The sequence below is a fragment of the Panonychus citri genome, unplaced genomic scaffold, assembly GCF_014898815.1.
Source record: "Panonychus citri isolate SS breed McGregor unplaced genomic scaffold, ASM1489881v1 Contig00031, whole genome shotgun sequence".
NCBI classification, from domain to species: domain Eukaryota; kingdom Metazoa; phylum Arthropoda; class Arachnida; order Trombidiformes; family Tetranychidae; genus Panonychus; species Panonychus citri.
The window spans coordinates 19,569-85,563 of record NW_026515436.1 but is presented as its reverse complement, the minus strand read 5'-3'; the positions used below and the strand labels follow the sequence as shown (position 1 = coordinate 85,563).

The following is a 65,995-nucleotide window of genomic DNA, read 5'->3' as shown; positions in this document are numbered from 1 at the left end:
ACTAAATTCTGTAATTGAAATTTACTCAGTTTACTGAAAGTATTTTTCCAAAAAGATTAAGTTACCTGAGCAACAGTTAATTATCGTCAAGCATCTTATCAAATTGCTGATCTTTAATTTAAGTTTAACTTGTGAAAAGGAGGATCAGGATTATCAGGGGAATAGGAAAAGTTCAAATTATATATAACTTTCTGAGTGTGAACAAGAATTCAACTCAATCTTTGGTGGTTAATTAGTGAAATTCGGATTTTAAGTAAACAATGATGAGGACGAGAAGCTATTGGAATTGATTTATTACAAACTCGGAATTTATTACATGATAACTTTAAGGAGACTTATCCTGAAATACTTCATAGAAACTGTGATATTTGTAATTGTAATTGGGATAAATGAAACTCATATTGGTAACTGATGATTTTTATGAGTAAAAATTTTGCAATAAAATCAATATTTTAATGGTAATTCAGTTTCTCAATCTCTGAAGAGAAAATGAGTCTCAGATTTATCATTGAATTTTCTTATTGATGATATTGCCACACTTAAATCTAACCGATCAATCAATCAATTAATCATGAAGAAGTAGTTATAAAAGATCGGGTTGGGCCAAGCGTCCATACTGGACCAAACTTTCTGAACCAAATTTTGATATTTTTGACACGAAATTTGAAATGATTTAAACATACATTTAAGCAGAAATAAGCTAAATAGCTATATTTATTTGAAAATTAAAGCCCTCTGGCTCTTTTTGACGTCTCTTCTGATTCTTTCCGCTCATTTTCTTGTGTTTTAACTTCACACCACTTATTGTATCTTTCAGAAAAATCGTCTTTGGGAAGACCGGTGTATCTCTCAAGACGAATGAGTAGATACTCATTATATTTCTTATCTTCGATAATTTCGGTCTTCAAACTTCTATCATTTAATGAATTGATAGAATCTGTATAACCATCTATTATGTCGGCGGATTCCTCTAACTCTTCAGCCAGATCATCTATTTCCTTGGATAATCTTTCATTATTCTCTTTAAATGTCTGATTCCTTTTTCCAGTGGCTTCAAGTTGATCTCTCAATTCATCAGCCATTTCAATACGCTGTATAGCAGTGTTTATGGTTCTATTAATCCAATTCTGGAAGTGACGGGTACGAACATTTAAATACCTGCGAATATATCTCAGTATCATCTTCAATGGTCCAGATCTGAGATAAAAGAATGAACATTAATCAACCTTATCAAAATAGATGGAATAAAGAGGAGCTTACCTGTCATCAGCTGTCATGAGAAAATGATGATTCGTAAAATCATGTTATGTTTCATCGTATCCTCTTTTATACTGTTTTAAAAAATTTGAATTTTCCTCCAAAAAGTGGGTCGAGTATGTTGGTCCAGTATGGACGCTTGGCCCAGACCAGGTCTTTGCATAACTACTTGGAGATAATCTTTGTCTCTTAATTTTAGTTGTTCATTTCTGGTGATTTAGATTATTGTTTGAATGGGTTAAGGAAAATTTTGCCAACATTTATTTGCTTTCAATGATTTCATGTGTTCATCCGAGTTATTAAATATTCATCGTAAACATGAGTCTCATGATAAATTCATTGGATGAAGAGGAAGATAAAATATTACTTGAAGATAAAATTTCAAACCAATTGTTCAATTTTTTATCATTCTAGAGTTGAGTAACCATGTGAACATGAAGGTTCATTCAATACATTTGCTTGTATTTAATATTATGAATTTCATTTCCTGTGTTTAAAATGAATTTTGAGTAATTGATTTGAAATTGAAAATTTTTTATCCGAATCATTAATTTACAAGCAAATTATCATGATAATTGAAATAAATTTCAAGCAAATTTCATTACGAAAAAGTAAACCTACTTATAGCTGATTCTATGCCTGAACTTTTTCTGATCCTTATAATCATCATAATGATAATTTCCCCTGTTAATTACCTTCCCATAAGATGGTGAAATTGTTTATCATCTTTATCACGGTGATTACAAAATAATAATAAACAAAATGAGCTTTGAGGTTGGATGAAAAAAATATCTTCTTTTCTTATTTTCTCAATGAACTTTGCTTTTACTCTGAAGAAATTCTGAATCTACCCTGATGATGATAAGCATCATTTAATCTGATGCAATATTAATAGTAAACAAAGAAAAAGTTATCAAGATATGAACATTATGATGATGAAAAATCTTCAACATGATAACTCAGGGAGAACCTGAACAATTCAGTGAACATGAATACAGTTAGATAACCGAGTTTACATCTTAGAGGTTCATCAGTTTAAATAGTTAATCGTAGGTTTTGTTTTCAAGCAAAGTGAGAGATGAGGGATCAAGGATGCGGGTGGAAGAGCACTAGATGATGAGGATGGAGACAAATACGAGATATAATATTAGAAATGCATGGAAATAATGAAACACCATGTTGATCTTGAACAAACTGTTTCCATCTTTTGACTCATTCAGAAGCTACAAAATGATGATCACTTTATGCTACTGGAATTCCCCTACTTTCTCATACAATCAAGATTTATTCAGTTCCATCATCATGAGAATCTTCATAATATACAGAACTGTCACCTCTTCATTGCTTTCCAACTAATCTTACTGGTTAAATCTGTTTACATCAATCATTTAACCTGAAACCTAATCCATCAAAAGTTATTATCGTTTTTTTTTTGCTCTCAAACAATTTTCCTGAGCAATTCTTGTATATTCCAATCATGAAGATAATGTCAACTACCATAGAAACTGTTCTGACAGGCAATTTACCCTCAGGCGATTTTAAACCTCACTTACTTATCCTGAACAGCTCGATATCAATTAAGTTACATTAAAGTTTCTCAATTGTTCAAAAAAAAGAGAAAACTAAAACAAATGGTCAACAAAAACATTGACCAGTAGTAAGAAGTGAATGAAAAAACATGAAACCTTGAAATTAAAGCATCAGAATCAGGCTGAGATAAAATTTTGACATTGGAATCTGAATATTGAAAAGTATCCCAAGAGTTATAAGTGACAATTAATTTTACGTTGGACGAAAATAGGTCAAAGATTAGGTTGCGATTAACTTGATAAGTTTATCTATCAAACCATGATTAATACATGATGGAAACTCATCTTCAGATCAAAAGGATATTAAGATATTATAACAATATATTTGGACATGATGAACATTGAAAAGCCTTGAAATGAATATGACAATGGGCTTGGCGTATTTTTATCTGAACAAATTTGAATCATAATAGGTGGATGATGATAATATCTATTGATAATATCTCGGGATGAGATAAAGAATGAGAAGAAAAAATTCAGGAGATTCTCCTTGGCAACTATACATTTAACCTGGATTTTCAGTTGAGGAAGATGCATAATTCAGGGGAAAAGACTGAGAGAGACATGAAATTATGACGTCAATGCTCACACACAAATTCATACTTCAATACCTTTCCAGTTTATCCTATCAATTTATACTCCCTGGCTCCCACTCCATAGTCATCCAACTTCACCACTACTCTCCCAATCCTCACTCACAGGGAGTTAAAATTATTCTGTAGAAATTTTTCTTTTTTGATAAAGAAAATGTTAACATGATGAAATAAGAAGGAGAAAAAACCTTGCCCCAGTTTCATGTTCTGCTGGTGATAAACTGATAAAATCTTCAATTCTCACAGTTTCTTACCTCATTTTATTAACGCTAAAACCTTTTATTATCATTATCTTGTGATGATTATCATGAAAACCATGTTGATAATAACATTTGTACGTCAATAAGAAAATTAATTTCATTTTCCATTCTTCAGTAAAAAAGATTTAATATTAATCATATTATTAGAATCGACTCTTTATCTTAACATCTATTCATCGATTGATCAACATAACTTACTTATTGCTTCTGTTATTTGATCATCTTCATCTTCATCTCCATCACTTTGATCATATTTATGGAAATGTTAATTCCCTTTTTATATTATCATTCATGATAAATTATTCCCATAAACTTATTTACTTTGGAGTGAAAAAAAAGATAGATAATATTTTCTGGAGTTAATCAAACGTTCATGGTGACATCTACCATGAATCCTTGTAGACTCAGGCTGAAGATATACAAATAGCTTTAATCAGCTGTTTTCACCTTAATTGTGATAACCATGAATTAGGACTAAAGATCAATGGTCAGATTAACTTTGTAAGCACAATTTAATAACCTTCTAATTGTTGATCAATAAGTTGTGATAAAAGTTAATGATAAAGGTTAAAGTTTTCATTCTGATTCATTTAGTAACATGAAACTTGAATCGGTTCTTATTGATCATGAAGGATGAAGATGAAGATGAAGATAATACAGGTAAAAGGTGATGATGTAATTTCTTCAGTTAGAATCTTTTCATGTTATTTACTTTGCTACTGGACATTTGGAGAAATGAGAATAATAAAGAATGACCAGTTTTCTTTTATTCTTTTTTTCCCACTCTAATGATTATCGATTGATACTATCATCATCTTCCTTTTATCTTCTCTTTCTCTTCAGAGTTTTTCTCTTTTGTTTTCTTCCTCTTTCCATCACTTTTGTTGTCTTTCTTTTTTTTTATATCACAGTTGCAACGGTTTCGTATTTCGTAAACACAATATCGAAATTAAGAGAAACTGAGGTGACCATCGAATCCCAAAAGAAATATAAAGTTATATTCTTTATGTTTTTTGAATGAATGAACTTCTCATGAAAATTTCATTTGATTTCAAGACAAATTCAGTTTTTTTCCACCTCGGATACTACTAAATGATAACATTTGGAATCATATGAATATTGATTGTTTTTTTCGACATTAATTCTGAACTTTTCAGTTCGATTTGTTCTCATTTTAATATTTTTCCTTTTCTTGTGATTGGAGATTTGGAAATTCTGTCCTTGGGCAAAGTTAAAGGTCACCTAATGGTCAATATAATGACTACGTAAGAGTTGATGAACTTGAAGTGGCTTGAATTTGTTGACCTACTTTTTGAGTTTTTTTTTATTATTCTTTTTTCTCAATCAAAGGAAACATTTATTATCATCGGGAGCTGATGATCTTGATACTTGATGTTTGATTGTTTCTCCATTATCATGATCTTATCTTTCAATCTCATGGTAAATGTTACGAGCATTTATCGTGAGTTTATTTCTCAGTCTAAATAAAGTAATATCAGAATAACCATGATTTCAGTGAGTTAAGATTGAGATTGAAAACTAAAATAAACCCTCAAGGCCTAGAAAGTTTTGTACATTTAGAGTTGACTTGGGATGGATGAAGATGAAGCAAAGTAAATGAAAACCAATAAGAAGAGGATGAGAGATGAAATGAAAATGATTAGAAGGATAAGACGACAAAGAAAAAAGTAAAGAATAACTGTGAGAATAGATCATGGAATAGCCTGAAGAATTCATCCCATCTCTGAGCAGAATCCTGAATAAGAATTTTCTCTTTTATTTCTTCATCTTCAACAATTCTCATGTTCCCTTTTCCTGCCTCCTCTTCTTCAACCTCCATCATAATATTCATCCTTCTCTTCCACCTCTTCATCATCTTGGAACCATGAAAACGAAGAAAAAAGCTCAATTTTCATCATTTCTTTTTACGATACAACATAAACTTTTCGTTGGGAAGTAATTTTTTTCTAATTCCGTTTACCTGTGATTTGTTTCATTAGCTAATTTCAACTTCGATTACCAGCTAATTAACACCATCAATAGGACAATCCTATTAACCCGTTAATCTTGTTATCGTTTCAATACTTTGTCGTTATCATTTCGAAACCAAAATCATAAACAACAATTAACTTTCAATTTGTTTTTGAAATTTCTGTTCAAATTCAGTATTCGGTGATAAATCAACAGCAAATGGTCAGAACTGTTTAAACTTGAGTTCTCTGCCTGTGATTAATTGAAATTAAATGGAATCAAACTAATTGTCAATTGTTAATACTTGTTAATAATCATCATTATTAATTTTTTCTCTGCTAATTTAATGATTATATTTACAAATTTACAACCAATTATTTTTCATGCTCATTCATCAAGATTTAATTTGCTCACTAATTAACAACATGATTGGTATTTAAAGATTTAATCAACTCAATAAACCTTATTAACAATTTGTCCTCAATCTTTTAACAACAATTAAACCAATAGTTTATTAGACTTGAATAATTATTTTAATTTAAACTCTTTCAATGAACAATGAACCAGAATTTACCTGATGAGTTCCAATTCCGATTCCATACTTACCTTTTCCTTAACCCTATTCTAATCACAACCAAGAGAACTAAATTAAATTACTAATTAACTGTTTCTTACTCATTCTCATCAACAGAACCACCCACAAAGTTATCTTTTAATCGCAGAAAATCAGGTAAGTAACTCAGGGAGATTCATGATAGCATTCATGATGGAAACACCAAGAAACTCAATGCAAACCCAATTTACTTTTTTTTCATGATCTTTGAACAGTTTTTGCTGAACATTATGATCCAGCTGAAGAGGATGATGAAGAAGGTGAAAAGGTAAGATTAACAATTTTTTATCCATTTAACTGACCATCAAGATGACCCATTGGTTTATATAAACGATAGATTCATGGCCATGAAAATGTAGATTATAATAAGAATCAGAAGAAGAAGGAAAAAGAAAACGAAAATGATAATAAAAAAAAGACTCAGAATAAGAAGACAGATGATAAATGGATTCACCATGAAATAAAAGTCTATTTTCACCATGATGATGAAGAGCATGATCAGTGGAACCAGAACTTTTCCCTCGATATGAATACACTCGTCAAGCATTTCCTTTTATCATATTTATCAACAAAATGCATCATAATCATTCCTGAAAATATATCATCATGATACACTGAGGATACATTGTGAATATAATATGATAATAATGTTAATGATAATAGTGTGAGTGAGTGAGCAAGGGAGGCAGAGGATAAATAATGATATGGTAATGATAATAACATGTTTCTAATTAGGACAAAAACCAGAACCAACCTGATTATCATCATAATTCAGCTATGCCTCATGAAATAGAATCAGCTTACCCATGATATATTTATTACTAGATAACAGATACAAAGAAAAGGTCAGAATTCATCAGATATCAATCAGATCACCATGTTTATTGTCATCATTATCATAAAAAGGAGTGGGAAATTGTTTTATCAAATTCTTGTAAGATCGAGTTGAAGTTATTAGAATCTCTGAAAATCTCAACTCATTCATATCAGTTGAGTTCAAGTTAATTAATTTCAAGATTGATAATTAGATTAACTCTTTCAGATCAATTCTCAAGTGAATTTTTTTAACTGTGATTATCTAATAGTGAAAGTACAATAAGATAATAAAACTATTTACATGGTAATTTTTCGTGATGCAACTTTGCTCTGAGTTTCATTTTTATTTTTACCATGAACAGTCAATTCTGGTTCAATCAGGTATTGATGAAGAAACTCAAGTTTTCTTGTTGTTATTATTATCATGTTAACATGATAGTTTAACGTAATCAAGATAAAAACTGTTTCAGTTGAATGAATTTCAGATGAAAATCATGATAATACTATCGTATTGATTTATTAGTAAGTGAATCAATAAATTGTTTGATTCAAAAGTTATTAAAAAATGTACTATTGTTATAATATAACATTTCAATTATCATGCAATCGATTATTGGATTCAGAGTTTCACAATATTCTTGGAAACTCATCTGAAAATATCAATTTCTCAATAAGAAACTGCAACTTTCAGACTGAATTAAGGTTATAATTTGCTTTATAAGATTCATGGTTGATCATTCAGTTATTTATCTGAATAAATCAATTCTGAATCAACAGAGAAATACAATGAGATATTAAATACGAAATTTGATCACAATTAACTTTTTCAATGAAGTAAACCAAAGGTTAGATTCAATTGTGACAATCATTATCCAAATGGGGATTCATCATAATCATTGTGATTAAATTTAATCATTGAATTATCTTATGTTTAATTAACAGGTAGTTCACCCTAAAAGTGATGAGCAAAGGAAACGTCTTGGTGAGGCTGTCAAAGGTATATTATTATTCAGATCATTGGATCAGGTAAGTTTCGATCACAATCAAATTAAAGTGTTAATCAGTAAATCACATCCCCCGAGTAGATTTTAAAGTTACCTTTCTGTTTACCTTTATAAATTAAACTGAATTATTCACTTTTCAACTGAGAAAATGTAAATTTAACTACTGGTCAGTAGATTAATTTCACTTATTGTCTTAGTCCTTAGTGAATAAATTGTTTTGATGGACCTAAAGAGTTGAAGCCATTTAATCATGACAAAAGACATTGGTTGTTAACAGATAATATGATGGAATCAATTGTTAGCTTAGTGAAAATTGATCTCACACAAATCAATCAATTGTGATTAATTTTGGGATAACAATCAGTATAATTTTGATATTGACTTTCATACCTTTGTTTACCATTCATGATATTGATATATTATTATTACTCTGGTGGATTATTTAATGATTCAGATCACGAATTGAGATGAACAAAAAAATATCAGTACAAATAAAAAAAAAAGGACCAAGGGGAAAAATCAACACTAATAAAAGTTAAATAACAATCCCAATTGTGAGATAATCATCATGAATGTGTCTCTGAATTCAGATGGTTCATGGTGATAATGATAACCTCAATTCAGTTATTAAGAGTTATGAACTTATATCATAAAATGTCAATGTAATCAAACATATTGACCAGTTAAGCTGGTCACTTTCAGAATGAATGAGTGACTGAGATAAGTCAATGAATTACCAAAGATGAACAAAGTTACACTTTTTTCCTCAATAAAATATAAAGTGAATACTTTTTACTCGTTAGATTATTTCGTCCTCTTTTGTAATATGTCCACTTTTCAGTAACTTGCCCATAAAACTGGACATAAACATTTAGCTTCAAAGATTTTGGTTCCATCCTAATACTTGACCATTTCTTTTTTATCTCTTTCCATTCTTTAAAACTACAGGTAGACATGTCAGAAGTTCTGGACGCCATGTTTGAAAGGAAGGTGCATCCTGGTGAATTAGTTATAAGGCAAGGAGATGATGGTGACTATTTTTACGTAATAGAAAGGTGAGTTTCCATTTCCTTTTCCGTTCAGAGTTTTATCTCTCTTTCCAATGTTCTGTTTATATTGACCGAAATTTTTACCAATATTGAACCTAAAGGTTAACCTTGATTCAATAGCTCATGTTGAGTAACTTATATAAATTAACTAATCAAACAATCATCCATAGTAATTTATAATCGTAATCATCAGTTAATTAAAAGTTTTGTTAGTGATAATCAGTTAATCATTATATTAGATAGTAACTTGATTTGATGAATAGTAAGAAAAAATTTGATTAATGATAGAATCACTTTCTCAAATTAGATTATATTACCAACGATATTAATCTCAGTCGCATGAATTTGAAATTGAATACATTGTATCAATAATCAAGTTAATTGTCCCAATTAACTTATTTGAGAGTAACTAGAAAATGATAAAATGTTTCAATTTAAACTGGTCAGTGTAACAATTTAAGGTTAGTTTTCAAGTGGTCATCTAATTTAATTTCATTTCTGATACTTGATTATCCAAGCGAAATGTTTATATTGAAACAGGTCAACCATTAGGAATGATAATCAGAATCAATTAAATTGTGTCAAGGGAATCATTAAGTTCAAACCTTGATTAGCAACTGATTAGCAAAACTGATTAACAATCAAATCAATTTGATAATAAACTAAAAATCAATGATAATCATTATGAAAATGATCAAAATTACGTATAATTAGTGACCAATGATAAAACAACGATATTAATCAAAATTGATTGTTGTAATCTGATTAGTATAAAAGGAGATTTAATAATTAATATGAATATAAATTATTCCAGCAATTGAGATTATCAGTTTTGTATAAAGATGATTAAAGATACCAAATTAATAATCGTCATGGTTACATGATTTACTAATCAATCGTTGATTAATATCGATAATCTTATAGTAATCAGCTTGATTGTAGTTCATTTTAGTTTCACAATCAGTGTGAGTATTCATGATTAAACAGAGAGATGAAAACATGACTATTTCTCATCACCATGAAAGACTCATTAAATTCTGGGTGAAAATCAAGTTTGTAAACTTGTTAATTGCCTGTAGAACTTTTTTCACACTTATTTCACTAATTGACATGAACAATAAAAAAAAACTAGAAAAAGATTCAGATCAATTTATGAGAGAAAACAATGAATTCAAAATGTTGACAAATCAGATGATAAAGTGAATGCTAATCATGGTGAGAATCAGAACTTTTTCCCCTTAAATATAACTACAAAAGCCTCCAAGACAAAATTGTCAGGGTAATTGGGACACATACTGAAAGAAATCATGATACTAATATGAATAGATGGGTGGGAGAGGTATGGAAAGAGTGAAAAGTTCATTGGGTGGAAAAGACTATTTTGTTTTCCTATTAAAATTCATCATGATAAATTCAAAGGGATAAATCGGATATTTGAAATATGTAACTATTAACATCATAAATACAGCATGATTATTCACAAAGGATTTGGGTTAAAACCCTTAAGGCAATATAATCAAGGTAACATAGTTTTCACTATCAAAATGTATAATCTGGTGATGGTGGTGTTATTCATGGTGTACTCGTAATACACCAAAGGTATAAAAGTTCAAGTCACCAATGAATTTGAAACAAGCTCAAAGCAACATGCAACCATTTTTGTAATATAATTAATTGAAATATATCATTAATCTGGTTGATAAGATGAACCAATTCAACAAATCAGTTACTATTCAAATGAAATTCATATTTTCACCATGGATTCAAATTTCAATTCTCAAATAATATAAATCATTCTGATTAATGTTAATATGAATTTATCATGAGATTATCTTTTTGGGTCTTTCATGAAAAACTCCCCGGTGGGGTTTTCATAAATCATCAGATGAAATAAATTGTTGGTTAATTTTGTGATTACAAACTAGATAAACATTGTAATCTATAAGTAAGAAGGTAAAAATAAGTAGATGTTAATTAGATTGATTAACAATTAATTAGTCATGAAATTTAGTTCATTTATTTTTTTCTAATAAATCAATTAGTTGATGAAACATGTTAATTGTTAATACTGATTATTGATTAGTTTTTTCCTCTCTTTTTCGTTAATCAAGTTTTATCTATGATTTTCTAGAGTTTTTCAGCTAATCATTAATATGATAACAACTAATTGAATTTGAACGCTCATTTAATTGTTATTATTAATTATAGCTTAACATTGATGCGAGGTAAATATTTGGTTAGTCTTGTGAGAGTGATAAATGTTAAGGTGACAGTTAATTAGATGAAGAAAGTTTCTGATTAAGGTAACATTTCATGGATTAGAATTGATTCATTATCTTCATCATCTCATCTAAAAAGAAACTTCTGAGAAGATAAATTGTAAACTCATCTTGTTATCAAATTAGGTGAACTTTTCTGGTGATTATCGACTGATGTGGTTTTCCTTTTTATCTCCAATAACATTCTCACTCTAGATACATGTAATATCAATCGAATCCCATGTAAATCGAGATATTGTCAATTTCCAATGATAATAAAACTCAGAGAGAAAGGGAACAAAATCTGGTAAAAGAAAGAAAAAAAAAGAAAGATAATCAATGAGATTTATGAGAACACTGAGAATATCCTGGTAATTCTGGTATCATAATTGATGGTTCCATGGAAGAGAAAGAAAGAAAGAGAAAGATAGAGAAGATAAATGTTCATCAGATTGTTATTCATACAGAATTTCATTTTCTTCCCACTTTTAGTTAATCTTCACCCTGAAATTTGTGATAAAACTATTACAATGATATCATTTGGATTTGTATTAGTTTGTTAAATATACGATAGTGTCAACTGATTAACGATTTGAAAAATGATTATGGTTCATGGTTTTTGCCGATGATTCAGTAATAACATGATTCTGTGTCATTAATTGTAATTCAACCTGAAGAAGATGAAAAGAATTGATATTTAATAATAATGATAACCATCTCAAAGTAAAATTCAATTAAAATTATAGCTCTTACCTTTAATGAATATGTCAACAACAACAACAATTAAACAACAATTGTCTAGAATAACAATGAGACATTGTTAATGATAAGTAAATTAAATTATCACTTGAAATCTATTGGATCTATTTTTTTTTGTGACTAATTGAATCGGTTAAATTATCACACAATAGTAATAATAATCTAAAGTGATCTGAATAACAATTAAATTTAATTGTCAGAAAATCTTCCAGCCATAATGAGTTTTTAGAAATTAATTGTTACTCTTTTAACTGAATATCATTAGTATCCCAAATAAACTTGGTAACAAATAAAAGTTTCATAATCTCTTACCTTTTTAACCTCACATCTAAATTAAAGGTCAAACTCATAAGTTCTCGTTTGTCCAGCTAATGAAAGTCAAATCTTGACCACTACTTAGTATCATTAGGAGTACAAGTCTGACCAAAGCTGTGATGGTAATGACCATTGTCCTCTTTTCTTAGGGTCGAAAATAAAAAGATTCTCTTAAGTGAAACCAGAATAATTTTCCATGATGAAAGAGAAACCAAGGATAACTCCCTGAGCAATTTTTCCTTTTCCTTTTACTTTGATAAGCTTTTATCTTTTATCTTTTGTCTCCATCATCTCGATTACTGGTCATCGGATTAACCATTGATAAAAGACCATCAGATTAACGATACAATTAAGGAATCAATTCTTGATAAGAGGAGAAGAAAAAACAATTTAAAAGAAAATAACGAAAAGATTAGAAATGAATTATGAAACTTAAATCAAGGATATAAATGAAAATCTAATCTCAAACAATTAACATCAATTACATGAGATTGAAATGATGATTTTCAATCAAATGATTCAATAGAAAGTCAATTGAATCAATCAAGTAGAAAAAAAATATGAACCAATAAATTTAGCGATGAATTAATTGTTGTCGTTAGTTTAAATCAAACAGCTCGTTGATCCAATATAATACCTATTATTATCCATGAGAATGATTCTGTAAAAAAAAAGTTCAACATGATTAAATCCATGAATTTATCTGGAACCATGAAACATGATGAAATCAAAATTGAAGTAATCATAATAACAATAGCAGTTCACAATTCGTATGGAAATAAACAAACATCACAAGAGTAACAATCTAACCAAGAGTATGTACTTGAAAAATCAATAACAACAATCAACATGATTGTTGATAATCAAGATATTAATACGAAATAAGTTTTAGCATTGATTCGCGTCCTTTTGAAAAAAAAGTTCACATCAAGAAATCTGAATAAAAATCGTGACAAGCCTAAGAAAAACTGACCAGGCTCAGTGTCCAGAGAAAAAGTTTCATGATTTCAATGAAAACGATAGTTGGTGATTAGGATGAAATTTCAAATTGTTTCACAATAACAGTTGATGGTTTGGTGACAATTTGTCAGCAACTAATCATCTTATTACATCATTTTAATAATATTCAAGCTTTATCACTGAGTATTTAGATTAGGATTCATGTTAATCGTCAATACTCAGAGTAACTAGGATCTTATTTTATTTCACAATTTTAACCTTCAACGAAATAAACTTACATAAGCGGATTAGTGAGTAGTCTTGTTTTACATCTTCTTTATCATCTTCATCTTCATCATCATCATCATCTTATCTTCAATGAATATTCATTCTTTTTTCTCTGTTAATTCTATTCAAATTTCCTCTTGACATTATCTTGGCATCTCTTTTTTTTCATATCAAACTTTTATCTTCTTTCATGCAAATATTTACAACATCCCATTCAGTATTTCTTTTAGATCTGATGTATGATGAAGATGAAGATGATGCAAAGGTATTCACAGGTAACTAAGGGAGAAGAATTTAATTTAATGATACAAGAAACTTTCTGCTTTTTGTATCACTTAATTTTAAGATGAAAGACACAAACCTACGCATTTAAATCTAAATACATTCTAAATATTATATATTCATTATTACGATTGTTGATAAACAATTGAAGAAAACAAGTTTCTGTTGATGTTGTTTTTTTTCTATTAATACTAATAGATTGTTGATGTTTCGTTGCTACAATTTTAAACTTGATTAATTTAACTCCTATGGGAAGATTGGAAAAGACAAAAATAAGATTAAGGTTGAGTGGAGTAAAAGTCAAGGTAAAACATTAGATGAGAAAAAAAAAGGTTAATGGTTGATGAGAATTCAGAAACTCATTAAAATTAAAGCTAAATCAACTTTGTAATCAAACAGAATCAATTGGTAACAAATGATAAATACATGCTTTTAGTATTATATCAACAAAATAGGTCAAAGTATGAATAAGGCTACAATTAACATTGATAATCAACTCATTAACAATTCACTTCTATTATTTAGATAAAGTTAATCGTAATGAATAAGGAAGAAAAATTCATTCTAATCAGATTAATGTAGAGCACTATCATAGAGTTTTCTTTGAGATGAAATTTCATTTCATCACAACTCTTTGAATTCCCTGGTCTTGTCAGATAACTTTGATTCCTCTTCAGTTATCTTTTTTTTTGGATGAATGTTGATTCAATCAATGTAAACCAACTTATGTATATTATAAGAGATGATATAAGATGATGGTAACGACGAACAGGGTAAAATGGATTCCTATTGAATTGATGTTGGTAGAAAAAAACTATCATACAAAATATGCATAAAAAAGATAGACAATAAAAAAGTCTTAGTGAGACTGATGATTATGTTACAGAGGTGGGAAAAAAAGATGAGAGATTGAAACTCACCTTAAATAAACCATTGCACATAAAATGAACAGTTATATTATTCCCAATGAGTGGTTCATCATTCCCAGAACTATTTCCAATACAACAAGAATCATCTTAACTTGAAACCTTTTTTTTTCTTGATAGTTTTTTTTCCTACTCCGCCTTCTTATCCTTATCCTCTTGCTTTTATTACACTTATCTGCTCCTAAACATAAGGTAAAAAAAAGTACAGGTAAAAAGAGTAAGTGAAATGGTAATAGTAAGATTGAAAATGCAAAATGTAAGAGGAAAATCTAATAGTAAATACAGTTAACTTACATTGAGAATCAATGTAATCAGCTTACCAGTCAAACTTTGACAGGTGATATTAGTTGTTGCCATTTTGATTTATTGCAATGTAAACACAATGATAATCATTGTAACTGTTTTTGCATGAATCAGGAAGAGGAAAAGGAGGAGAGAGAAAGAGAGAGAAAGTGATTCCATGATAATCAAACAGCATTTACCTTGGAGAAAAGCAAATTCACTCCCTATTATCATTCATTTTTTCCATCATCTTCATCCTTCTTCCTCTTTTCTTCTTAGCTTTTTCCTTTTTTTTTTTGATTTAATCATTGTTGTGACTCCATCCATTGGTTCAATATGCTCTCTGTTTTCATCATGAATTATCATCACTACCATCATCACATAACGTGAAAGTTAATATGTTGTCTTGCATCATACATGTATTTGATTCCTTTAATGGTATTTTCTTTGAGAAATTCTGAAAGGTAAAAAAAGGAGAATTGAGAAAAAAATTTTCCATTTAGTTCACTGTTTATAATCCATTTAATATGATGTTATGATAATAAACAGAGGTTGTTGTAAATTTTTTAGTTACCCATTATCACGCAAATCTGTTTAATATGCTAGAGATGATGAGTGGGAGAAGTGATTCAATTCTGTTGCTCCTTTCATGGTGTTGTATTAACCCATGAAATTTTTTACCAATTTACTAAGGAAAGAAAAATTTAGGTTTCAAATTATAAGATGATGATGTTTTTTTGTGCACTTGCTTCCTCCATGATGTTAATAATTCACTTGGATGTCAAATTATGAATTTTCCTCTGCTCTTCACCCTCTGTCTTTGTCTTTTTTCTCGAACTAAAACAAAATTTTTCTTCCATTTCTATAACAGGGGAACTTTCAGATTCTACTGTACAAATGACGGTAAACATATTGAACTTGGAGAGTACACTGATTCCGGAAGCTTTGGTGAACTTGCTCTTATGTATAACATGCCAAGATCAGCATCAGTTGAAGCCAAATCTGAAGGATCCCTTTGGGCGATGGTCAGTTAATTATCCAATCAAATCAAATATAAATAAGTTTCATCTTAATTTAAGCTTATTTGATCACCGTGTATATCTTATTGTATGAGTATGAGAATAAGACATAAGTTCAATTGGACAAGTAAAGTTCAGTCAATGGATCGATGAAACCAGAATCATTCCTAATGGTGGGATAGGCAAAAAAAAGAAAAATACAGACAGAACAATCTAATGAAAAAAAGAGAATAAATTAAATTGTCAATAGAATGATAATTTTACCATGAAGAAGAGTAATTCTAAATCTTTATCTTTGACTTTTTCTTTCCTCTATTTTCTCCAGAGTCGTCAAACATTTCGAAAGATAGTTTTATCAAGAGCTTTCAAGAAAAGGAAAACATATGAAGCTCTGTTGGAAAGAGTTGAAATGTTGAAGTCTCTTGAGGTGAGTGAACAATTTATGTTACCAATTTATAAACAATACGAAACACGACAATTTATGGTAAAATAAATTGTCAATCTTTCTTGTTATTTTGTAACTTTTTTTCTTCCCTCTCTCTCTCTCTTGGCAATCTTCCTCCACTTTTAGAATTTAGTTTGTAACAATATTTGTCTTTTTCTACCTATTTCATAGGCATACGAAAGGATGAATCTTTGTGATGCTTTGACACCAAAATCATTTCGAAGTGGAGAAGTCATCATTAAAGAGGTAAATCTAAAGTAAACTCCAATCATCATAATCAAATAACCAATTGAACCATTGAATTAATTCCTTTGAATTTGATTTTTTGCTGTTACATTTTTCTCCATGCACAGGGTGATCAGGCTGATGGAATGTATTTTGTTGAAGAGGGAACTGTGGTAATCACAAAAATTGATGAGGTAATTATTGGAAATAAGCTATTCATCCAACCATCTCAATGGACTTTGTCAGGCTTATTAACTCGTTGTCAATCCTATTAACGGTTCTCTTTGCTTTTGTTTTTTCCTTCTTTTCAATTTTGGTTACCTGTGTAATTACAGAGAGGACAAGAGAAAGAGTTATCAAGATTAACTAATGGAGGATATTTTGGTGAATTAGCACTTATAACACACAAACCTCGAGCAGCGTCAGTTAAAGCTGTTGATGGTGTCAAGACTGCATGTAAGTATCTTATAACCAATCAATCACCACCACCAAAAGGCAAAATCAATTGATTGTCATAATTAGAAATAAAAACTCCATAATTCAACTGGTTACGATAATCATTTGACTATAAGAAAAACCATTACATTTGATTTCTCTTGTCAATTAATGAGTTTCTAGAATTTCCTTCATCTTGTGTAATTAGATTCAGGTGAGGTGAATATGATCAGGATCGTAGATGTATACAAATCAAAGACGAGATAAACAGCTAGTCCGGAGAAAACCTATTGTTAAATTGATTCTTTGTTGAATCATTCGAATATAATCCAAAAGTTGAGATAAATATAAGTTAATCCATAAGAATGAAAATTGAACATATGGCTTTGATTTGTTAGATTTAGAAGAGTAAATAAGATTGAATATCCATTAAAGATTTAATCGTGATCCAGGTTTGACTTTTTTTCTTCCTTTTTCCACAACATGATTGACGAAAACACGTAATAGAACTTGATAATCTTGAATCTCTCTTTCATTAATTCATTTATAAATATCATTCTGATTTCTAATTAGAAATAGAATTAAGAGAGTCAAAAAATGATTTAATTCTCTCGTGGGCGAGCTTCAGGTTTGCCTTAATTCGCTGTTGTTGGTAATAAACTAATTCTTGATTTTATTTTGTTCCATCCACACTCAATAACCATTTCCTTTGATACAATTATCATCACCACCATGTAACACGATCCATCTTCCTCCGCCTTCCGTTGGAATCATTAACAAAAATATCACAAACAAGTTCTTGATGTTGGAGCTTTTGAACGACTTTTGGGACCCTGTATGGATATAATGAAGAGAAATTTCAACGATTATGAATCACAATTAGAGAAAATTTTTGGCAGTAAAGCAAACATATCAGACCTACGATGACCCAATCAACATCATTAACCACCGAAATCATATGAAAAAAAAACACACACACACACAACACAAATACAAATATATACAATTAAAGAAGAGGCAAAGAAAAACACTAAAACAAGGAGACATCATTATCATCGTCGTCGTCATTTCTTATCATCGTCATCGTCATCATCATGGAATCTTTTTTTTCTGATCAGGCCTTTATCGTGTGAGGATGAAAATCAAAGCCTATTAAAGTCAAACTGTCAACATCACACAAACAATATAAATATTATACATACATCTAAATGTAATAACGAAAAACAAGAAAACTCTTTTTTTTGTGTCATCTTCCCTCTATAATCATCATCATCATCAAGAGAAAAACAAACATCAATATATACACATAAATCTACTAAATATACAACAAGAATACACAGCCAACCATAATTTATAACAGAATGGAAAAAAAACAAAAGGAATCATCTAAATCATCAAAATGTTCATCGAGACTTAATTACTAACCAAATTAAACATAAACCATTAAATGTTATCGTAAAGGAAAAGGAAGAGAGGAAATCTAATCATAATGAAACAATTAAACCAAAAAAATGACAAAAATAAGAAATTAACTTACCTTGGAAAACAGAAAAAAATCCAAACCCTTTGGTGTCTCTTTTTTGTTTATAGAAATTTCCAGAAATCCAAGATGGACGCACAAAGAGAATAGAAGAGAATTAAATTTCCAATTGAAGAAAATGGCAACAAACGGATTACTAATTGAAAGATTATTGAGAGAGAGTGAAAAGAAGACAACGTTAATTGTTAGTTATTAATTATTCACCCACACACAGAGAAATTACAGTCACAATTAATAAATTATGTTCCAATTATTATGTAAAAATGACCAACACCTTTGGACAAACGATCAAAGATACTAAAGAGAGAAGTAAAAAAAAATTATTACAAAAAATTAAAACAAATTGTCAGTTACCTTTTTTTTGGCTTATTAAACCAATGATTAAAAGGGTTGATTAACGTGATGATTTACCCTGGGGGTGACTAATTGTTAGGACAATTAAAAATAAATAAACTGGTAATCTAATAAGAGGTTATGTTAACAAAGGTGATTAGCTTAATATGGATTAAGTAATAAGGTGAACAAAAAAAGTCAACTGACTATTCAAATTAAACGTTGTTTATATTTAAACATTGAGACTTTAATTGTTCACCCAATCAATTTAGCAACACTTAAACAATTAGTCAGGAAACGTTATGGTCATTAATTGATGGTCCAGTTAATTGTTTGACTTTTTTTTGCCTTCAATTTTTCAATTAGATATTTTTATCTACTATCGGGACTCATTTTAACGGTTTATTAACGTTAAACTTGATCCCGATATTAGATATTTAGTATCTTCTTGGATTCGAAAGAAAATTTTCTTCTATCAATCTCAACCAAATCAAAAAGAACAATTGAAAAAACAAAAAACTCACCATAGTAATCAGGCAAGTCTCTCAATTCAGTTCAATTTAAAAACATGATTAACATTAACTAGAAACAATTTGATTATAAAGTAAATGGTTAACACAAATGAACGAGAAAAAAAAACAACAACAAAAACTAAAAAAAAACTTACCAACGAACCAAAAGGAAAACAAAAAGAAACAAAATGCAAATCAAAGTCAACAAGAAGACACAACAAAAATTAACAACAAAATTAATTCTAATCAACAAAAACGAATCTTCAATCATCAGAAATTAAATCAGAAACGATTAATAGAAATACAAACGAAAATTAATTTTGGAAAAAATTGTGAGAAAAAAAATTCCACAAAATTAGTAAACTTTACGAACGTTAGATGGCAGCAGGTAATCGAAAATTCTATTTACTGATTGAAAGAAAAAAAGAAAGCAAATGTTAAAGAAAATAAAAGAGATTCTCTTTCATCAGTTTCAATGGTGATTGGAAGTTGTTGGTTTTAATCATCTTTAATTGTATTTTTTTTTCTTTCTCTCGTTAAATCAAATTATATCACCAACAACATCATGATCAATGCAAGTTTAACCAGTGTTAACAATAATTTAAATAACGTTAATAATAATAATAATCTAGACAACGTTAATAATATCAATTCGGTGAATATTGTTAACAATAATAATAACAACATCTCCTCTCCTACAAACACCAATCTAAATACTTCTGTTTGTAGTATTGGATCGCCAACAAGTCCATCTTCAACCAACAGCTCATGTTCACCTAATAGTAACAATAATGTGTTAATTATCAATGGATCTAATTCAGCTGATTATCTGGCACAATTACTTAAGGACAGGATCCGTTTACAAGCATTTCCAAATGTATTTGTTCACATTCAAAGGCTGGTTGACAATGGTTTGTATTATACTCTTTTTTTAGAATTTCTTGTTTTTTTCTCTCCAACTTGTTGACTATCTTGTGTTTTTTTCTTATTCTTTATTTTATAAGAATATAAAACAAAACAAATCTCTTGAAAATTTCTCTTTTCTATATCTCCTTTTTGTTGGTGCAAAATAAAAGGCAAAAGATTCTCAATGATAAATATTAGTGATTCAATATCTTTGAAATTCACCATCTTCATGAAACACTAACCACTTTTAACCCTCACCACTGTTACCACAACAATTTTTTTCTCTTCTCTTTTTTTTTTGCTTTTTTTCTCTTCTATTCTATTCTATACATATATATATTCTCTTCATTTTCACCTTCATTTTTATGTATTGATGTTTACTAAAAAAAATTCTCTTTCTATTTCTCTTTGATCATCTCACAACAACCTAGAAATAAAAAGGGTCCGAGATTCACTTTTTCACATGGAAGGTGAAGAAAAGAAGCCTTTATTATTGCCAGATCCTGAAGGTCAAATTGTACAGCAACAAGAGAAAGTTTATGTACCTGCTAAAGAATATCCTGAAGTAAGTTGCACAATGAGATTTCCATTACAAGCTAACTTCATATGTCATGAAAACTCATGTTTCATCTTATGGATTGTGTGTGTTATATACAATGGATTGTAATTTGTTTCTTTCTCGTTTCTATTTCTCTTTCTTCATCCATCCACTTGCTCTTTCTCTGGCTCTCTGGATATACCAAATTATCATAATCAACAAAAACCGAAAAAACCTGTAAACACCAGTATAACTTTGTTGGGAGAATCCTTGGGCCTCGTGGTATGACAGCTAAACAACTCGAACAAGAAACCGGTTGTAAAGTAATGGTTCGCGGTCGTGGATCTATGAGGGACAAGAAAAAGGTATCTCATTGTTTTTCTCTACCATTCGTCTTCTCTCTCTACATACACAATGGTTAATTTACATCACTCTTTTTACTCTTTTTCTCCATCGTTTTGTTTCTCTTCTTCTCTTCTCCCTCTTAACTTCATTGTGTTATTATTATTTTAATTCTAAATTGTATTAGGGAAATCTGCAAATTTCTCTCTTTTTCTATCGTTACTTCATCTTTCATTCTGATTCATCTATCTTTCCATCATCAGAACAGGTAGGCACTGATAGAGAGTAGGATGAGCGTAGGAAGTTTTCAGCCTAAAATTTACCTCTCTCTCTCTCTCTTCACTATCCCTCTCTATCATTTTTTCTCTCTTTTTTTATCCTTCTCTCGCTTCCTAATTGATGTTGACGTTGATGATACTCTCTTTCTTCGTCTTCTATCTCTTACCAAAGATGAAAGAATAATCCAAAAGAGAGAGAGAGAGGTTATTTTTGAGTGCAACGTAAAGTCACTTATGCATCTTGCCAACTTACATCCTTCTCATTCGTTCTTGTTTTACTTTTTCCTTCATCTTCTCTCTCTCTTTTTTTCTCTCTCTCTTTCGCTCTCTTACTCCCCTTTTTTCTTGTTTTCTTCTCTTTTTAACCCAAACCCATCTTATCTTTCTTGATATTTTGTAAGAGAGCAAAAAGGAAAGGCGAAGAAAAAAAAATTCGGAGAAAGAATAGAGACAAATAGCAAATAAGATGTGAAGATGAGGATGATGATGAAGCCCTGGTGTGCTCTTTTTTGCTTTAGTAGTGACTCCTCCTTATAAGGTATCCAATGAGTGGGCGTAATCAAGGTAACACCCAAATAAGGTCCTTCTTGTCCCCCTCACTTTCTCTCCCACACTAATCTATCACTACTTTTTACTCTTGCCATAATCATCATCACAATCATCTTCCTTAAATCTCTCTCTCCCTTTATGTTGTAATTTGAAATCATTTTACACTCATTGGTTAATCATAACGTAATTTTTATCCTCATCATATATATTTCCTAATCTCTCTCTCTCTCTCTCTCTCTCTCTTACTCACTCTATCTGAGAAAAATTCCATCAAAAATTGGACCAAATTGACTTAAAAACTATTAGCAGAATTTGTGTGTATGTAATGATAATCTTTTCAGCTTAAGGTTAAAGATATTTGATGACAATCTCAGCTATCAGAATCTTCATCACTTAACAACATGTTACTCAATTGAATCTATTCTGTTTCTATAAATACAATATTCGATTTATAGATTTATTAATTATCTATGTTACTCTATCACTCTCTCAAGTGTGTGTTAATTGATTTTGAAGAGCGATATCGACAATTTATTGAATGAACATTTATTAATCTAAAAATACTACATGAAAGGTGGTAATGATTATGATGACAGGTGATAGAGGAATTACCTATTGTTTTTATTTCTTCTCTATCATCATTTCTATTGTTATCATTAATATTTACTCACTCATACTCTGTGTATAAACATAGTGTGAAAACGAGAGGGAGAGAAGTGCAGGTATAAACACTTAAGTTACTTGTTGTTTATAAGAGAAAATATTATTAGATTAATTGATTAATTCATCCTCTTGATTAATCTCAATTTGATACGTACTTCTGATTAATTACAATTGTATAATCCACTTTTATAATATAATATTTATAATCTAATCACTCATCTCAACACGTTTTTAATTGTGTTTACAAATGCTACTTTTAATTGTAACTGTTAACTACTACAGTTATACAATTGTAAATAACTGTAATAGTAATTAACTAGTAATGATGATTATCATTACAATTGATTATTATGATTTGTTTATTTACCTGAAGAAAATTTAAGATACTAGGTGAATCTGTTCACCTGTGAACCGTTGATTTCAATTACCTATTTCTTTTACTCTAAATTACTTTTTACTCAATGAGGTTACCCTGTCAATCTCATGGTTGATGTGTCGCTCACTCGTTCATTCATTCATTTTACTCACTCACCTAATCATCAATGTTTACATTATTACATATTACATTTGTGTGTCAGGTCTTTTCTCACTTTCAGGTAACATATCTTAATGTTTACGTGTGTATTTATTTTGTATATTGTTGATTAGTGTAGTAGGTGATTACTATCAGGAAGCAAAATCTTACAAAAAGAACCGTTTTTTTTACCCATTAACATATAGTAAATATTCAGAGAAAAGGGAGAGCAAGATTAGGAGGGAAATGTCACTTTTTAAATGACAATAACAATAGAATTAAATTAAAAGCAATGATAGGAATTTAGAGTATTGTGCAAATTAGTGAATGGATGAAGGATGCAGAGGATAACTAATTCAAAGAACCTTGAGTGTGTTGGTGTGTGTGTTTTTTTCTGCATTGAGAGAGTGGGAGGTTGATTGGGTTAGTGAGAGAGAATGAGTGAAAGAGAGATTGACTGAGAGAGAGAGAGAGAGAGGGAGGGAGGGTCTCAGGTTAAATGAATTTAAGTGTGAAATGATTTAACAACGTAATGTAAACATACCAAAGAAAAGAAAGAGGAAAAAGTTATGTTGACATTAATTTCACCGATTCAATTTCAAGCTATTTGTTGATCATTGGCATTCGTACAAATCAATTTTCATCAGCAACCAGTTAATCAACTCAACGATTTATTCCGGAAACTTAATGTATCACAACTGTCAAACTATCGGATGTTGATTATTCTTAATTTACTTTGTATCATTAATAACATTGGTCATTCTTTATTTATCCATTTGAATGATTAATTTTCCATGTCGATCTTTTTTTTCTTGTCTATTTGTTTACTTTTTATCGATCATATGTTTTTGCCTTGATTGTTTTTCTTTTTCTCAATCGTTAACTTTTTAATTATCTGATCTTGTTTTTTGTTTACTTGAATGAATTTTATTTTTTAATTTCTTTATTTTTATTAATTTTATTTTCATTTTTTTTATTCATTATTATTTTTATTTATCCCTTACCCATGATGTTGAAAATAATGATGGTGAATCAACAACGTAGGAGGAACAAAATCGGGGTAAACCTAATTGGGAGCATTTGAATGACGAGCTTCATGTTTTGATTACAGTAGAGGATACACCAAATAGAGCTGCAATCAAGATGAAAAGAGCAGTAGAAGAAATTAGAAAATTGTTAATTCCTGTTGTAAGTTGTAACTTTCGAAACGATTTTCTTGGCTAAATCTTCAATTTCTTCTCATGTGTCCCCTCTCACTCTTATTCTTGAATAATATATTTAAACTTTTATTTAGATTTTTTTCCCCACTTGATCATTTTCTCTCTTCTCTTTCCTGGTTTTTGATCTTAATCTTTCTAATCCATTTTTAATTTTTTGTTTCTCTTCTTCACTATCGCTTCTAATTTGTTATAGACTGAAGGTGAAGATGAACTGAAAAAACGTCAATTGATGGAATTGGCCATAATTAATGGAACCTATCGAGATGGAACCGTGAAAAATTGTACGTTGACAATAAGTTTCATAATTGATAATAAGTTGATTGTCCTCATGTTGGTGATTCTTTTCATGACCATTGCTCAATCGTTCATCATTCATCTTGATTGTTTCTCAATCAATTTCAGTCTGGGTTAATCCTTAATTTTCTGTCATCTTTAACTGTACTTTACCTTCTCCCCTTCCTCTCTCTCTCTCACACACACACACATTCATCTATTTCCTTCTATCACAATTATCATTCACCCTCCTGTCCTATTCTTTACTCATCTTCAGACTTTCAGTCTCCTTTTTTTCCTCTTCCTCCTTACTCATTGATCATCTATTTACGCTACTATCTCCCTCTCCTCTTACTTTCTCCCTCCCTCCCTCTTTTGAACTGTCATGGATGATTCCGATGAGAGCATTGGGTGCGTGATTATGATATTACTTGTGAATATGTAGTTATATATTTATAAGTATATGTGTATATTTTTGACTCACTCATCAATCTTAATGATCAACAATCAATTAACTGACGACACTTTTTTTCTCATCTAAATTATTTTTCTCTTTTCTCCCTTTTCGTGTGTATTTGCCTCACCCACTCGGCGCCCAATGGACCAATTCATGGTTTCACAAAACTCGCACAAACTGGAAACCCAATCACTTATGAATATTGATGATCATGATCAACTTATTTTGTTTGATGCCGATGATCCTTAAATACTCCGGTTGTTGGTATTACACTTTTTGGCCTGAAACTTTTGCTGCTTCTCATGTTGTTCTCATGATGATAATCACTTTTTCATTCACAATCATCTTTCACTCTCACTCAATCATCATTCATCTCCTGTTGAATTTTTCCTCCATTTGTCTTCGTAATGTTGTTAAATCATCATCCTTAACACTTTTATCATCATCATCATGTTTCCATCATCAACCAAATTAAACCCAAATAGGTATTGAAAGTGAGCACATGAAACTAATAGCTCCTCCTATTGCTCTAACAACACCAATTCGTACACATCACACAGCAACATCTCTTGGTACTCCACTTATATTTTCTCCTCGCCATATTCATGTGCCAACAAGCACCACTCTACTTAACGGAAGTACAGCTCCTCCTCCTATGCTTGGACCAGCTGATGCTGGATTTTTATATGCACCATATGATTTTCATCAATATGCCGCACTAACTTCGCCATTGTTAGCAGAATATCAAGTAGCATCACAAGGAGATACAACCGGTGGGTTTTTCAGCCGATAATTGAATCTCTATTTCTTTTCTATTTCTCTCTTTCTCTCTTTCTCTCCTTCTCCCATTTCTCTTTCTCTTTCTCTTCCCGTTTTCGTTTTCTCTCTCAGTTGATTTTTTTTTGTTTTTTCCCCTGTGCAAACTTAATAAGCCAAATGCTGAGCGATTTATATTATTATTATTATACCTATCACCATATATATTATATTATATCGTAAATGTATACATATATATGCTATGCAATCACATACACCCAAAAAAATCAATTGAATCAAATTATTCAGCATATATATGTATATATTTTGTATCTCTCTCCCTGTGAAGATTGTTGAGATTCAAACCTTTTTAATTTAAATTTCAGATGAAATCTATTGGAACCAATTTTTTTGTATAACATTCAATTTTTATTTAAATTTATAAAAAGATTTCAAAATTATCCAAAAAAAAACAATTATCAGAATCTTAAAATCAAAATGCAATCAAAATTTTGTTCGTTAATCTCAGATTATCTTCAATTGGCTTAATAGTTTGCTCGATAATCAACTAATCATTGATTTATCTTCCTTTCCCTTTTTATTTCCTTTTTTGTTCATATAATTTATTTAATTCTTTTCTTTTTCTGTGATTAACTAAATTATTTCAGAACTTTGATCAGTAGTTTTCTCTTCATCTCATCAAACTTTTTCCATCCTCTTGATTGCCTTTTCATTCATAATCATTTCCAATCAAAATCCTCCAATTTTCCTTAATTCCTTTTCGCTAATCAATCTATTTTTCTCTTAATTAACTTACAATGATTTTCCCTTTTAATTACTCAATTTCCTAATTGTGCGAAAGGGAGAGAGAGAGAGGAAGAGAAAGAGAAACTAACTTTTTTAATCAATTCCAATCAATTGCTTTCTCTCTCAATATAACTACTCGAATCTTAATTATCTCTGTAAAATGACTACTATTTTTTATCTTAATTTTTCAACTTTTGCCTTAATCTCTCACAATCATAATCTTAATCTAAATCTTTCAAAAACAAATCAAATTAATTTTATATTTTAATAACTTTACTAACGAAACTTACATTTCCTTTCTTCTCTTTCTTTTCTTTTCCCTTTCTCTTTCTCTCTTTCTACCCACTTCCTCCCACCTTCCCAATCCTCCTCTTCTTGATTTATCATCATCATCATCGTCTCTTTTATAACTACTAAACAATCAAATGGTCACTATTTTTGGTATATTTTTCAATCGTCATCATCTTCATTTGATAATTTCAATTATCAAAATTTTACCTTAAAACAAACAAACAATTTCCTCGTCGATTCCTCATCCTCATCACCCATTCCTCCTCCTTCCTCCCATCTCTCTGACTCTCATCCACGATCCCAACCACCACCCTGCAGGTCCTGGCAAAGCAAGGCGGACACCCAGCGTCCGAGATCACCCTTACCAAAGGCCAGCAACTTAGGACCACTATTACTACCACTCTACTACTATCACTACTACTTCCACTATCTCTACTACTATTAAGACTTATAACTACTTCTACTACCAATACTACCAACAATAAGCAAACAATCAATTGCAATCAATCACAACCACACAAACAAACTAGAGCAATTAAAAACTTCAACCACACATAACACGCAATATATGCCAACAATCATCGCTCATCTTTAACCTCAAGCTATTTACAATCTCTCTCTCTCTCTCTCTCTCTCTAACTCTTCCCTCTCAAAATCAAATCTCTTTTTCTCTCTTTCTCATTTGCAATCATTTTGTGCCTTCCTTAGTGCCTTTTATTCATGAATCATGAAATCTCAGATGAAGCTCATGTCACAAACAAAAACAAAAACAAATATTTAGCTCATTTATGATATCATATTAGGTATCAACTATTACAATCAATAACTACTTGTCTTCCCTATTTTGTTTCTCTCTCTCTCTTTCTACTCAATCCTCATCCACACCCAAAAAAACCTCTTCCTCTCATCTTCTTTTCCCTTCTCCCACCCTACTCTCTCTCTCTCTCCCCTTTAATATATGAGACAAAAACTTAATTGTCATTATCATATTATTATTATATCATAGTGTTTCCATTGTTGCAAAGAAAATGAAATTGGCGATTGTGTCATTACTACTATTACTAGAAAAATACATTTAGTAAATTGTCAAACAAACAAACGTTCAAATTATTTAATCACTCAATCAGCCTTATTTCACCCACTCTCTCTCTCTCTCTCTCTCTTGCCACTTTGCTATTTCTCCCTCCTATCATCGTAATCATCATCATCATCATCATTATTATCATCATCATATCTATTGAAATAACAATACAATAGACTAACAATCAATGTTTAAATTATGATGATTTGCTGTGATGCATTTTTTTCCGTTGTCAAAACAATTATGGACAATTAATAATATGCTTAATAATAATGAAGCATAATAATTTTTTGATTCATTTAAATATTAACCTTATACTTAACTCATTGTCTCTCAATAATTTATTAACTTTACAATTTGGACAATTTATCGTACCAACAATTTATATATTTACAATCAATTTTACTTGACGATTCTTCCCTATCGCCATCATCATCATCGTCATCTTAATTGTTATCATACAAAAAGGAAGTCCCAAATAAATAGTGATTAATATATCCTCTTTTTTAAATGAATTAGTTAATCACTCCAATGATAACAATCAACTTTCATCATTTCCTTTCAATACATTAGATTTAATCATCTGTTTTAACAAAATATGATCAATAATCTTTGAGATCAACAATCAATCAGTTAATTTTTAATATTTAATTGTCATGATTAAACTTTTTTCTCTCTCCTTTTGTCTAATTATATATTGTGTATGTAAATTGTTTGACATAATCAGCTAATTGTTGGTTGGCTTTAGATGTTAACAAGTTGATTAGTTTGAATGATGAAAAGTTAATTGTTGCTGTTACTGTTCAGAGGTAGGTATTAATTTCTGTTGTGATTAAATGTTTCCTTTTCAATGTAATTGTCAATCTTGTGAATTGAACATAAAATTAAATTTAATTGGAACAAATTAAAGTTCATCTTTTTGCTTAATTTTCTTGTATCACAATTTATTTAATTTCTCTCTTTATTGTAGTTAAATTTGATTACGACGTTGATGGTTACAGTTGATAATAAATAACAATCCTTGTCTCAAAACTGATTATTGTTATTATTATGATGTTAATTGTTAACCTTAAACAATTTCAATTGTTACGTTTAATCATTTTGTTCATGTACTAATCACGATGATAATCAAGCTGAAGAAGCAGCAACAATTTATCCTAATCAATCAATCAGTTACATATTAGTTTGGTTGATTTAGTTGGTAAACAATTTTGATTGTTAAAACCATCAGAAAACAAAAATTAACAACAAACAAAGATTAACTCAATTAATAAACTTTTTTGTGCTAAAATCTGATTATGATTAGCGTTGATTGTTGGGATAGGGTGATGATAATTGTCAGCAATTAGGTCAAAGTCACTTTACAATTGAATTAAAATTAACTGTTAACCATTTTATACCGATGAATTTGATGTTTTGTTCAATTTTCATTGATTGTTAACAATTAATTGGTTCATCATTTGGTTTATTGGATTAAAAGATGATCCTTGGTTGTTGATTAATTTTGATTGTTTTACTATATTTTATTAATCAACTTACTTCTCGATTGGGAAATTGTTAAATTGATTAATCATGCATATCGATGAGCACAATTTAATCATCATAATGATAATTATCATAATGATTATCATGATTAAAACAATTGATGATTTAATCACGAAAAAATCAACAATCAATTGAATTGAATCAAACTTTTGTAATATAATCATCACAATAGATTCCGTGATTATAATTGTTTATTTAGATGTAACAAACAATAATTAACCATGAATTCTGTGATTATATTGATAACAATTACTAAATTGTTTAGATTTTTTTTCCTTCTTTTTAATCAATTGCTAATTGATATTTAAATTTACCTTTCAAAAAAGATTTAGATTTCAATTATTGATTAGAGTAAACTAATTAAATTTCAACAATTAACTATACCTCCTTAATTATTTACGGTTCATCTTCATTATTAAAGTTAATTAATTTAATAGCAATTAAAAAAAAATGTCAAATGGTCACTAATTATCTTAATGTTGTTAATTGCTATTTAATTAATCGTCTCAAGATTAATTTTGATCTAATCAATTAACGTCTCAAACTTTTTCAGTTAACTGAATCGGATTAAAGTTACAATCGTCAGTTACCAAGTTTATCAGTCAAATGGTACAACAAACTCCAATTAATTGAACTAGAGATTATCCAATTGTGATCTATGAATACAATTCAATTGTTTGTTGAATAGATTTTTCATATTGGTGAACTTTTTTAGTTGATAAATTTCTTAATAGATGGAGACACATCACTGTTACCAGAAATCTCGAGTTAGAAATTGTTTTATCGCTAGATGGTTGCAGGAGTTACGAATTATTATGAATTAATTTTCGTAAAAATCGGTTGAGTAAATCGATCTGCTTAAAATCTGAAATCGTCCCTTTCATTGGATCTAATATTTGAATCCACAAGTAACTTGTGACAAGTTTGTTTAGCTTTTCAAAGCAATTCAGCTGTAATTCTGAATTACTAATTCAGTTCATTTTAATTGCTCTTCATATACATGTAAATTGTAAATTGTAAATTGGCTGATTTTTTCTAAAGTCATTGTAAATGATCAGAACTGAAACTTTTGATTGTTACAAAGAAAGCTTTCATTTTAAAACAACAATCAATTACATCTTAATTACTTTTTTGTTAATCTTAGTGTATTTCTTGATAACACCACTGAAATTAGTTTCATATTCATATTTTAATAAATTATTACAAGTGATAAATATGGAACTGCTAATTGTTAAAAAAAAAGTTATAAATTTTCTATTTTTGAGCAATTGTGTCGCAACTGCGATTTCGCTAATTGTATTGTATTGTCTGATTTCACCATTAAAATTAGTTTCATATTCATATTTTACTAAATTGGACAAAATTTTCTTAGCTTCGCTTGTCAAAATTATCAGTGCTTGGTTGACGTTATGCTATAAAGTTAAAGGTAAGTAACTTTTTTGATTTTTATAATAAATTAATTTTCATTTGGTTATTAGGTTATCGGTTTGGTCCTGATCCAAGTTCGGTTATCGATTTATCATCCGCCAAAGTATTGTTTATTTCTAACCATCAAACAGTAATGGATTCTCTTATTTTTCATTCAATATTTCTCGATAATAAGTTAGTAAAATTTGTCATTGTTTGGAGTAAAGAGCATCAATTTAGACCTAATGGACTAATTTATAAAATACGAAATGATTTCGGCGTTGATTCGAGTTTTAAGAAAGGCGATTTCGTTGAATACTGGGCTGACCTCGAGAAATTACAATACTGTTGTTCTTTGCCCGGAAGGTATTTATTACTAATTGTTCATTGATTCCTATTTAAATGGTTTATTTGATTCGCATTTGTTTCAAGGTGGATTTCGAAGTGATGAATTTAAATCGAGTTTCAGATATGCTGAGAAAAATGGTTTACCCCAATTGACCAGAACTGTTTGGCCTCGAGCTCGGGCCTTTCTCGATATTGTTGATAAAAGAAATGGTTTCACTCATATTATTGATGCTACTATAATGTATGATAATATCGATAAACTTACCAGAAATTTATTTCTTCATCCAAAGCAGTTAACGGGCAGTTCTTTCTATTCTGTGATCAGAGTATTCGAGATCATTGATGACGATAAAAGTGAGACGATCAACGACGATGACCAAATAGTCAACGATTTTAATAAAATACAATCATTGAAAACAGTTGAACAATCAGATTGTGTTTACAAAGTACCAAGAAGTAAATTAAACGAATCGTAGTTACAACAGTTATGGTTAAGTAAAGACTCGATGATGAATTCATTTTACCAAGACAAGGACAATTTCGTTGACAAATTCACGTCTAATTGTTACAATCAAATCAATTTATTTCGTATCATGAATTTCTTGCTCGCCAATTCAGTCTACATCCCAATGGGATCAGCAACAATATACCTCATTTATTTATCAATTGCTGCGATTTTTAAGATTTTAATTTTGTAAATTCATCAAACTCACCAATCAAGAAAGATCATTAAATAGCTAATTGTTGACTGTAATTAATTATTTAATTAGTATGAGTTTGATTGATTAAATGTATGGTTTTTATGGCTACGAAATTGTTTGATAAATTGATCGAATTATTAATATTTAAGTTGTCACGGCAACTAATCTAATTGTTAATTGTCTATGGGATTTTTAGTTACCCTTTTTTCGTACCCTAATTTGAGTGAATGAATCAAGGTGAGTTCAGGGAAAGTCGCCATAACTTCCATGTTTTTCAACCTACATGAACTGTACTAATCTCATCTTGATCTTTGTTAGGTTTCATGATGATATTTTTTCTTAGGCTGAAAAATAACCAGAAGTCGAATGATGAGTGAAAATGCCAATTTTCCGACGAAAAGTTGGCCTTTTTTCAAATTAGGATATTAAGAAGGTCGAAAATTTTAAATCTATAGAAACTCGTGTTTTACCATTTCCAGTGGTCCTCCTTCAGAAAAGGTTATTTTCAAGTTGACTGGATAAAGTTTTATACCGAGTTGCTAACCTTTAGTAAACACCCGATACAATAGGTTACCGCATTTCCCCGTATTTATCACCAGCACTTATCATTGAGAAAAACTCGGCTTCAAGTCTCTTTTGACACTTTTGGATATATGCATGGCTTGGAGATTAATTCTCAGCCTAAACGTTTAAGATTCACAAAGAAGCTCTTTTTTTGTCATCAACTGAATATAAAACCATACGTTTGAAGATAAAAACTATCTACGCAAAGGGCTTTTCCATTAACTTTTTGTCGTAGCTTCCACTGAGCCTTTCAAATAACCAACAAGTAGTCTAATCGTAGTGATGATTAGATAATCTAAAAAACTCACCATAACTCAGATTAAACATATTGATTTAAAAAAATAGATGAATGGAAAAGCCCTTTAAATTGCTATCTAATCAATTGGATCTTTTGTAGAGTTTACATCTAATTTAAAACTTGACGATCAATTGAAGAGTTTGCAATCAACTCAGCTGCTAATTTACATATCAGATATGATAAAGAGTAATAAGTTGTTTTTCTTGGATATGATTTACTTTTTTAAATTGCTATTATTTCACTTTACAAAGTTATTAGCAACAATAGACAATTGAAAATGTAACTGTTAATTGCTTACGCAGAAATCATAACTAAATCTTGTTTATTTATCAATATCTATGATTCAATTAATTTACCAAATTAAAACGACGCAATAGTAAACAGAAGGCTTTCTGATTCAGTATTTGAGTCTTCATGTTAATTGTGCCCTTTCAAAGCAATTCAGCTGCAATTAGGTTCAATTCAATTGAATTTTGTTTCATATAAATTGTAGACGTTGGTTGATTTTGCATTAATTCGACTTGAAATAGTTACAGGTAACATTAAATGATCAACAATGAATCTTTCAACTATACAAAGGAGAGTTTTACATTTATTCAGTGTAATTAGTGTAACACTAACTGCGATTTCGCTAATTGTATTGTATTGTCTGATTTCACCATTGAAATTAGTTTCATATTCATGTTTTATTAAATTGGACAAAATTTTGATTGGATCGTTTGCCAGAATTATCGGTGCTTGGTTGACTTTACTGGTATACAAAGTGAAAGGTGAGTGATAACTTTTTGGTTTTAGCAAATTTGATAAAATATTTAAAGCTTCGGACACCAAAATTGTCGCTAATTGGCTAACATTAAGTGACCTGAAAAGTAAATGATAGCTTTTTTGATTCAATAATAATTACCAATTATTTCTTAGATTATCGGTTGGGTCCTGATCCAAATAAAATAATTGATTTAGCATCTCCATCAGTCAAGATACTAATTGTCTGTAACCATCAAACAGTCTTGGATGCTATTATTATGTATTTCATATTTGACGATAAGTTTATGAAATTCGTCCTTGTTTGGAGTAAATATTATCGATTTATGATCAATGGACTAATTCATAAAATACGAGATGATTTCGGCATTGATTCGAGTTTCAAGAAAGGTGATTTCGTTGAATACTGGGCGCTGAACTCGAGAAATCACAATACTGTTGGTCTTTGTCCGGAAGGTATTTATAAATGATAATAACTCATTTATTTCGATTTAGGCTCGTATTCACCAACCGAGATCAAAAGCTAAGATCAACTGATCCTGGAATCAAGTTGATTCCGAGTTTAAAGTATAAAGTAGTTTCACCAAGCCCGATTAGCTGATTCCGGAATCATTGATTCCGACTTTAATTTGATTTAAGCTAAACTAGAGATGTTCCGATCCGATTTATAAATCGATCGCGATCGATTTTTGGTTCAGAGAAATCGATCGATCTCAACTTTTGAGAGATCGATCTGCAAAAACATGTGACTTTAGGCCAGAAATCGGAAAATTACGGATTTTAAACAATGAATTTACCTTCAAATTAAGAAATTAGTTAGACAAAAAAAAGATTATAGTGAAAATAGAAAACAATTTTGCTTTTTTTGCCCGCGAAATTTGAATTTTAGAGATCGGAATCGATCGATTTCTCAAAGAAATCGAAACAATAAATCGATCTGACTAAAATCCGAGATCGGTCCATCTCTAAGCTAAACTCAAATTAATCTTCATTCAATTAAGAAATTGTACCTAAAAGGGCGTGTTTTTGTCTTTTTTCCCTATTTTTTCATTTTTACCCCTAATTTTTAATTGATTTTTTTAACCTACCGATCATCAAACATAACAACGGTCACAACAGTAAAAAATTATTTCTCTTTAGACAAAAGCGGTTAATTTGAAGTGGATGAATTAATTAATTGTTTATGGAAAAGACTTGGAATTAAGATTGATTTCCAAACAATTAACAAGTTATATGACTACACTGATCAAGTTTTATAAATATCTTTGTTGAAATTTTTCTGTGAAAAAAAAATCTTCTTTACGCTAGCGAAAATTGTAGAAAAATAATAGAGCATTATGATATAAACCAATTCATTAAAAAAAAATTCGGAAAAAATGAGTTAGATTAGAAAAAAGAGAAAAAAAAGTCGAAATCAAAATTTAATCTTGACTTTCTCTTGATTCTAAGATCAATTGAGTTTAATTTCGGTTGGTGAAACATCAATTTAAGCTGAGATCAATTGATCGGGGTTGGTGAAACATGATTTTTTAATTCCGGAATCAAACTGATCCGAACTTAACTCTGATCCGAGATCAAGATTTGATCGTGGTTGGTGAAACACAAAAGCTGAGATCAGCTGATTTAAACCTGGAAGCAGATTTGATCTCGGTTGGTGAATACGGGCCTTAAACGGCTAATTTGATTCATTTGACAATTTTTCAAGGTGCATTTCGAAATGTTTACTTGGAATCAAGTTTCAGATATGCTGAGAAAAATGGTTTACCCCAATTGACCAGAACTGTTTGGCCTCGAGCTCGGGCCTTTCTCGATATTGTTGATAAAAGAAATGGTTTCACTCATATTATTGATGCTACTATAATGTATGATAATATCGATAAACTTACCAGAAATTTATTTCTTCATCCAAAGCAGTTAACGGGCAGTTCTTTCTATTCTGTGATCAGAGTATTCGAGATCATTGATGACGATAAAAGTGAGACGATCAACGACGATGACCAAATAGTCAACGATTTTAATAAAATACAATCATTGAAAACAGTTGAACAATCAGATTGTGTTTACAAAGTACCAAGAAGTAAATTAAACGAATCGTGGTTACAACAGTTATGGTTAAGTAAAGACTCGATGATGAATTCATTTTACCAAGACAAGGACAATTTCGTTGACAAATTCACGTCTAATTGTTACAATCAAATCAATTTATTTCGTATCATGAATTTCTTGCTCGCCAATTCAGTCTACATCCCAATGGGATCAGCAACAATATACCTCATTTATTTATCAATTGCTGCGATTTTTAAGATTTTAATTTTGTAAATTCATCAAACTCACCAATCAAGAAAGATCATTAAATAGCTAATTGTTGACTGTAATTAATTATTTAATTAGTATGAGTTTGATTGATTAAATGTATGGTTTTTATGGCTACGAAATTGCGAACGAAATCTGAGCACCCATTCATGAGAAATTCAGATTCAAAATTTATATTGTACGCAAGCGCAGTTCAGCTTTATAAGAGCGCGAAATTCAAAAAGAAAGATATAGAAAGAGAGAGAGGAGAGAAAGAGACGAGAGAGAAAGAGAAAGAGAATGTATTAACAACTTTAGCCAGGTACTAAAACCGGTTTAGTACCTGGCTAAAAACACCTTATCCTCCCCCTTAATTTTCCCCCTTCATTCCTTTTCTCTCTTTATCCTCCATTTTATGTTCAGTTGGCAGGTTTATCCTGTCTAACCTATTTAGTTTTCATCTTTTCTTTATAATATTGGTGCTTACTGATTATTAAAAATCAATATATATAAATTATATAAATGCCTCGATTAATTAACAAGTTTGAATTAAAAGTCTAACTGGTATTGTGAATTTCTAATAAATATTGTGGCTTGCGATTATTCATCATTTTTATTAGTGATTCAAGAAAGAGAAAGAGAATCCACGATTAAGGAATCAATTAAAAGAATGATTCTTATTTCAGTATTCTAAATCCACGGGTCTCTCAAATAAACTTAACAAACTTTCGTAAGAAAGTTTGTTCCCGCTTGTAAATAATGAATGTTATGAATGATGATTAAGATAATTGATTTGAAATGTAAATTGTTTTCAATTGTAATTGTAGTTTTTAACCAAATTGATATTTGATTAAGGTTGTTAATCAAATAAAACAGTTTGATTGTTTAAGGAAAAACAAGAAAAAGTTTAAATTGTAGTTAATTATCAGAAAAAAACAGGTAACAACAATGAGACAATGAAAAATGAACAATCTTTATGTAATCAGTTGATTGTTAAACATCAACGTATTAATAGATCATTTTTTCCTTATATTGTGTCATTGTGTTTAAATTAAGTGTGATTCTCTTCAATTAATCTTCAAAAATGTCATAATAAGAACTCTAATTAATGAGATCAAAATAATCATCAAATTAAAGGCAACATACACGCTTTCTAACACTAATAATTTAATATGGTTCGACTTTAAAAATCATCAAAGATCATAGTAATAAAGAGATTTTCAATTCTCCATTTCTCTTTCATTTCTTTTTCCTTTACAATGGCCGCTGAGAAAAACTCCAAAGTCACGGCTTTGACCACTGTGGTTTCGTTGGCTGCAATTGTGGCAACAGATTTAAAGATTCGACATTCACAAAATTACGAGAACTTGACGAGATTTTACGCACTAGAATAAAGTTTTCATGCTAAAATTCTGGTTAATATTTTTATTTCGAGCATCTGATGAGCATTTACAAAAGTAATCAAATAGAAAAGACAATTTCTATCGAGTTATAATCTAATTTTGAGCTTCAACTGCAGAATTTTTTTTCTCGATTTGTCACAAATACTACACAGTCAATAGCGAGTTCGAAAACGGGTGTTGGACTGTATTGTGTTTCCTGTAGAGCTGGTAAGTAACCTACGTAGGTAGACCCATTCAATTCTGTTGCTTTAACTTAAATTGTAACAGAAAAGCTAATGAATATTTCACCATTGCGACTCACAATATAGATTGGGTCAGAGCTCTCAACGTATTCAAGCAAACCTGAAACGAACCAAAGCAATAACAATAAAACAATGAAACATTACAAATGTGAATTTAATTATGATGCCGACATTCAAAAAGTCGTTGAGGTTTCATATTGTGTAGATTTGATTTAAAAAAATAAACACAAACAAATTACAACCAAGTTCCTAAAATTGAGTTGAATTGAAAGTGCCAACCTGAGATAATCATCATTGATGATGACGATGAAACAATAATTGTTGATGAGGGTTGTAAGATTACGAATGACTATTCCATTGGACTGACAATCGTTGAAGAAGATGAAAAGAAAGCAAATATCATTAGAGCTGAGTATTCAGACTAGAATTCGTTCGAGAAACTTTAGTTTTTCAAAAGGCTCTATAATTTAATCATGTTTAAAAGTATATTGATTTCATTAAAAGTGAGTCGAAATCAGAACAAGCAAAAATGCAAAAATTGATTGCAAAGTTATAAACGGTAGGGATAAAAGAAATGTATTATGAGAGCGTTAGCATTATTGAATTTTAAAGAAATTATTTGCTATTTTCACGATATCGTCTAGATTCAATCCAATTACAATGTGATGATTACCATCAAAAAAGTGTTCGGTTCCAAGCTAAAAAAAATTGGATAGATAATCAGTTGATTAGTAAATTGTGGACAAGATTGGATTAGTAAGTCAGTTGATCAATAGGTTTGAATTTTTACTCACTTTGAATTTAGTTTGTTTTGCAGTTCGGAATAATGGTAGATCAGTCTTAGCTCGAATATGAATTATTTCAGTTAATTTCGAATTCAGTTTTGGTGAATAATTGATGAGCATTTGTCCTTTTTGAAAAGTTAACTCATTAACTTTAGAAATCATATCTGCTTTATCTTCGGGAATTCCTTTATCAATCATGATTTTTGTGAACATTTCGAATTTTTCCTGTCGATTAGAGCATTTATTTATTTCAGCATCGAATTGATTTTGATTAAATTTCGAAAACACTCTTTTAATTACTACTTTAACAAATTCTGTCTCTTGAATGTTCATATCTTTAGTTTTAACTCGAGTATTTATAGTTATTTCTGCGACATTTTTCAGCTTTTCAGGATCAGCATCAATAAGGATCAATTTCTCGATTATTGGTCCATTTCTATTAGACACAAATCGAGTCTCTAACTCACATGCGATATTATAAGCGATGATGCCACCAAATGAATACCCAATCATGTGTATTTTGTCATTTGATGAGTGGCATTTGGTCAGATAATCAGCATAATAATTTGCTGCAGACTCGATTGAGGTAAGAGATGAAAGATCGTAAGTCCAATTAAGTCCAAGCGCTGGTCTTTTGATACGATCAATGAGACCTTTCATTAAATCATAATTTCCTTCGATGGGAGGCATATAATAAATTGGTCTGAATGATTTTGATTTTTCTATTAATAAATCATTCAGATTACTTGTTATTGTTTTTGGAACTTGAAGAGATAAAAGTGATTCTATTATTGAATTTGTATCATTTAAGGTGATAATCGAACTTTTTTTTGTCAATATTTCTGATCTTTGCTCGTCTGCATTCCATTTTTTTGATAATTCCTTCAGTTTAGATATTTTGAACGCTCGAATTTCCTGAGGAATGGCCGAGATGCTATACTGTTTCTCCAGAACATGCTGAATTTCGATCGCCATCAACGAATCCATACCAAGTTCGCCTAAAGTAACATTAGGATCAAGTGAATTAATATCTTTGATACCCAAGATGTGACTGATCGCGCCAATTATGCCTCTAGATCCAAATGAAACCTTCTTTCTATCAATCTCTTGCAGCCAACTCGATACAACGGGAGAAGGGTAAACCAATGCTCGTTCAAGTACAGAGAAACAAGAATGGATTCGTTGAGCTGCTGTTCCACGAATTGAATCAATGTTAACACCGAATTTCTCGACAACAAACCCAACATCACCAACGTATCCCCACTGAATCGCTAGGCCATGGAGTCCATGTTTGAATCTTTCTCGGCAAATTGATTCCATATAAGAATTGGCTAATCCATAATTAGATTGACCTGGGTTACCTCGCCCACAAGTTACGGATGAGAAGACAACAAAATAATCACAATCAAATGGAGCCATTGATCGAGTTAATTTATCTAAATTCTTTGTTATTTTGACTTTCGATGAACAAACTTTTTCATAAGTTTCAGCATTTTGGTCGGATAATAAAGCATCAGACAAAACGAGAGCACAATTAAATATCCCACCGATTGGATAAGGTGAAAGGGATTCGAGAAGTGAACAACAATCTTGTTCATAAGTTAAATCGTGTGTTGATATAATGACATTAGCACCAAGTGACTTTAATCGATCCAAAGATAATTTATGATAAGATGACTTAGGTCCAGATCGAGAATTAAGGACCAATCGACGAACACCTTTTCGGACCAGCCAACAAGCTAATTCCAAACCAAATCCTCCGAATCCACCGACAATAACATAAGCTTTATTTGGATAGAAAATTGGTGATTTAATTGATAATGGGATCGATCCAATTGCTGAAATTTCATTTACTTTTGTCAATTTTACTGTTGCCAAAGAACATTTAGCATCGTTGGTTTCATCTTTTATCTTAACCAGAACTTTCCCAATGTGTTTACCTGTGGCCATAAATCGAAAAGCTTCTTCAACTTGATTCATTTTGAATACTTTTCTTGGAAGGGGCTTTATTGTTCCTGAAGTAATTCCTTGGTTCATATAAGCAGTGATTTTCTCTTTTACTTGTGACACTCCACTGTCACTGAGGTGATTTGTAGAGGTAATGAATGCATCAAGTAAAATTCCATGGAAAGTTCGACCCTCATCGAAAAGCCCCAGGTTAATCTTACTGTCCTGCATGATATCATATTTACCGATTTCCAGAAATCTTCCACCTGGTGCTAAACATCTTACACTTGCTTGTAGTTTTTCCTCAGATAATGAATTGAGAATAACATCCACACCTCGACCATTCGTGTGTCTAAGAACATGTTCTTCGAATGTAGTTGATCTTGAATGAGTGAAACTCGTCTCGTCGAGTGAAGGAAATTGTTCTTGGAGAAATTTCCGTTTCTCATTCGTACCAACAGTTGTAAAGATTCGACAATTCATACTCAAACAAATGTTTATCGCTGCTATTCCAACACCTCCTGATCCCGCATGAATCAGTACAGATTCACCTTGACGAAGCTCACCACGAATCAATAAACCATAAATCGCAGTTGCATAAACGACTGGTACGGTTGCTGCATCTTCCATGGTCCATTTCGATGGAATAGACCAACAGAAATCATTAGTTCCAATGATAAGTTTAGTAGCTAACGCTCGATGAGGAACAAAACCCATAATTCGATAACCATTTGAATCGATACCAGCATATTCTAATCCAATCGGTGCTGACATTTCTACAGAAGTGTGCCAATCGGGATTCAAATTGGAAGGTAATCTTCCGGTCGCATGCATAATATCTTTGAAATTGAGAGACGAATAGTTGATTGTCACAAGAGATTGACCTTTTTTAGAATCAGGAATTGGATTGAATTGAGTCCATACAAGTGATGAAAGATCACCAGGAATTAAACATTGAACATAAGCATCTTTACTTTGGATTAAACATTTGCTATCGGTCTCTTGTTTTGTTGGTATCTCGAAGTGACAATAATCTCCCCATCCGAGTTGATCATCATAAATATTGAATTTACAATCAATGGTTATTAGTTGATGGAAAGTTGGACTATGCAAATCAATTAATGATAAATCGATTCCTTTAGAACCAGGTTGAAGAGCAACACAACGAATTCGAGATCCGTAAGGCTCTAAACTCAAACATTTCGCTAAGCCAAGTACACTTACATCGGAAACATTTTGACTAACCAACCAAATTATTGATTCTTCATCGGCTTTTATTTCATCTTTGAGATTATCGAGCCACGAATATTCAAATGGATTGACTCGAATAATCTTATGTTTTTCAAGATTAATCGATTCTGGTAACTTTTTGAACATTAATCCAACCAAAGGCAACGAATTAGGTGAAACTGTTCGTTTACTTATACAAACCCAATTATTTTCTTTCATTTTTTCAATTAGTGAGTTTGAGTCAATTGAATCTGGAAGAAAATCTTTCAGTAGATTTTGAACAAATGGATTCGATCTGAGACTTTCCAAATTAGATGAGTTTTCTCTGGCCAATACCAACAAATGACCATTGGGTTTTAGAATCGATTGAATTTTTTCGATATTCGAGATTAATGAATCAATTGATTGATTAGCCAATTTGTAAATAACTAAATCGTTTCTACTCAGATCACTTGGAGCTGGTGCTTCATCGATATTCCAAATAATTTTATTCTTGACACCAGAAAGTTTAGAAAGTTTTTTAGTTCCAGTGTCTTCCTCAGATAAATTCGATCTCACCAGAGTGTATTTAATATCCAACAACTCAAAGTACTGCGTTTCGAGAAGTGATTTGATGGAATCGAAAAGAAAACCTTGAGTATCATTGATTTCGACAATGTTGTACTCTGAATAAACATCACCTCCATAACACTTACTACGAGTTGCAATATTCACAAATGGCTGTAAAAATCGTTGATGAGAATAAGGAGCTAATTTACTACCAATTAGTAAGTCATCGTGTAGTTTAGAAATAGTTTCTGTCATTGGTGTTTCTCCTCGACACAAACAGGTCAAATATTTAGCGAATGAATGTTGATCTTCATTAAGGTCAGTTGTGTTTGTAATTGATTCTATTTCTTCGTCGCAATCGACCATATCAATCGAAGTCAGAATCTTTTGTTGTAACAAATCAATAAGATTAAAAATCGAAGATGAATATGATTCGATTGATTGTAAGGTAATTTCATCGACGGCATGATTTTCATGGAACGGCGTGAAATCGTAAGTCGAAACAGTAACTGGTTGTTTTCTTCGGATGGTATCAGATGCAAAAAGACCTCTGACCCAAACTCCTTCAGTCGAAACTGTTTGTGTAATCGGGTCATGATAAACATCAAATTCTGGATATAAATGTCTCTTAGTTGTATCTTTAATTGACCTTTTGTGGTCAATTGAGACACTTAAGTCAGTTTTCTTTGAATCTGAGGTTTTAATAAGCTTTGAAAGTCTATTGAAGTGATTAACCATCTCTAAAATTTGAATTGGATCACAAATTAACGATTGGAGACCAGTAGGAACATAAAGATTTCGATTATTTTGATTGGATAGTGGAACAAACTGTAAGATCGAATCAGTAAATGTTATCCAAGTTTTCAAAAAACTAAAGACTCCAGCAAGAGATTTACCGATTGTGGTTGATGCTTTCAATTCTGAATTTTTCGGGTCTCGCCATTCAACTTTCCCATGTACTCTTGAGCTCGAAGCTGAGGTTAAGCATTGAAAATGTGGACCATAATCGTAGCCACGAACTCGTAACTCTTTGTAGATATCTTTTTTATTGAGATTGTATTCACAAGAATTTTTTCGCAATTTAGGATGAGAAGTTCTAACCAGCTCCAAATCTGGATTTCCAAACGCTTTACCAAAGGCTACAACAGTATCACTTTCGGAAATACTAAAAGTTCCGTTATAAGGTAAATATTGTACAGTAAAGCTAACTTCTTTTTCTGTTAAAACTGTAGCTCGAATCAATCTAATATCTCGAAATTCAATCGGAAATAGTGTTGCTATGGTTCCATGATATCTAGCAACCGTATACCAAACAAGCATTAATAATCCGGTTGCTGGATAAAGGACTCGGCCATCGATCTTGTGATCTGCCAAGAACCAATCTTCAGAATCAGTGAGATTAACTCGAAATCTGTAAGTTGTTGAGCATTTCGCTTGGTTAAAGTATTCAGGATATTTGAAAACTTTCCGATCTTCTGAATGATCAAACTTGATCAATGAATTAAGTGAGAGAGTATCAATCGGAACAGGATAATTGACAGTTGGATATAAATGTTCCAAATGATAGTTGATTCCTTGATTTGCATAAATTTTACCTAAACAGGTAAACAAACTATCCCCGGAAAGAAAACCCTTTTTCATATCTGATAAATTGTATTGATTTGGTTGAAGCGGAACATTTTGATGCTTCCAAATTGATTCTGGTAAGATGAAATGTTGATAATCTGTGTTGAGTATTAATATTATATTTGCGGTCGATTCTTTCAATTCCTTAATTATTCTAATGTAATGATCCGATGAAAGGACTTGCATCATCAGATGATCCTTGAATCTATGCATATTCATGACTTCTTTTTCGCCTCGATTTAATGAGAAATTTGTATTTAATTCGATAGAACGATTGTTCGATTCTCCAGGCCATTTGACCGTTATATTAGCCAGTTGAATATCGATAATCGAATAAAACATTTCTTCGTAATGTCCAGAGATGACACACGATTTACCGGATGTCTGCTTGGTGAGTTTGATTCCTTCCGTTAAATGAGGTTTAATTTGTTCATACGATGAATAAACTTCAATTGTTGGATTGATTATCGATTGATCTTTTATTAGGACGAAATGTCCAAACCAACAAGCAGTTAGAATGACTTCTTGTTCAGTCAACTTATTGTTGGCATAAAGATCAATCAAATATCCGATTGTTGGAATCACCACTCCATCGATATTTAATTGTATCGATTTAAATGTATTAACAATCGCCAATTGAATAGCAATTGATGTAATGATCGATTCCAAAGGGTTGGTAACTTTCATCTCACCGAAAACGAGGTGAAATAAATTCAAATCAAATGGTCTAAGGTAAGATGTCAATCTATTGATTGTACCTGAGAAAACAGGTAAATCTTTTAGATTTGGATCAACGTTAATTAGATTTGTTGATGATGTTAAATAGACTTTTTTATGTTCAATTGAGTTGAGTTGATTTCCAATGAAATGTTTCATTGAATATTTTTCAGGTTCTCCTTCAATCAACGTGAATCCACGATGAGGCATTTTACGAGATTTTGAATATTCATTAAGAAGATCGAGAAATGATCTGGTTAATTTACTGACCGATGATTCGAGATAATTTTGCACGAATTTAATACCTTCGACTGAACGACCCGGAATATTAACTAATCGAGGTAATTTTGATAGAGTTACTTTGAACTCATCAGCCAATGATCGGACATCATGACCTCGGAGAATAACATGAGCATTAGCACCACCAAAACCAAAACAATTAAGCGAAATAATTTCGTCTTCGAAAGGAGTAATCGTTGTAACTGGAACAATTGTCTTATTCATTAGTCCTTCAATCTTTGGATTAGGTGTTTTTAAATGCAAATTAGGAGAAATCAGACCTTTTTGAAATATCATGTTGGCTTTAACTGTAGCGCAAATACCTGACGCACCCTCAGCATGTCCCATGTTTGATTTTAAACACCCAACTCTCAGCGGATTTGATAGATCTCGACCGATACAAAAAATATCGTGAATTGCGTTTAGTTCAACTGGGTCACCGGCTTGAGTACCGGTACAATGAGCTTCGACATAGGTTACTTTGGTTGGATCAAGACCAACTTCGGTGTAGGTTTCGTACATTAATTGTCGTTGTAAATCGACCGATGGAAATGAAATACCCTGATCTTTATAACCATCGGCATTGGATCGACAATTAACTATCGTTGAATAAATTCGTTTAGCATCTGGTGCTTTTTGTAGCACGATACAACAAACGGCTTCAGATCTTCCATAACCATCAGCTGATTTATCGAGGCATTTTGATCGACCATTTCGTGAAACCATTTGAAGATCTCGAAATTGTGAAGTGACCACTGGTAATAAGCAAATGTTGAATCCAGCGACCAAAGCTTTATCGCAAATTCCTGACTTAATTGCTGTGAATGCTTCAGTCAGCGCTGCGAAACTTGACCCACAGGCTGTGTCGAAGTGACACATTGGTCCTTTCAGGTCGAAAATATAAGGAACCAATGTCGTATATATCTGTTTGTATCTGGGCAACTCAAGCGGCTCTTCACCCCAGGCTATTTCGGTCTCAGCAAACGACGACCCATAGAAAAATCCAGTTTTAGATCCTCTTAATGATTCAACTGACAAACCTGAAAAGAAATGAAATAAAGTTTTTAATCATATGCCTAAGAAATGAGATAAAAAAATTCAAAGAGCAATAAGTTCAGAGAGCTAAGTTGATTTGGTGTACTTATTGAAGTTCGTATCTTTTCCGTTGAAAACATTTACAGCTTTTCTCAGTAACTTTCGCCGAGTTCTCAACTAATTAGTCGAGTTCCCATTTGGTTTCGTCAATCCGACAGAGGGCAGAGTTTTTTCAATTAGTTCTCAGTGAGTTTCGCAGATCCTCAGATCATTTAGTCAAGTTCTCGATGAGTTTAGTCAATTCGCTTTTACATTGAGTAGAAAATTAAACTTTTTGATTAAAATTCATTTTTTGATTTTTTCTTTAAATTTTTATTACTCAAGACTTGATCAGTTTTCGAATGCGATTCTTCTCATCCCTTTCTTAGATCTTTTGCCATTTCAAATGTGAATCGTATTCGAAAATTGATCAAAACTCAACAATAATAACATAAAATTTGAGCAATTATTCAATAAAATTTAAAGAAAAAATTAAAAAATGAATAAATAAGTGAGGTAGATTATTGTTGATCCCATTGGGATGTAAACTCAATTGACAAGTAAAAAATTCATGATACGAAATAAATTGATTTGATTGTAACAATTAGGCTTGAATTTGTCAACGAAATTGTCCTTGTCTTGGTAAAATGAATTCATCATCGAGTCTTTACTTAACCATAACTGTTGTAACCACGATTTGTTTAATTTACTTCTTGGTACTTTGTAAACACAATCTGATTGTTCAACTGTTTCCAATGATTGTATTTTATTAAAATCGTTGACTTTTTTGTCATAATCGTTGATTGTCTCACTTTTATCGTCATCAATGATCTCGAATACTCTGATCACAGAATAGAAAGGATTGTTAATCAACTGCTTTGGATGAAGAAATACATTTCTGGTAATTTTATCAGGATAATATAATTATATTATATAGATGTATATTATGGAGTAAAGAGCATCAATTTAGACCTAATGGACTAATTTATAAAATACGAAATGATTTCGGCGTGGATTCGAGTTTCATAAAATTACCAGAAAATTTATTTCTTCCTCCAAAGCAGTTAACGGGCAGTTCTATTCTGTGATCAGAGTATTCGAGATCATTGATGACGATAAAAGTGAGACAATCAACGATTATGACAAAAAAGTCAACGATTTTAATAAAATACAATCATTGGAAACAGTTGAACAATCAGATTGTGTTTACAAAGTACCAAGAAGTAAATTAAACGAATCGTGGTTACAACAGTTATGGTTAAGTAAAGACTCGATGATGAATTCATTTTACCAAGACAAGGACAATTTCGTTGACAAATTCAAGCCTAATTGTTACAATCAAATCAATTTATTTCGTATCATGAATTTTTTACTTGTCAATTGAGTTTACATCCCAATGGGATCAACAATAATCTACCTCACTTATTTATTCATTTTTTAATTTTTTCTTTAAATTTTTATTGAATAATTGCTCAAATTTTTATGTTATTATTGTTGAGTTTTGATCAATTTTCGAATACGATTCACATTTGAAAATGGCAAAAAGATCTAAGAAAAGGGATGAGAAGAATCGCATTCGAAAACTGATCAAGTCTTGAGTAATAAAAATTTAAAGAAAAAATCAAAAAATGAATTTTAATCAAAAAGTTTAATTTTCTACTCAATGTAAAAGCGAATTGACTAAACTCATCGAGAACTTGACTAAATGATCTGAGGATCTGCGAAACTCACTGAGAACTAATTGAAAAAACTCTGCCCTCTGTCGGATTGACGAAACCAAATGGGAACTCGACTAATTAGTTGAGAACTCGGCGAAAGTTACTGAGAAAAGCTGTAATACTAAGCGCACTCTGATCTGAATGTTTTCAATTAGCACTTCCCCTGGAAATTGTGGACCATCTTGTGAGTTAACTTCCTCACTCTTTGGTTTCACATAATTAATTAATATTATCATCGATTAATTTAATCAGCTGTTTGATATTAACTGATTTTTGATCGGATTAATTCACAAATTATTATTATCGCAATTGATTCATTTTGGTTCAATGATCACCTTTTATTCTAATTAATTGATTGACTCATAACATTCCAATAATGATCAATTAAAAATTGAATCAAATCGTCATCTCCTTATCACAATTCAAGGTAAGATGATTTGCCATTTTCAACTACAATCACCCTTTACAATTAGTTATACGCTGATAATAATTTCTTACCCGAATCAATGATCGCCTCATATGAGACTTCCAATAATTTCCTTAATTGTGGATCCATATGATCAGCTTGATATTCAGGGATCGAGAAAAATTGAGCATCAAATTTGCTTAGATTACCAACTTTTCCACTTACTTGAGGTAAATTATTGTGACCTGTAAATTGATTAAAAACAATATTGATTATTGAGGCAACAATGAAGCTTAACTGTTGAAACTAGATTTTCTTAAATCTTATTACATTTATTACGTTGATCGAGACCTGAATCTTATCCATGGTTTTTATCATTCATGTTGTTCACTAATCTTTGAAATTCGTGAATTGTAATGATCTTATGATCGATTTTATCCAGATTCTGCTGATAAATTACGAGTTCTAGACTATTTAATTATTAATATATTCTTTTCATCTTAACTAACGGAAATGGAGATGGAAATCGATATTGATTGATAAGTTGAAAGAAAACAAATAGAAACAAGACTATTTACATCAGTCATGAAGAAATTGAAGGTTTGGCATAACGCAGTTTTCATAATTTTCGAGGTTCAATAATAAGAATTCGCTTAATAATTACTTTTGATCTAGTAAAGTTCATTACATCATGAATCATAAGTGAAAATAAATTGTTACTGATTAAGAGATTAAAGGTACAGAACAGTGTTCATGGTGATACTAGTTTCATAGTCAAATTATTGTGATTTATCTAATTACCTGAACGGAATCGATCATTTCCTCCGGTCATCATATCAATAGAATTGAACAGATTATCAGCAAATTCATCCACAGATTCTGATTTCGGGAATCGTCCGGACATTCCCGAGATGATCACATCCTCTTTCACTTTCCATTTACGATGGAATAAGCTATCGTTGTATTTAAAATCCATGATTTTTGCGTTGAACTGGAACGAAAGCTAAATATTAGAACGATTGAAAATGTGACAGAAAATTAAGTGACGAAAAGATGAGTTTACAATTAGCTCATTAAAATTATTTCTGTTTAGATATGAAAAAATCAAGACTAAATGAAACGTAATCATCAAATTATAAATTTTGAACTCCCTTTAGATTATCATCTTTAGGCACACTATTTAATAGAGATGTTTTGATCTCAGATTTTCAGTTGATCCTTCGATCCAATCAATTTGTGTTAATAAATCGATCGATTTCGATTTTTCAAATTCAAATTTCTCGGTCGAAAAAGGTTGAAAAATTTCTCTTTCTTTTGTACACTGTCTATTTTCACTGTCTAATTTCTTAATTAAGTAAAATTTATTAATCAGTTTGCCGAGTTTTGAATTTATATCGTCGTTTTTCAGGCGATCGATTTTCTGAAAGTTGAGATCGATCAATATTTCAGATCGGAACAATTCTACTATTTAATGAGCTGTAAAAGTGAAAAAAGGAAGTGCACAACTCGGAAATAGTTCGTGTTTGTTCAGATGAATTTACTTTGAAGCTCAAAAGTTAAAAAGCTGAAGAAATGATTTGATTAAACTTTGAACTATCCAGAGATTAATTCTGATTTTTACGAATAATATTGTTGGTTGGTTACGAGTTGGTTAATTTGATTGTTTTAGTTGCTCCAATTAACTGGCTCATTTTTAACTAACAAATCAAAACCCAAGAAGATAATTCTTTCTAATTTATCGCTTGTTCGTCCTTCGTTTGTTATACATCCATGTATCATTTGTACGATAGCTTTGTATATTTTATGCTTGATCTGATTCAACTTTATCCAAATCAATTCAAGATTATTCGTAACACAGAGCTGAAACTTGAAACTTGGTGAAACTCTTATAGTTGCTAAATCTCCTAATAGATGGCAGCACATCACTGGTACCAGAAATCTCGAGTTAGTTATTGTTTTATCGTTAGATGGGATTGCAGGAGTTACTATAACTATGAATTAATTTTTAAAAAAACTATCAACTTACAATTGGAAATCAAATCAAAAGGATACGATAATTTAAATAATCAAAATAAACACAAAAAATGTGAGCCTCTTAATTTTGCTAAGAAAGTACATTCATCTGTTGTGTTAATTGTTAAGCACCTAATAATAATACAATTTGTCCATTTAATTGTCAAACAATTAGCATTAATTATTGTTGGTGAAACATTAAATTCACTGAATCAAAAAGATTAACATTAATTTGAGAAAAAAATTAAACTAAAAACGATTCAACAATCAGAAATAAATTGTTCATCATAACTGTTCAACTAAGTAACAAGACTTTAAATTGTAAAACAACAATTTACTAATGATTATGGCGGACAATCAAAAATTTCATATATTATCATCAATGAGCAACATGATTAACCTAATTTAAAATTTTTCTTCAGCATCACTGACCCATAAATAGATTGTCCAAATTTAAAACAGTAAATCACACAATCAACAATCAGACACCAACGCTTTAAATAAACAAACCCATTGGCACATTGACAATTAACATTAATCGTTGATTTAAAAGTAATCAAAGTAAGAAAAGATAAACAAAATTGTGAAAACAATTGATGGACAACAATTGAAAGCTGATTATCATAAAGAGAGTAAAAAATAATCAAATCAAACCTAATCAACCAATTAATAGTAACAATAAGATACGAATTACAATATTAATCAATCAGGAAGTGACCGGTTGATTGGATAGACAAACGGAAATGCTTAACAATCAAATGATAACAACGACAATCAAAGTTGATCATCAAAACAGAATCAAAACAAATACAATATCTTATACACCAATCGAAAGGTCAAGTTAAAAGTCAGGACATTATAATCAACAATTGACCATTAGCTTAATCGTTATTAACACTTAAATAGACTGGAGGAAAATATAAATAAAAAAAATTCATTCACTATTAACAATCTTAATCTAAATCTAGAAACATCATTAATCCAGTTTAAATTGTTATTGTCTGTGTGAGTGTGAGAAATCAAAATATTAACACAATCAGAGGGAAATTTTCATTCAACCAAATCAAAATAATCACAATCAAATATCAGTCATTTAATCAATGAGACATTGATTGTTATTCTCATTGATTGTTGACATTATAATCTGACTCTCTCTCTCTGTCTAAGCACATTAGCACGTGTTGTAACAGTACGTGCTAATGTCCTATTGTGTTCCCTTGCTATTATTGTCATAAAAATTTATTATTATATCATAATCATAATCATAACAATCAACAATCATCTTGTATTGTTAACTGCGATTCCAATGTATTCACAATGATAAATTTTACTTTTTTTTTACTTTTTTTCCTGTTGGTATACAAATGAGACTGTTGATCATTTTATCACTCGTGTGTCGTGATAATATAATCAAGTTGATATTAATCAAACAAAAATCAGTTAATTTTCAACTATTAACTGTTAAACTAACATTTAAATTGGTGTAAACAATTTAATTTAAATAAGAAACAACTTTATATTATAATAATATAAATCTGATTGTGACTTTATATTAATCTAAGGTTATCATTGTATTGATAATAATATTTCATGTTGATACTTTTGATTGAATCAATTTTAATTGTTGTTTAGTTGATTGTTGATTTATGAATCTCATATTGTCTCTTTCTTCCGGTTAATTTTACTTTCATCATTAGACTTAATTGTTAGTTGATTGTTATCAGATTTTATCGATCATGATTAACTTTGCATGAATCTGTGTTGGTCAAGAGTTGAGATCATTTTTTTTTATTGTTCAACAATCAGCTAACAAGATCAATGACTGTTATATATGCAAATTAATCACTTATTTGATTTTACAATTAATGTTTCCACTCTTTCATAATCAGAATATTGTTGCAACAATTTAAATTTCCCATCATGATTTACTGATAATATTCATGATTTAATAAACTAATGATTAGATATTCAAATGATAATGATAACGATGTGAAAACATAATGAGCTTAACTTTTTTTTTATTGTAAGTTATGATTATAAATGACTAAATCAAGATACAATCAATAAAAGTTGATTAATTAACAAGAAAAGTACATAAATACAAGTTTGATTAAAAGATAATCAACAATTTAACTCTCATGATCTAAATCTATTGATAGCAATTAACTGGTTCTCATAAATGTTACATTGGATTCATTTTCCTCACTTATACATATTAATATACAAAAGAAAGTGTAACAATTAATCAAAACAATTGAGGCCTGCGATCTAAAGATCGAGAGTAATTATCATTTCGATTTAAAATCTTATTATATTTATTTCATGCTCTTTTTCCATACGAATTTCTTATTACGGAACAACCGTTATTTGTACCTTAGGTTAAACAGAGTATTCAAAGCTTTTAATATCCTAGGACGTGCGGTTCATACAATTAAAAAACTTTAATGCAACTTTGATTAAGTTCAATATTTATCATTCCTTCAAATAATTGCAACAACAATCAATTAATTAGAGTAACTGAAAATTAATCCAAATCCAGAACAATTAACAATAATCTGACCCTTAAAGGTTAAATTGTTATCATTAAAATTGACCATTACAATTAGGTAGATATATAATTATGAGAAACAAAAAGTTTCCTGATTGTTACAATAACAATCAATAAATATGATTAAGAGCAGTAAAAGTTAATCATTGATAACAATTAAACAGAAAGTGTAATCAACTAATCTAATGATATGTTATTTTGTTATGTGTTATTAATGATAATATGTTTGTAACTGTTTGAAATGAAATGATTTAATCAAATAGTTGATTTCATCCCATTTAATATCATTGTTTTGTTTTAAAATGATTAAATTAATCAATCAGAAAACCAGTTTAATCAAGATTAATATCAGTAGTTAACAATAATAATAATCTGAATGAGAATCTGAAAAGACAAAACTGGATTGAAATTCATAACTGATTATAATCATCACCATTATGATTATCATGATGATTAACTTTGGGTTGATCAATTATCTTGATAAATAGGGAAAAACAAAACAAAATAAATGTCTAATTAACTTTGATTGAACATCATTATCATTATTTAGTTAATCACCTTGTATCTTAAATCTGATCTTGAAAATTATCATCAAGGTGAGTCCATTGGGCTGATGAAACACTTTCACTTGTAAGGGAAAATTTTTTTTTCTTAACTTTCATTTATCATCCTCATCCTCATCTTCTCCTCCTTCTTCTGCATCATCATCATCATCATCATCATCTTAATCATCATTAACTTTCCCTGAACAATCAATGAGATTCAATCAACAGTCAAAGATTGTTATTAGTTGTTTGTTACCTGGAAACATTTGAATGAAAACTTTGTTTCCATTACGATAACAATTACTTTTAATTCAATTGTAATAGTTTTTCATTTTTAAATTCAATTGATTGAACAATTAATTTTGATCAATGGGAAGTGAATGATCAAATTAATAGATCACCAGGGTTAACAATTGTAATCAACATAATCATTTCCAAGGTATATTAACAAATTTTGTTTTTGTTACAATTTACTAATCATCATCATCGTTCACAATATAATAATATTAACTAATCTTATATTTTTTTCATTGACAGTTAAAGTTAGTTGATTAGTTTGCTTGATTGTTGATTGTTATTATTATCATCATAATTGTCATTGTTATTGTTATTATATTTTATTCATTCATTGTTGATTAGTTGATATAATTTAAAAAAGTAAATGGATTTTAAAATGAAACCTTCATTGAAAGTGGTTGAAATTAAATTTAATTGTTTCGTTTTCTCATTTCTAAATTGTTTATTAACTTTCAATTGTTGAGCCCGTTGTAGTTTATCAATTGTAACAATCAAAATTTAGCCTTTTCATCATTATTATTACTAAATCACAATCTATTAATCACAATCGAGGGTGGTGGTGATTTGATTTGGCCCATTTTCTTGATCACCATTATTATTAATCCCTTAATCCAAAGTAATTAACTTAATTATTTCAAAATGAAACTAGAGCTAATCTAATACAATTTGTATTGATCACAACAATAAGTTTTACAATAACAATTAACTTACATTATCTAATACACAGCTAGTATATAATCAAATTTAATCAACCACATCAACAATTACGATATTGTCCAAGGTGATCAATATAATTAACCCATTAATTAAGCTGTAACGGTTAACACTAATGTCCAACTTAGTGAGAAAGCCACTTTAAACTGACCACTAACAACAATCAATCAAACCTATTGAAAGTAAGACACTCATTGAAACAATTTGATAGTTAATAATTTTCTAATTATAAATTTTAATCATCTCACCTTAATCATAATCATCTTTTGTCACCAAATCTAACACATCCAATGTCTCATTATCTTAATAATTATCTTGAATCTCTCAGATTTAATGATGATATTATTTTTCATCTTCTTTTTTTTTGTCTTAGTCTCCTAAAGATGCTAATTAAATGTCAACCTTTACTTGTCATCTTAAACTGATGTTTCTTAATTGTGTCTCCATCTTCATCCTCCTTGTCACCTTATCCTCTCGTTGTCTCAGATGAGGATGAAATTGTTAGACATTTCTACATGAATATATATTTATATACCTTTAAACCCAATGGGAGCTATTGACAGTAATTAGCATGTCAAGATGATGATGATGATGAGGAAGAGGAAAAAAATTTGCAAAGGATGTTGATTGTAAAAAATTGCCTTAATCAAATCATTTTCACTCATCATCACCATCATCAGTTTGATGCCATCTATTAAAATCTTAAATAGTTTCCTAGATTGTTCATCATCCTCATCGTCTCCCACATAATATTTTCAGTGACTTTTTCTCATCCTCATCACCCAGTTGAACTCATTGATTGTTAAAAAAGAAAATCTCTTCCAAGAAACACCTAATTTATCCTGAAACTTATCATCAACTTCATTATCATCTCCATGTTTCAAAAAATTCATAGTTTATTAGCAAATATATATCATCTTGAAGATACTCTACCTGTCGATAGTTTCATCATCTTCATCTTGACGACGTTTTGTTTGAGAAACTTTTCAACCATCAATCATTTTCTTTTCTCCCTTAAAAACCTTAACTTTGTTCAGAATTTTTTTTTCTCAATCTTCTCCATCTTCTCCATGGCCTCCTCCTCCTTCTCATCATCATCATCATCATCTTTTTCTCTCTCTCTATCTCTCTCTCTCTCTCTCTCTCTCTTTTCATCCTCATCATCTTCATCTCTCTTTCAGGCCTCTTCAAAACTTGCGTAGGTATTTTCACAACTAATATATGATAACTCACAGAAAAAACTTACAGAGTCTTTTTTTCACTCTAATCATAATCTTCATTATTACTATTATATTGTTCAAGTATATTACTTGGAACCTATGAAAAAAATACATCAAGATGATGAAGATGAAGTTAATGATGATGATGATTGCAATAAACAAAGTTTATTATTATTAATAGTTTACTGAGAAAAAAATCTTCCATTTCCTTTATTATTATTTACTTTTGATGAGAGTTTATTTTGTTTGAGTATTTTTCTTACTCTTACCGTAAGTTATTTTTACTATTTGATTGAAATAAACAATAAAGAAAAAGTTGATCAATGAAAATAATTATCAACTCAATTGATGAAAACAAAAATCTGCAATTATTAGTTACTTTCTATTATTAATAATACTAATTATTATTAATAATAAGTACAAAATGTTTAGTAAGTTGATTATTCAATCAATTTGAATATTGAATACCAATTGTTTCTTAGATTATCGATTGGGTCCTGATCCAAATGAAATAATTGATTTATCATCTCCATCGGTCAAGATATTAGTTGTTTGTAACCATTACACGGTCATGGATGCTCTTATTTTGTACTTTGGATGCCTTGCTAATAAGTTTGTAAAATTTGTCATTGTTTGGATTAAAGAGCATCAATTTAGACCTAATGGACTAATTTATAAAATACGAAATGATTTCGGCGTGGATTCGAGTTTCAAGAAAGGCGATTTCATTGAATACTGGGCGGTGAATTCGCAAAACCACAGAACTATTTGTCTTTTCCCGGAAGGTATTTATAAATGATACAATGTTTCCTGATTGAAGAAACCAAACTTTATAATGAAAGAACCTTTTTCTTCATAACAACGAATCAAATTTGGTTCGTTGGACAATTTTTCAAGGGGGAGTAGTTAATAAAAAGATGACTTTGGATCATGTTGAGGGTTTTGGATCAGGGGGTTTCTGAATCAAAGTGAGGGTTGTGAATCAAATTTTTCCTGAATTTTTTTTGCGCGAAATTTAAAAAAAGAGAAAGTTTAATTAATGGAAATTAACAAAATTAAATGAGCTTTTTTGTCAATTAATGAATGGAATTTTAATTACACAGAGATTACAACCCTCGTGGATTCTCCTTGAATTTTTCAGTATTCATTGAAAATTCTTGTTTCATTTTCTTCATCACCCAGGTGAGGAATGAAATTTCTTCTTCTCCTTTCTGTCCTTCTTTTATTTCCAGCATTTCTCTCATTTCCATGTTCTCCCTGTGGAGGGCTTCATTTTTGTGAGCTTCTTCATTGAACAGCTTGTCCAGTGCTGATATTTGTTCAACCAAATCATTAATTGTTTTATTGCTGTTTTTGGCAATTAGAATAGCCTTGGCTGATGTCAGATCAGCCAACTGTTCTTTAATTATCACCTTAACCTCGGCTTGATTTATTCCATGTAAAAATGGTACAGTGTGTTTCTAAAAAGCGTTACGGACTTTGAATCGCAATAACTTTTTTTCTGGCCAAGATATTTTAAAATAGTTTTTAGATTCAAATTGTACATAGTCTAATTAGGTTTAAAACAACTTAAAAACTATTCTTATTTTTATCGTTAAAAATATTTTTTCATTCAAATGAAAATTGATTTTTTTCAAAACGGAAAAAGGATTTTAGTTACCATTCCCCACTATAGGGACGATCGTGAAGATTTTCCTGATTTTCTCTGTTTTTTACGATTTATCTCAGGTTTGTTGCTCAACTATAAGTACCAGCACATCATTTTGATCGCCTTCAAATTTTCTTTCAAATAATATGACAAAAAATATAAAAAAATTCGTTGAATAATTAACCAAAACCTAATGGAAGATCAATTTTCATTTGAATGAAAAAATATTTTTAACGATAAAAATAAGAATAGTTTTTAAGTTGTTTTAAACCTAATTAGACTATGTACAATTTGAATCTAAAAATTATTTTTAAATATCTTGGCTAGAAAAAAAGTTATTGCGATTCAGAGTCCGTAACGCTTTTTAGAAACACACTGTATACTGGCCATAGCCATAAAAAATTAAATAAACCTTATAAGTTATTTCGAAGTGATAAATTGATGCTACTTTGATATATGATAATATTGATAAAATTACCAGAAATTAAATAACATCAGTCTAAAGATTAAACATTGAAGTTTTTATGAGAGACATAATTCCATTTTCTGATGAGTAGGTCACTTTTGGGACAATATTTTTCATCAAGCGATTAAAATAATGCTTATCAAATGTTTTCAGCTTATTATTTATTCTTGCTATGAGTTCATCTTGGTTTTTTGCCTTCCATCCGTTAGCGTAGACTTTGGCCTTAAGATGAGAAAAAAAGTTTCAATTGGCCTCAACATAGGGACTGCGGATGGTTTTTCGAGCTTATTGACACATGCGATGCCAGCGCTATCTAGAACTTCTAAAGTTCGCTTTGCGTAATGAGAAGAGGCATTCTTTCGTTTTGACGCTCGACTTGTTGGTCACTCACTTTAGGTATTGTACGTCGAGCTCGAACTTTGATATTATTATCAGATAGAATTTTTTCTGCTGTTTTATCTGGTACCTTAATTGCCCGACCAATAGCACTATAACCATGAAAAATTTTATTTTCCGTCATTTTGATTATTTTGTTTAATTCTCGACGGTTAACGACGATTTTTGGCCTTTCAAGGTTAGAGTTCAGGTCATTTTCCTTTTTTAACCATAATTTGTTAAAGTAGTTTTAGGCCGTTGATTTTTTGGCACCAAATTCACGGAATTTACTAATTCATTTCTATTTTTTGATTCACAATTATCAAAATAATAAGTTGAACACACTTTTCTTGAACTACTCTGGTCCATGGCTAATAATTTACTAACTTTTTGTGTTAATCCTTTCAAATTTTGTCTAGACATCGATCACATTGTTGTTAATTTATAAAAAACCGTTACAATTGAATCAAACGTTTTCGAGAAATCAATGATCAAATTAAGAGTCCAACCTTTTTCTCTTTTTTTTCTCAAATCGATTTTTTAATCTCATTCTCTATTTCAATTATAATTATGGTTTTAAACCAATTGATATTTGAATAACAGTTTTAATCAAATAAAACAGTTTGATTGTTTAAGGAAAAATAAGGAAAAGCAGTTAATTACCAGAAAAAGATAAGTAATAACAATAATCAGTTGATTGTTGGGTTGATAAATAAACTCCTACATTATTTTACTCTTACCCTGTTGATTGTTGTAATTCGTAAACTGTCTATAAATACAATAGGTTACCGCATTTCCCCGTAATTATCACCAGCGCTTATAATTAAGAAAAACTCGGCTTCAAGTCCCTTTTGACACTATTGGGTATGCATGGCTTGGAGATGAATTCTCAGCCTAAACGCTTAAGATTCACAAAGAAGCTCTTTTTTTTGTCATCAACTGAATATAAAACCATACGTTTGAAGATAAAAATTATCCACTTAAAGGGCTTTTCAATTAACTGAGAAACCGAATTAAACTTGGTGAATGTTGGTTAAATATCAGCTCGTTGGATAATTGTCAGCTGATTGCGAAAAATAACCGAGCTTTACCTTTTCCATTAACTTTTTGCCGTAGCTTCCACTGAGCTTTTCAAATAACCAACAAGTAGTCTAATCGTAGTGATGATTAGATAATCTTATCTAAAAAACTCACCATAACTCAGATTAAACATACAGTCGTGAAAAATGAGTTTCGAATGGTTTTTAATCATTCGCGCAGGTAGTGACTAAAATTAATAGATTAAACAATCAAGATAAGAAAAATCAATGAGTAAATCATCTAAGTCTTATCACTGATGATAAAGATTATCAATTGATTTTAGTAGCTAAGTTGCGCGAATGATTAAAAACCATTCGAAACTCATTTTTCATGACTGTATTGATGGAAAAATAGATGAATGGAAAAGCCCTTTAGATTGCTATCTAATCAATTGGATCTTTTTCTAGTTTGAATCTAATTTAAAACTTCACGATCAATTGAAGAGTTTACAATCAACTCAGCTGCTAATTTACATATCAGATATGATAAAGAGTAATAAGTTTTTTTTCTTGGATATGATTTACTTTTTTAAATTACTATTATTTCTACTATTATTACTTTACAAAGTTATTAGCAACAATATAAAATGTAACTGTTAATTGTTTACGTAGAAATCATAACTAAATCTTGTTTATTTATCAATATCTATGATTCAATTAATTTACCAAATTAAAACGACGCAATAGTAAACAGAAGGCTTTCTGGTTCAATATTTGAGTCTTCATGTTAATTGTGCCCTTTCAAAGCAATTCAGCTGCAATTAGGTTCAATTCAATTGAATTTTTTTTTCATATAAATTGTAGACGTTGGTTGATTTTGCATTAATTCAACTTAAAATAGTTACAGGTAACAGTAAATGATCAACAATGAATCTTTCAACTAGACAAAGGAGAGTTTTAAACTTTTTCTTTTTAATCAATTTTACTCTAATTGCGATTTCGCAAATTGTATTGTATTGTCTGATTTCACCATTGAAATTAGTTTCATATTCATGTTTTATTAAATTGGACAAAATTTTTATTGGTTTGTTTGCCAGAATCATCGGTCCTTGGTTGACTTTACTGGTATACAAAGTGAAAGGTGAGTGATAACTTTTTTGGTTTTTTAGTAAATTTGATAAAATTTGCAGCTTCGTTTTCAAAATTGTCACTACTTGGCTATCATTAGTTGACCCGAAAAGTAAGTGATAACTTTTTTGATTCAATAATATAATTATTACCAATTGTTTCTTAGATTATCGGTTGGGTCCTGATCCAAATGAAATAATTGATTTAGCATCTCCATCAGTCAAGATACTAATTGTCTGTAACCATCAAACGGTCATGGATGCTGTTATAATGTACTTTGGATGCCTCGATAATAAGTTTGTAAAATTCGTCCTTGTTTGGAGTAAATATTATCGATTTAGGATAAATGGACTAATTCATAAAATACGAAATGATTTCGGCATTGATTCGAGTTTCAAGAAAGGCGATTTCGTTGAATACTGGGAGTTGACCTCGAGAAATTACAATACTGTTCTTCTTTGCCCGGAAGGTATTTATAAATGATAATGACTAATTTAATTCGATTTAAACGGCTAATTTGATTCGTTTGACCATTTTTCAAGGTGCATTTCGAAATGTTTACTTGGAATCAAGTTTCAGATATGCTGAGAAAAATGGTTTACCCCAATTGACCAGAACTGTTTGGCCTCGAACGCGTGCTTTTCTCGATATTGTTGATAAAAGAAATGGTTTCACTTATATTATTGATACTACTATAATATATGATAATATCGATAAACTTACCAGAAATTTGTTTCTTCATACAGAGCAGTTAATGGGCAGTTCTTTCTATTCTGTGATCAGAGTATTCGAGATCATTGATGACGATAAAAGTGAGACAATCAACGATTATGACCAAATAGTCAACGATTTTAATAAAATACAATCATTAGAAACAGTTGAACAATCAGATTGTGTTTACAGAGTACCAAGAAGTAAATTAAACGAATCGTGGTTACAACAATTATGGTTAAGTAAAGACTCGATGATGAATTCATTTTACCAAGACAAGGACAATTTCGTTGGCAAATTCAAGCCTAATTGTTACAACCAAATCAATTTATTTCATATCATGGATTTCTTACTTGCCAATTCAGTTTACATCCCAATGGGATCAACAATAATCTACCTCGTTTATTTATCAATCGCTGCGATTTTCAAGCTTTTTATTTGATGAATCCATCAAACTTACCAATCAAGAGAGATTATGAAATAGTTAATTGTTGACTGCGATCCTGAGAGTTTAATTGAATAAATGTATGGTTTTTGTGGCTACGAATTAGTTTGATAAATTGTTGATCGAATCTGTTAATTGTTTCAATCATATTCATTATATCAAACAAATTGATCTTTTTCCATATTAATCAACATTGTTACATTTGAGCTTATTGATTAATCAACTTGTAACTTGATATTAAGCTTTAGTATTAATCATCAACCTATAAATTGTTACACGTATTAAAAATAATAATTAATTGTGATCAACAATTTTTGTACTTTCATTTGGTTTCACTTTAATCAACTAATCATAATAATGACACTTTTAATTAACGGTAAAATGATACCTCTTGTTTGACAAGCATGTATAGTTAATTAATTAATAGTATTTTAAAAAATAGATGAATGGAAAAGCTCTTTAAATTGCTATCTAATCAATTGGATCTTTTTCTAGTTTGAATCTAATTTAAAACTTCACGATCAATTGAAGAGTTTGCAATCAACTCAGCTGCTAATTTACATATCAGATATGATAAAGAGTAATGAGTTGTTTTTCTTGGATATGATTTACTTTTTTAAATTGCTATTATTTACCTTTACAAAGTTATTAGCAACAATAGACAATTGAAAATGTAACTGTTAATTGCTTACGCAGAAATCATAACTAATTCTTGTTTATTTATCAATATCTATGATTCAATTAATTTACCAAATTAAAACGACGCAATAGTAAACAGAAGGCTTTCTGGTTCAGTATTTGAGTCTTCATGTTAATTGTGCCCTTTCAAAGCAATTCAGCTGCAATTAGGTTCAATTCAATTGAATTTTTTTTCATATAAATTGTAGACGTTGGTTGATTTTGCATTAATTCAACTTAAAATAGCTACAGGTAACAGTAAATGATCAACAATGAATCTTTCAACTAGACAAAGGAGAGTTTTACACTTTTTCTGTTTAATCAATTTAACTCTAACTGCGATTTCGCTAATTGTATTGTATTGTCTGATTTCACCATTAAAATTAGTTTCATATTCATGTTTTACTAAATTGGACAAAATTTTCTTAGCTTCGCTTGTCAAAATTATCAGTGTTTGGTTGACGTTATGCTATAAAGGTAAGTAACTTTTTTGATTTTTATAATAAATTAATTTTCATTTGGTTATTAGGTTATCGGTTGGGTCCTGATCCAAATGAAATAATTGATTTATCATCCATAAAAGTATTGTTTATTTCTAACCATCAAACAATCATGGATTCTCTTATTTTGCATTCAATATTTCTCGATAATAAGTTTGTAAAATTTGTCATTGTTTGGAGTAAAGAGCATCAATTTAGACCTAATGGACTAATTTATAAAATACGAAATGATTTCGGCGTTGATTCGAGTTTCAAGAAAGGTGATTTCGTTGAATACTGGGCGCTGAACTCGAGAAATTACAATACTGTTGTTCTTTGCCCGGAAGGTATTTATTACTAATTGTTCATTGATTCCTATTTAAATGGTTTATTTGATTCAAATTTGTTTTAAGGTGGATTTCGAAGTGATGAATTGAAATCGAGTTTCAGATATGCTGAGAAAAATGGTTTACCCCAATTGACCAGAACTGTTTGGCCTCGAACGCGTGCTTTTCTCGATATTGTTGATAAAAGAAATGGTTTCACTCATATTATTGATGCTACTATAATATATGATAATATCGATAAACTTACCAGAAATTTATTTCTTCATACAGAGCAGTTAATGGGCAGTTCTTTCTATTCTGTGATCAGAGTATTCGAGATCATTGATGACGATAAAAGCGAGACAATCAACGATTATGACCAAATAGTCAACGATTTTAATAAAATACAATCATTAGAAACAGTTGAACAATCAGATTGTGTTTACAGAGTACCAAGAAGTAAATTAAACGAATCGTGGTTACAACAATTATGGTTAAGTAAAGACTCGATGATGAATTCATTTTACCAAGACAAGGACAATTTCGTTGGCAAATTCAAGCCTAATTGTTACAACCAAATCAATTTATTTCATATCATGAATTATTTACTTGCCAATTCAGTTTACATCCCAATGGGATCAACAATAATCTACCTCGTTTATTTATCAATCGCTACGATTTTCAAGATTTTAATTTGACGAATTCATCAAAATCACCAATCAAGAGAAATTATGAAATATTTAATTGTTGACTGCGATCATTAGAGTTTAATTGATTAAATGTACGGTTTTTTGTGGCTACGAATTAGTTTGATAAATTGTTGATCGAATCTGTTAATTGTTTCAATCATATTCATTCTATCAAACAAATTGATCTTTTTCCATATTAATAAACATTGTTACATTTGAGCTTATTGATTAATCGACTTGTAACTTGATATTAAGCTTTAGTATTTGAACAATTAATAAATTGTATTCATTAATCATCAACCTATAAATTGTTACACGTATTAAAAATAATAGTTAATTGTGATCAACAATTTTTGTACTTTCATTTGGTTTTACTTTAATCAACTAATCATAATAATGACACTTTTAATTAACGGTAAATGATACCTCTTGTTTGACAAGCATGTATAGTTAATTAGTTAAAAACAAAACTAAATTGTCAACATGATTAACCAAGCAAAAGTTTGGTTAATGTTGACAATTTATTAATTGTGACAACATAATAATAATATTTTTTTACTATAACTTTCAAATTGTAAGTTCAATTGTTTTTCATTGAAGTTGACAAGTTGATTATGATTAAAGAAAACAAGTCAACAATTAATTTGATCATAATATTAGTCTGATTTATTTGTGACACGATTAGTTAATTGTTGTCTTATTATTTATGCGATTTGATGAGCACAATTTATTTCCAAATGTTTAAACTAAACTTGTAATCAGTTGACCGCTGGTCAATTGTGATACTTTTTTATAGTAAGATTTATCATCACAATCAACGGAGGATAAAATTTCACTTTTAATTGTTACCGTTAATTGTTCACAAATTTTGGCTAAAATAATGATACAGTTAAGGTCAAGTTGTTGGTCAATTTAATGAATAAATTTGTACAACAATCAACTAATTATTATCGTTATTTAATCAATGGTTCCAACACTTAAGTTGACAATTAATTGCTATTAATTTGAATAATATGTTAAGTTGATTGTTATCATTAAAATTAATCTAATGAATTAGTTTATTCTTAACAATTAAAAGGTAAGTGATAATCATCAGTAAATTGTTGTAAATATAAAATTTATTAATAAACAATGAATGTTATGAATGATGATTAAGATAATTGATTTGAAATGTAAATTGTTTTCAATTGTAATTGTAGTTTTTAACCAAATTGATATTTGATTAAGGTTGTTAATCAAATAAAACAGTTTGATTGTTTAAGGAAAAACAAGAAAAAGTTTAAATTGTAGTTAATTATCAGAAAAAAACAGGTAACAACAATGAGACAATGAAAAATGATCAATCTTTATGTAATCAGTTGATTGTTGGGTTAACAAATAAACTCCTACATTGTATTTTTCTTACTCTTACCATGTTGATTGTTGTAATTTGTAAATTGTTGATAAATGCAATAGGTTAATCTGAGTAACAAGAGAAACAAAAAAAAATGTAATTATGATTAGACAGTGATTAGGTTCTGATGATTAAGGAGATGATCAAGTTTTAAGTATGTCAGACAAGATGAAAGTCAAGGTAAAGTCATTGAAGGTGGTTTATGATGAAGGTGCGGAGGAAGATGAAGATAATGATAAGGTGAATAATGAAGATGGGGAGGAGGTGAAGGTGGAGGAGGAGATGATGATAAAGGTGATGAGGAGGTAAATGGCCATAGGGATAAACCAGATTGACCGGATTCCATTGTTGATATTGGTACAGAAGCACAGAGAGAGAGAGAGATAATTGAAGATGAGGATGGAGATGAACTAAGTGAGAGTGGAAACAATTGCTGAGGTTCAAGGAGATAGTTCATCGGATGATTATGGTTTTTTCATCTCTCTCACTCTCTATCATCATGTTGCTCTGGTTGAGTGAAAAAACAACAACATGATTGAGCTACAAATTGTTAGGATGATGTTGATATAATTGATGTAGATGATGATGAGAGAGTCAAGTGAATCAATTTTGTCAGTTTGATGGTTTTTTTTACTTGAATCAAATTGGTTGTTGATGATCAACATGAGATGATGATAATGATGTTGATTGTTGTGTATCTTTGCAAGTTTTTGATAGAAATCATTTTATTGGATTAACAATTTCATCGCTTCAAATGATTATATAATAATGGAAATGATTACAAAATAATCAACCCATGATTCCGGTTGAACAAGATGAAAATTTCTGGTTCTCCCTTGGTTAAGACTTTGAGGTTTATCACCTTACGATTATAACAATCAACAAACTGAACAACACCAACAATTTAACTCTAATTGTAATGATTTAAGTGTTAAACAATAGGGATGATTGTCATTCGGTAAGATTTGATTGAAACAATCAACGAATCGATTGGAAAAAATCAAAAAAGTTTTCTGTTTATTT

The 65,995-nt window shown here is 30.1% G+C and overlaps 8 protein-coding genes and 1 long non-coding RNA gene across 29 annotated transcripts; 6 read left to right on the top strand and 3 right to left on the bottom strand.

Moving 5' to 3' along the window:
* Nucleotides 1–725: 725 nt before the first annotated feature.
* LOC128397400 (uncharacterized) lies at nucleotides 726–3,079 on the bottom strand. Its single transcript, XM_053358129.1, has 2 exons — nucleotides 1,261–3,079; nucleotides 726–1,197 (listed from the first exon to the last, which is right to left on the bottom strand). Exons 1-2 carry the CDS (start codon nucleotides 1,275–1,277, stop codon nucleotides 726–728), a joined length of 489 nt encoding a protein of 162 aa, XP_053214104.1. The 5' UTR covers nucleotides 1,278–3,079.
* A 2,440-nt stretch (nucleotides 3,080–5,519) lies between these two features.
* LOC128397402 (cAMP-dependent protein kinase type II regulatory subunit-like) lies at nucleotides 5,520–18,868 on the top strand. Its single transcript, XM_053358132.1, has 11 exons — nucleotides 5,520–6,102; nucleotides 6,362–6,400; nucleotides 6,499–6,551; nucleotides 8,042–8,125; nucleotides 9,052–9,158; nucleotides 16,073–16,226; nucleotides 16,546–16,647; nucleotides 16,837–16,911; nucleotides 17,019–17,084; nucleotides 17,226–17,346; nucleotides 18,122–18,868. The coding sequence occupies exons 1-11, from the start codon at nucleotides 6,054–6,056 to the stop codon at nucleotides 18,250–18,252; spliced, it is 981 nt and encodes a 326-aa protein (XP_053214107.1). The 5' UTR covers nucleotides 5,520–6,053; the 3' UTR covers nucleotides 18,253–18,868.
* On the bottom strand, nucleotides 9,619–20,055 carry LOC128397403 (uncharacterized). Of its 16 annotated transcripts, XR_008326932.1 has the most exons (12): nucleotides 19,866–20,055; nucleotides 19,723–19,780; nucleotides 19,220–19,326; nucleotides 18,863–19,162; nucleotides 17,302–18,158; nucleotides 16,485–17,211; nucleotides 15,776–16,387; nucleotides 15,214–15,658; nucleotides 14,914–15,100; nucleotides 13,122–13,145; nucleotides 12,482–12,847; nucleotides 9,619–11,714 (listed from the first exon to the last, which is right to left on the bottom strand). It is a non-coding gene; the product is annotated as an uncharacterized LOC128397403 (long non-coding RNA). The 16 variants fall into 16 exon arrangements; XR_008326934.1 differs by lacking the exon at nucleotides 19,220–19,326; XR_008326940.1 differs by lacking the exons at nucleotides 19,723–19,780; nucleotides 19,866–20,055 and having other exon boundaries at nucleotides 15,240–15,317; nucleotides 15,402–15,658; nucleotides 19,220–19,557.
* Nucleotides 20,056–20,169: 114 nt separating this feature from the next.
* On the top strand, nucleotides 20,170–28,414 carry LOC128397401 (protein held out wings-like). Of its 2 annotated transcripts, XM_053358130.1 has the most exons (7): nucleotides 20,172–20,621; nucleotides 21,048–21,181; nucleotides 21,403–21,519; nucleotides 24,545–24,688; nucleotides 24,914–25,001; nucleotides 25,936–26,223; nucleotides 27,623–28,414. In XM_053358130.1, the coding sequence occupies exons 1-7, from the start codon at nucleotides 20,276–20,278 to the stop codon at nucleotides 27,685–27,687; spliced, it is 1,182 nt and encodes a 393-aa protein (XP_053214105.1). In that variant the 5' UTR covers nucleotides 20,172–20,275; the 3' UTR covers nucleotides 27,688–28,414. The 2 variants fall into 2 exon arrangements, with proteins under 2 accessions (XP_053214106.1, XP_053214105.1); XM_053358131.1 differs by lacking the exon at nucleotides 24,545–24,688 and having other exon boundaries at nucleotides 20,170–20,621.
* Nucleotides 28,415–30,487: 2,073 nt separating this feature from the next.
* LOC128397399 (uncharacterized) lies at nucleotides 30,488–32,456 on the top strand. Of its 3 annotated transcripts, XM_053358127.1 has the most exons (4): nucleotides 30,488–31,356; nucleotides 31,409–31,703; nucleotides 31,770–31,926; nucleotides 32,011–32,456. In XM_053358127.1, exons 2-4 carry the CDS (start codon nucleotides 31,607–31,609, stop codon nucleotides 32,159–32,161), a joined length of 405 nt encoding a protein of 134 aa, XP_053214102.1. In that variant the 5' UTR covers nucleotides 30,488–31,356; nucleotides 31,409–31,606; the 3' UTR covers nucleotides 32,162–32,456. The 3 variants fall into 3 exon arrangements, with proteins under 3 accessions (XP_053214102.1, XP_053214100.1, XP_053214101.1); XM_053358125.1 differs by having other exon boundaries at nucleotides 31,770–32,456; XM_053358126.1 differs by having other exon boundaries at nucleotides 30,488–31,703; nucleotides 31,770–32,456.
* A 1,299-nt stretch (nucleotides 32,457–33,755) lies between these two features.
* On the top strand, nucleotides 33,756–36,434 carry LOC128397398 (acyl-CoA:lysophosphatidylglycerol acyltransferase 1-like). Of its 2 annotated transcripts, XM_053358124.1 has the most exons (4): nucleotides 33,756–34,018; nucleotides 34,167–34,466; nucleotides 35,716–35,872; nucleotides 35,957–36,434. In XM_053358124.1, the coding sequence occupies exons 1-4, from the start codon at nucleotides 33,805–33,807 to the stop codon at nucleotides 36,327–36,329; spliced, it is 1,044 nt and encodes a 347-aa protein (XP_053214099.1). In that variant the 5' UTR covers nucleotides 33,756–33,804; the 3' UTR covers nucleotides 36,330–36,434. The 2 variants fall into 2 exon arrangements, with proteins under 2 accessions (XP_053214099.1, XP_053214098.1); XM_053358123.1 differs by having other exon boundaries at nucleotides 35,716–36,434.
* A 1,289-nt stretch (nucleotides 36,435–37,723) lies between these two features.
* On the bottom strand, nucleotides 37,724–49,424 carry LOC128397397 (fatty acid synthase-like). The gene is made up of 4 exons (XM_053358122.1): nucleotides 49,080–49,424; nucleotides 48,371–48,523; nucleotides 38,742–46,120; nucleotides 37,724–38,645 (listed from the first exon to the last, which is right to left on the bottom strand). Exons 1-4 carry the CDS (start codon nucleotides 49,252–49,254, stop codon nucleotides 38,544–38,546), a joined length of 7,809 nt encoding a protein of 2,602 aa, XP_053214097.1. The 5' UTR covers nucleotides 49,255–49,424; the 3' UTR covers nucleotides 37,724–38,543.
* Nucleotides 49,425–60,001: 10,577 nt separating this feature from the next.
* On the top strand, nucleotides 60,002–61,709 carry LOC128397393 (acyl-CoA:lysophosphatidylglycerol acyltransferase 1-like). Of its 2 annotated transcripts, XM_053358117.1 has the most exons (4): nucleotides 60,002–60,264; nucleotides 60,352–60,363; nucleotides 60,418–60,720; nucleotides 60,794–61,709. In XM_053358117.1, exons 1-4 carry the CDS (start codon nucleotides 60,051–60,053, stop codon nucleotides 61,402–61,404), a joined length of 1,140 nt encoding a protein of 379 aa, XP_053214092.1. In that variant the 5' UTR covers nucleotides 60,002–60,050; the 3' UTR covers nucleotides 61,405–61,709. The 2 variants fall into 2 exon arrangements, with proteins under 2 accessions (XP_053214092.1, XP_053214093.1); XM_053358118.1 differs by lacking the exon at nucleotides 60,352–60,363.
* A 508-nt stretch (nucleotides 61,710–62,217) lies between these two features.
* On the top strand, nucleotides 62,218–63,884 carry LOC128397396 (acyl-CoA:lysophosphatidylglycerol acyltransferase 1-like). Its single transcript, XM_053358121.1, has 3 exons — nucleotides 62,218–62,562; nucleotides 62,615–62,911; nucleotides 62,978–63,884. The coding sequence occupies exons 1-3, from the start codon at nucleotides 62,358–62,360 to the stop codon at nucleotides 63,586–63,588; spliced, it is 1,113 nt and encodes a 370-aa protein (XP_053214096.1). The 5' UTR covers nucleotides 62,218–62,357; the 3' UTR covers nucleotides 63,589–63,884.
* Nucleotides 63,885–65,995: the final 2,111 nt, after the last annotated feature.

Excerpts from the sequence above, each read along its gene's own strand:
- LOC128397402 (XM_053358132.1), top strand. The coding sequence starts at position 6,054 with ATGCTCATTCATCAAGATTTAATTTGCTCACTAATTAACAACATGATT. Across the intron at positions 17,085-17,225 it reads TAATCACAAAAATTGATGAG|AGAGGACAAGAGAAAGAGTT; the intron begins GTAATTATTGGA and ends GTGTAATTACAG. Across the intron at positions 17,347-18,121 it reads TGATGGTGTCAAGACTGCAT|TTCTTGATGTTGGAGCTTTT; the intron begins GTAAGTATCTTA and ends ATCACAAACAAG.
- LOC128397401 (XM_053358130.1), top strand. The coding sequence starts at position 20,276 with ATGATCAATGCAAGTTTAACCAGTGTTAACAATAATTTAAATAACGTT. Across the intron at positions 21,520-24,544 it reads CTATGAGGGACAAGAAAAAG|GAGGAACAAAATCGGGGTAA; the intron begins GTATCTCATTGT and ends TCAACAACGTAG. Across the intron at positions 24,689-24,913 it reads GAAAATTGTTAATTCCTGTT|ACTGAAGGTGAAGATGAACT; the intron begins GTAAGTTGTAAC and ends AATTTGTTATAG.
- LOC128397399 (XM_053358125.1), top strand. The coding sequence starts at position 31,607 with ATGATTTCGGCGTTGATTCGAGTTTTAAGAAAGGCGATTTCGTTGAAT. Across the intron at positions 31,704-31,769 it reads TGTTGTTCTTTGCCCGGAAG|GTGGATTTCGAAGTGATGAA; the intron begins GTATTTATTACT and ends ATTTGTTTCAAG.
- LOC128397398 (XM_053358123.1), top strand. The coding sequence starts at position 33,805 with ATGAATCTTTCAACTATACAAAGGAGAGTTTTACATTTATTCAGTGTA. Across the intron at positions 34,019-34,166 it reads ACTGGTATACAAAGTGAAAG|ATTATCGGTTGGGTCCTGAT; the intron begins GTGAGTGATAAC and ends ATTATTTCTTAG. Across the intron at positions 34,467-35,715 it reads TGTTGGTCTTTGTCCGGAAG|GTGCATTTCGAAATGTTTAC; the intron begins GTATTTATAAAT and ends CAATTTTTCAAG.
- LOC128397397 (XM_053358122.1), bottom strand. The coding sequence starts at position 49,254 with ATGGATTTTAAATACAACGATAGCTTATTCCATCGTAAATGGAAAGTG. Across the intron at positions 46,121-48,370 it reads TGAGGCGATCATTGATTCGG|GTTTGTCAGTTGAATCATTA; the intron begins GTAAGAAATTAT and ends ATTTCTTTTCAG. Across the intron at positions 38,646-38,741 it reads CAAAACAAACTAAATTCAAA|CTTGGAACCGAACACTTTTT; the intron begins GTGAGTAAAAAT and ends AATTTTTTTTAG.
- LOC128397393 (XM_053358117.1), top strand. The coding sequence starts at position 60,051 with ATGAATCTTTCAACTAGACAAAGGAGAGTTTTAAACTTTTTCTTTTTA. Across the intron at positions 60,721-60,793 it reads TGTTCTTCTTTGCCCGGAAG|GTGCATTTCGAAATGTTTAC; the intron begins GTATTTATAAAT and ends CCATTTTTCAAG.
- LOC128397396 (XM_053358121.1), top strand. The coding sequence starts at position 62,358 with ATGAATCTTTCAACTAGACAAAGGAGAGTTTTACACTTTTTCTGTTTA. Across the intron at positions 62,563-62,614 it reads GTTGACGTTATGCTATAAAG|GTTATCGGTTGGGTCCTGAT; the intron begins GTAAGTAACTTT and ends TTTGGTTATTAG. Across the intron at positions 62,912-62,977 it reads TGTTGTTCTTTGCCCGGAAG|GTGGATTTCGAAGTGATGAA; the intron begins GTATTTATTACT and ends ATTTGTTTTAAG.